The sequence below is a fragment of the Engystomops pustulosus genome, chromosome 1, assembly GCF_040894005.1.
Source record: "Engystomops pustulosus chromosome 1, aEngPut4.maternal, whole genome shotgun sequence".
In the NCBI taxonomy this organism is placed as follows: Eukaryota; Metazoa; Chordata; class Amphibia; order Anura; family Leptodactylidae; genus Engystomops; species Engystomops pustulosus.
The window spans coordinates 185,327,120-185,399,208 of record NC_092411.1 but is presented as its reverse complement, the minus strand read 5'-3'; the positions used below and the strand labels follow the sequence as shown (position 1 = coordinate 185,399,208).

The following is a 72,089-nucleotide window of genomic DNA, read 5'->3' as shown; positions in this document are numbered from 1 at the left end:
GATACGGCAGGATGGATCCATGCTTTCATGTTGTTGACGCCAAATTCTGACCCTACCAATGTCGCAGCAGAAATCGAGACTCATCAGACCAGGCAACGTTTTTCCAATCTTCTACTGTCCAATTTCGGTGAGCTTGTGCAAATTTTAGCCTCAGTTTCCTGTTCTTAGCTGAAAGGAGTGGCACCCGGTGTAGTCTTCTGCTGCTATAGCCCATCTGCCTCAAAGTTCGACGTACTGTGCGTTCAGAGATGCTCTTCTGCCTACCTTGGTTGAAACGGGTGGCGATTTGAGTCACTGTTGCCTTTCTATCAGATCGAACCAGTCTGCCCATTTTCCTCTGGCCTCTGGCATCAACAAGGCATTTCCGCCCACAGAACTGCCGCTCACTGGATGTTTTTTCTTTTTCGGACCATTCTCTGTAAACCCTAGAGATGGTTGTGCATGAAAATCCCACTAGATCAGCAGTTTCTGAAATACTCAGACCAGCCCTTCTAGCACCAACAACCATGCCACGTTCAAAGGCACTCAAATCACCTTTCTTCCCCATACTGATGCTCGGTTTGAACTGCAGGAGATTGTCTTGACCATGTCTACATGCCTAAATGCACTGAGTTGCCGCCATGTGATTGGCTGATTAGAAATTAAGTGTTAACGAGCTGTTGAACAGGTGTACCTAATAAAGTGGCCGGTGAGTGTATATATTTAGCAGAATCCATAATCATCCCAATCTACGGAGAAAATATATTGTTTCCTAGGTTATAATAATATTTAAGCAAAATGTACTATGTTAAAAAGCAGTGTTTTAATGTCTACAGTAAATATTGTTCAGTCCACTCGATATTGTTTGTATGGCTCAACATGACTAAGCATTGTCAGTGTGTTTCATTTGTGCATAGGAGTCAAACTAAATCACCATCAGCTCTGAATCACTTCTCCGTTTGGGATTAAGGGACCTTATGGTCACATTTAGGGGAAATCCAAACAATATTCAGAAAGCTTTCCCATGGATTTTCATGCATTTTTTTCTGACATCAGAGGCAAAACCTGCAATTTACTGCTGCAAACTACGCTTGTGTGTGTGAAAAAAGATATTTCAATAAACGCTTTGAGTTGGTATTTTACTCAGTTGATGATATTAAAGCATTTTCTGCTTATTTTTGTGTTGAACACCTTTTAACGGTTATTTGAAGTGATCTGTCAGTTTAACACTTACCTTAAGGCTAAAAATAAATTCAATATGTTTACTGTATAAACACAAAAAACATAGAAATCCAGAGATTTCCATTCCATTACCGTTCCTCAAAATAAAAATAGAAAAGGTGCTAGATTATTGCCTTTTCATAAAGAAAAATATTTGTGTTACTAAAAAAATTACAAAGATAAAAAAGTGTTCATCAAATCCATTTATCCAAAATACAAGCATGTATGTATGAATAACAGTATCCATAGATAAAGGTTATTTTAAATTAAATTATACATTTTATTTATTTAATTCAACTGATTGGATTGGACACATCTGTCTATATAAGACCTCACAGCTCACAGTGCATGTCAGAGCACATGAGAATCATGAGGTCTAAGGAACTTTTCAAGGAACTAAGAGACATAATTGTGGCAAGTCACAGATCTGACCAAAATTACAAAAGAATTTCTGCAGCATCCGAGGTTCCTAAGAGAGTAATCCTTAAATGGAAGCAGCCTAGGACGACTGCAACTCTTCCTCGACCTGGCCATTCAACCAAACTAAGCTATAATGGGAGAGGCGCCATGGTGAGTAAGCTATCACTGCAGCCCTCCACCAGTCGGGACCTTATGGCAGAATGTGCCGACGGAAGCCTTTCCTCATATAAAAGTCTACTTACAGTTTTCAAAAAAACAAAAAAAGATTCTCTGGTCTGAAGACATTTCGATTTACTTTTTTGGTGTTAATTCCCAGCAGTATCCTAGTATCCTAGTATATATGGATGGAAAAAGATGCAAGTCCATCAACTTACTCGTGATATTTTTTATTTTCACCATATGTGGATAAAATCAGGCACTGCTCATCCCATACCAAATACAACCCCAACAGTGAAACATGGTGGTGGTCTTGCAGGGACAAGACAACTGGTTGCAATTGAATGAATATCGTCTATGACAATTACCTAAGCACACAACTAAAATAACAAAACAGTGGTTTCAGAACAACTCTGTGATCATGCTTGACAGTTCCATCCAGAGCCCTGACATAAACCTATCTGTGGATAAACTTGAAATTGGCTTCCACCAACATTCACCATCTAACCTGAGGGAACTGGAGATAATATGCAAGGAAGGTCCCCAAATCCAGGTGTGAAAAACTTGTTGCATCATTCACAAGAAGCCTCATGGCCCTGAAATAATCCCAAATGCTAGTTTATAGCTAGCACTTGTGATTATTTCTCCCCCGCCACCTTCACACCATTGAGGCGTGAAGAGGCATGAAGGGGATGTAGGGCATTACTGTCTGCGCAGGGCCTACCATACAAATATCCACTGTGCAGGACCCCGTGTATAGGGCTGCGAAAGAGCAGATGTGGGGCATGTTATTATTGCTGAATAATGTTTGTAATATATTATGGGTTATGATGCACCCTTTTTCTCATCTTTGCCTTATAAGGTAACATAATTAGCACCTGGCCCGCAGAGAAACAGCCCCCCCCCTCTGTGTTTCCCATGCCCCTTAAATAAAAATGTTAATTGATCCAGACAATGGGGCATATTTATCAGGGCCTCTGTGCCTCTTGCCACTATTTAGCCCTCTCCGCCACCTTCACTCCAGTGGAGCGTGAAGGGGCAGGAGGGGGGAGTGCAGCCGGCCAAGCGGAGGGCACGGCCGGCCGGGAGTGGGTGTTAAAGTCCCTACCCCGGGGCAATCTTACAAGCACCAGCGTATGATAAATGTCCCCCAATGACTCCAGCTAGCATGGGTGTTTGCCATATGGCTTAAAATGGCTGTTTAAGAATATGGCAAAATGATACTCCAAACAAAACCTGGTCATAAATCAAGTATTAAAATTTCTGGTTGAGTCTGGTCCTCTGATATTCCTGGGGAGTTTTTAGCACCCAGGATTTCGGTTAGGGAGCCAAGAAAATTGCTGTTAAACAATTGGGCCAACATTTCATAATGGTCTTGGGTATTGTTGGATTTGTTAATTCATGCTGGGAAGTGTGGTGGGCATATCTTCTCCTTAGGAGACCCATGGAAGAAGATATAATTAGGAAATTCATGGTCTGTTTTAAGGAGATGCAACCAGTTTTGTAGAGCTGTCCATGGTTTCATCGAATCTCCTCTGAGGATCTCTATCTGTTATCCAATTTGTAAGAGGTATGTTTTTCTTTTTTTTTATTCCCTTTACGTTACTGTTTTGTTTTTATGTATGTCTGTTTATTTCAACATTTTTTAAACCTACAATCATTTGGTCAATCATTTGATATTGGCTAGTGGTAAAAGTTGATATAGATGACACAAAATGGCTGACACTGGAATTGACAAACACATGAACCTATAATAAAAAAAAAATGTAACACCGGATTCAGGATTGTGGTCAAGATTTGTTTTTAGTGTTTTTGGCTAGAGAACAGCTTTGTTAAAATATGATATTGTAATTGTAAAAAACAATATAAGTGCTTGACATATAACACGTTTTTCTACTCTCCAAATAATCAGATAGAGCTTCCCCTGTTTTCTTGAAAGCTATGTTTGTGATTGTGAAGAAAGAATAGGTCCTTCATTATGGCAAAGATGTAAGGAATGGAATCAATAAAGCTTACCGATTTGATGAGTTACACTATTACAGTATTGATTGTTAAGAAGCTTTGCTTTATGTTATTATATGTGATTATTTGAACAATAATGACGTATGGCATTTGGAATCATACCTAGGTGAGATGTCACAAAACAATGTAATTTCAAAGATTTCCAGCTTGTCGCTAACTATGATTAAATTCTGTGTCTGAATTGACAATTTCTATAGCTAGGACATATAGGCTTAGCAAATTGTAAGATCCCATAGCATATACAGTACATTGTTGTATTGTTATCTGTCTATATTCTAGAATAGCTAGGGACCTCCTGACATTCATCAACCAAAAAGTTTCCCTTCCTATATTAAACAATGAAAATCTGCAGACTGTAATATTACTTGTAATGGTTTAACATTTGTTACTGCCTAGAAACCAATTCCCAAACTGTACAGTCTCAGAAAAACTCCATAAAATGTACCACAGTGTGTAAATGCTCTCTACGTGTATCCTACGTGTATCCTTAATTTAGTTATAATCACCAGTGATACCTTACACCGAGGACTGAAAGCAGTTGGCCTTAGATGTAATGCTAGCCCCCATCCACAGAATAGAGAAGACCATGCTAATTGGTGGGAGTCTGAGCACTAGGACACTTGCTGATCATGAGAACAGGGGTTCCCATTCTCCCCAGAGATTGCGGCAACTTGTCGAGCACATATCCTGTTGCTCTATTCATTTTTCGTTGGTCTTGATAAAGATAGCTGGGTGCTGAACTAATCTACCTGTAGTTAATGAAATGTGGGGTGCATTGAATGTGAGACTTTCCACTCATTTGGAGGAACAAGGGTTTTTTGGGGGTCCTAATGATTCTACCTCTACTGATCAGCATGTTATCCCCTAAGTTATGGAAATCTTGGGCCAACCCCTTTAAGAATTTAGTTTCTTTTGGCAAGATAGATCGAAACTTGTATGGCAAGATCTGGCCCAAATGCACTGTTTAAAGAAACCAAAGTAAATTATATATAACAAAAGACTAAAATAAGAAACACTATCCCAGTATCATCCTATCATCGAATGAAACTAAATAATTGATTGAATATGACAAATAGTCTTGTTTTATACAACTTTGTTTATGAAATGGATCTTGTTCAGAAAAAAAGATGTTATTATAAGAATTCTAGCCAAGTACAAGTCAGATATGCTATTTTATTATAAAAGATTTTACTTTCAATGTAGGAGAATTTATAACTCACTAGAGGGCTGGCTGCTTGATTTCTAATCCATATGAAGCTAATATTGGCTAAAATCAATCATACAACTAGTTTGGTTGAAAGAAGACATGATGTCCACTGAGTTCTAATCTCAACAAAAATCAATATTTAATTAAACCATTTCTTCTCTGTTGTTTACCATTCTGTGATATAGTTTGCTCAATGTCATCATTTTCTTGGCATATTTTCATCAAACAAACATACCTTTAATGTGCATTATCAAAGTAATTCCTTACATAGGTGATATTAAAAATGAAAAAAAGGGAAACCTAAATGGCAAAGAGACACTCCTCAAATCTCAAGAAAAAGGGGTGCTGCCCTTTTATTTTGGGGAGAAATAACACTGCGTGTACTATCCATCAAATAACTGCTCAAAGCTATATCTCTGCCAGTGACCAGCTGCTCCTTCTGCTAAAATATTGTTAAAGACAACCAATTCATATTTTATTAAGTTTCATCACTGTTGACCACTTCTGCTGCGGAAAGGGGTAACCTTGCCCTTTTTTCTGGGCTGGGACCCACAGTGTTTAGAACTGTAACTTCTGGGCTGGTTCCAATTTTGAGTGACGGGTCTACCACCTTCATTGCCCATGGCAGTTTCTGGTCGCTTCCACTCCATATGTCTGATGATATACCAATGTAACAGAAAAGGGCACCAGTGGTATCAATTTGGCCCCCAATTAGGACATCAGAGGAAGGCGGTGAACCATTGCCAGAACTTTAAATAGAAATTGCTGCCCAATCATTGCAGATTATAGTCTCTATAATCATATCACCAAATTCCCTTAGTTGGGATGACTAAAACATCAACCCTTTCACACTGATGACCAAACACGACGGAAAGATTCAGAAGCAGATGCACAAACAAGTCTATTATTTTATTACTTTACTGAAAAGTGAAGTATGAAGCTATAGATACCAGTTTGCTTCCACACTGAACATGGCTTCTTACTTAGCACCCAATGTATAAATGTTTTCAATAATTACACATATATATCTATTGTTTATCCTAACAGAAAGTAGGACATTTTCACACCATCCTTCAATAAATTGTAAGACCTACATGAACATGGCAAAGAATTTAATGAGTTCAAGATCTCCCTTACTAAGAGCTAGTTATGTTGGCAGGCTCTTACCTAACCAATACGTTGCTGTTTTTGTTAAATGCCAATTAAATGTGGTAATTGCTTATTTCTCTCCAGTGCCTGCCGAAAAAGATTAACGTTTACCTCCAAACGTAATTGGAAAATAGAGATAACACCCACAAAGTATAGTCTGTAATTGGAATGAAAACTGACAATTGAAAATTGATTGAGGGCTTGTATCCGGGGAGTTGTCAGGAACGTTTCCTACATAAGGTGGTTCCCAGTTAGAAGTGTACACCCCAAAGTTTGGTGCTGTGTCTGATATTAGCAGCAACAAAATTTAGTTTTTAAAGTGGTTGTTTTGACTTTACACAAATGTATACTAGTGTATAGGGTGGAGCTATAAAACAATAAAAATCTAATACTTACCATCTCCTGCATTCCTGTTGTCCATGGCGCAACCCTTCAAGGCTGTGCCCGTTTGTTTACAGCATCACTTTCAATTAGTATCAGCAGTGCTGAAGTAGTTCTGAAGGAAGAGCTAGCCTCTGTAAACAAACATGGGAAAAAGGGAGCGCCGAGTGGGGTAAGAGTAAGATTTTATTATTTGTATAGCCCTCCATATGCTGCTATACAGTTTTGTAAAGCCTGGGCAACGCAGTTTCGGCTCATTCTGACCCAGCTAAATGCATTGGTATTATTAACTCCTTAACCCCTTAATGACCTGGCCTTTTATTGTTTTATCATTTCCAATTTTCACTCCCCACCTTCAAAAATCTATAACTTTTTTACTTTTACACATAAAGAGCTCTGTGACAGCTTGTTTTCTGCATAAAAAATTGTACTTCATAGTGGTGGTATTGAATATTCCATGCCATATACTGGGAAGCAGGAAAAAAATTCCAAATGCAGGAAATGACGTTTTTTGTAGGCTTGGATTTTACAGCTTTCGCCGTGCGCCCCAAATGACATGTCTACTCTATTCTTTAGGTTGGTACGATTATGGGGATACCAAATTTGTATAGGTTCTATAATGTTTTCAAACATTTACAAAAATTAAAACCACCTGTAGAATTTTTTTTTTATTATTTCGTCATCTTCTGGCGGCAATAACTTTTTCATACTTCAGTTTACGGAGCTGTGGGTGGTGTTATTTTTTCCGACTTTTGATGATGTTTACACCTTTATCACTTTCAGGACTGTACAACCTTTTGACCACTTTTTATTGATTTTTTTATATTTTTCCAAATGGCAAAAAAGTGCCATTTTCGACTTTGGGCGCTATTTTCCATTACGAGGTTTTAACGCAGTGAAAAACCGTTATTATATTTCTATATGTGCGGCACCATACCGTTCCATAGCCTGTAGAAAGATGTGACATGTCCTATCTTTCTACGTAATACAGCTGTGTATTCCTATGGAGAGGGGAGGGGGTGAGCAGTGCTCTCCACCTCCTCCTCTCCCCGTTGCTAATATGGTAATGCCCGCCGTAATATGGTATGGTGGGCATACATTGTATGCCCTAGGGAAAGGGGGGGTGATTCGAATTTTTAGTTTTTTTTTTATTTTTACTTTTACTATTTTTCAGACTCCTTAGGGTACTTTAACCTTAGGTTGTCTGATCGATCCTATCATATACTGCCATACTACAGTATGTTTTACCGGTAAGTCTTTGCTGCAATATGCTTACCGGCTATGGAGAGGGCTCAGCCCATAAGGGGCTAATGAGGCAGACAGTTTCAACTTTTTTTTAAACATTCTTCTTTTTTTTAATAAAAGAACAGCAATTTTTACTTTTTAAAGAAAATTTATGAAACAATTTTATTATGGATCAATTCAGTTCTGAGGGTTCTTTTTGAAAGACCTATATTTAAGAAAACCACTGTAAATCACCACTTTGAAAAATTAAAACGCTTTATCTATTTAAAACAGCATTTAGAACATTTCTTAACCCTTTAGGGATTTCACAGGAATAAGAACAAATTAAGACATTTAATTTAGAAATATATATATATTTTTTTACTGTAGAATGTATACTTAGTCCTAAAATCTACACTTTCTTGGGTTTATATGAAGAAAATGTTCCAACAATTTGTTATAGGTATTCCCCTGAACATGACGGCACCTCATATGTGGCAATAAACCACTGTATGGACACAATGCAGGGGGGAGAAGAAGAACAGTGCTATTTGGTTGTTGCCGTTCACATTCTGGTAGAATAATTTCCAGACCCCCATGTCACAGTTCCAGTGCCCCTGAGATACTCACGACAGTAGAATATCATCAAAAGTTACCCCATTTTGGAAACTGCACCACTCAAGGAATTTATCGAGGGGTGTATTGACCAATTTAACCTCACAGGTGTTTCACAGCATTTATTTACATTAGACCATAAAAATGAAAAATGACATTTTTTTCCAAAAAATATCTGTTTAACCCCAAAAAATACACTCCTCAGTCTATTGCACAATTTCTCCTGGATAAGTCAACATCTTATATGTTGACATGAACTCTGCACGCAGTGATAGCATAAGGCCCCTTCCACACTTGCGTTGCAGATCACGTCAGAGTTTGATCAGGGTGCGATCAGTGTTTGGTCAGTGAAAAACGCACATTTTGCATCAGAGTGCAATCAGTTTTCAGTCAGAGTTCAGTGTCTCAGTTCTTCACGCGCGTTTTTGATGCAATTTCAATGCAATTCCAAAGCGTTTTTCACGCGGAGAAAATGCGCGTGAAATGGACTCGGGACTGAGCTCTATCTTTTCAATGGCAATTGATGCGTGAAAAACGCATTGCACTTGCAAGTGTTACAGAGTGCAATGCGTTTTTGATGCATCTCCATAGACTTGTATGGTGCGTTTTTCACGCGCGGGACTTGCAAAAGTAGAGCATGTCGAGATTTAAACGCGCGTTAAAAAAAATGCGCGTGTGTGTGTGAAAAAAAATGCAAGTCTGAAAAGACCCATTGGTTACAATGGGTCAGAGTGCAATGCAAGTTCTGCGCGTCAAAAGCACGCGCAGAAAAGGCGCATGAAAAACACAAGTGTGGCCTTATGCCCCTTTCACACTTGTGTTTTTCATGCATCAATTGCCATAGAAAAGATAGAGCTCAGTCCTGAGTCCATCTCACGTGCATTTTCTGCGCGTGAAAAACGCATTGAAATTGCATTGAAATTGCATTGAAAACGTGCGTGAAAAACTGAGACACTGAACAAACTCTGACTGAAAACTGATTGCACTCTGATGCAAAATGCGCGTTTTTCACTGACCAAACCCTGATCAAACTCTGACGAGATCTGCAACGCAAGTGTGGAAGGGGCCTAATAGTGTGCTTCTGGAGGGAAGATTTTGCTGGAATCGTGATCAGACGCTATGTTGCATTTGCAGAGTCCCTGGGGTTTTGGAACACTGAAAACAACCCACAAGTGGGTATAGCTTTTGGAAGCTTCCTCTGGCATTTCTCTGGCTTCTTCCAGGAATGTATTGAGCAGTACATCCCTTAAGCAACCAGAAACACATAGATACTGTGTAGTTGCAAGAGATTGAATGAAAGATTGAAAGACGTTGTCTGGAGACGGCATTGAGAATCAAATTGTGTTCATTCAAGAAGTGCTTCAGGGGAGTGTGTAATAGCCTATGAAGCTGGAGCCTGGAGAGGCTCCGTGATGCCCCCCCCCCAAAGCATTTTGATTAGCATTTTTTATAAGTTCATTTTCTGCTGACTGATCAGCAGTTCAAAATGCCAAATTCTAACCTACATTTTGGGCTCTCCTAAAATATGCAAACTTCCTAGCACACTCACAAAAAGATAAATAAAAATGTATTCTACTTCTCCAACCTAATTGTTAATGGAAAAAAAATAATAATGTGGGACTGTGTGATAACTTTCAAAACACAGCTGTATGCAGAGTCCAGGTTTGGAAGGACAAGAGAAGCAGTAATTTCGGGACTCGCTTTCTCCCTTGTTTGCTGCAGACCCGACACCGACAAGCCACCACATATCCTCTGACTCATGAACTAGCCTCTGCTCTGCATTTTGAAGGATGAGAACTTCGATCACCTTTTCCTGAAATTATAGAAATGTTGCATGTCCTCCAGATTTTTTTAAATAGGACGAATGCATTGTGCATCGCTAGCTGGATGAGGTATATTGCCACCTTCTTGGACCATGATCTGTTTTTTCTTTTAACCATATAAGGCTGTAACATTTGGTCACATAAATCTACACCACCCATAAACTTGTTGTAATCAAGCGCACAGACAGGCTTTTTTTTTTCTACAGAGGCCCCACGTTCTTTTGCTACTTGTGTTTTACTTTCATGTATGGTGCTCAGAGTGTACACATCCCTGCGGTCATGAAATTTTACAGTGGAACTTCTTCATTATGAAATGCACATGACTCCCCTTTTGGTATCCTTTTGTCTACATGGGGGGAGGTCTGCGTTTCTTACCAGCCTGAGTTTTAGTGAGGGCAGATGCCCTAAGTACAGATTGATGAGTCTGTTCTCAGATGGACCTAAGGTCTTCTACCAACTCTTCTACGGCAGGAACATCAGCACGGAGACACGGGCATGGATGTCGTCCATAAACAGCAAATAAAGGAATGGCACCAGCAGACTCAGACTCCAGAGAGTTGTAGGAGAATTCAGCCCATGGCAGCAGAGTAAACCAGTCAACCTTGTCGGGTGTAAACAAAATGGAGGAGATAGCAGCCGAGGGTCTGATTAACGCTCTAAACTTGTCTATTGGACTACAGATGGTACACAGATGAGAAGTCCAGCTTCACTTGAAGTTGACCACACAGGGATCGCCAAAAATGGGAAACGAACTGGACCCCATGGTCCAAGACAATGCACGGGGAAGTCTGTGAAGTATTGTTATATGTTTAATGAAAATGTTTTTATTTTTCATATGCTTGCTGAATGTTGAAACTAAGAGGACATTTGACTATGGATGAAGCTGATCAAAGTTTAATCCTCTGTCCCAAAGGAATGCAAAACCCCCTCTGTGATGTTTACCCATGTCACAAGAGGGATTTACGAATATTACCCACTCCAGGGAAAACAGAGCCTTTGTTTCTGCAATGCCCATGTAATAATTTACCAACCAATGGACTATGGACATTACTTCTTTGTCCCTAAGTAACCAAGCCCAGGTCCTGCACCACTGAAGATTTCTGTATAATCCTTTGTGTCACAAATAAAGCATAACACATCTGCCTAGCCTTCATGGTATCACTTCTCCACAAATATTGAGATATTATAGCAAACAAAAGTAAAAAAGAAAAGTAATACGGCTCACCCCGATCTTTAGCAAGTCCTCACACATGGGTGACATCCATAAGGAAATTCTCAATCCTGCAGAGTGCTGTGCGCCTGGCCTGCTAGGACTGCAGGTGAAAGTAATCCAAAGTAACAAAGGGTCGCGGCACTTCTTAAAAAGCAATGTATTCTTTATTTCTTCATTTTAAAATTGCAGAGGACATGGCAGAGGTTTTTCCTTGTATAACACAGTAACAATTTAAAACAAGCAGCAGCCAATCCCTGTATCGAGGGTGTGTGCTGTTGTAACGGTGATTCGCCAGTAGGGAAAATGCCCAACATAGCTAATTTCCGTATACAACAGACTGATTCTAATATCAAACAACAGCACACATATATGGTAACGAAATAAAGATATAAATCTCTTCATATACGAAAGCAACAAAGTCAAAGTTTGGACAGAGAACTCTATAAAAATTTGGCTTTGAACATTTTGAATGATGCATCTACTTACAGAAAATTAAACTCAGATCCCACCATGGTTTTCAAGTCACAATCGGAAGACATTATACAAGAAGGGGTGGATTTGGGGATTATTCAGGAGAAGGATCAAGATTTTTTATGTCCTGGTTTTCCGGTTACCCCCATATTCCACGGATTGCCAAAGGTGCATAAAGACATCTTCCCACCCCCTCTAAGGCCGATAATATCAGGCATTGGTTCTCTTAATGAACATTTATGTGAGTGGTTAGATGGATTATTGCAACCTTTGGTAACCAAATTACCAGGATATTTGAAAGATAGCAAAGAAGTCCTGGAAATGTTTGATAATTTTATCTGGCGGAAGAACTATAGCTGGGTCACATGCGATGTCAGTGCCCTCTATTGTTCTATACCACACGATTTGGCCATCATAGCGCTGGTACATCATCTATACAGAACAAGTGTTTACTCAGTAGAACTATGTGAATACATAATTCTTCTATATCATATTTTTTTTTCATTTGATGGCTCCTTTTTCCTCCAGTTCAGGGGGGCGCCAATGGGGGCCCATTTTTCGCCCTCATTGGCGAATCTCTTCATGGACTGGTGGGAGGAAGAGTTCATCTATTCAGAACAGAATATGTTTGGGGGAAGCATTGCCTGGTATGGGCGATATAAATACGACATGCTGATTGTGTGGTCAGGGGATGTGTCTTCCGTGCCAGGCTTTGTGTCCTACCTTAACAGTATGAATATGCATTTCACATACAATGTGGAAAGAAATGAGATTTCTTTTCTCGATATCTGGTTGAGAGGCTGCACTGCCAAGAAAAAAGTGATAACCACCTTATTCAGGAAAAGTACCTCAGGAAACACCATACTCAATGCCACTAGTAACCATCCCAACCACACTTTGAAAGCTATACCTGTTGGTGAGTTTACTAGGCTAAGGAGGGCATGCTCTGAGGATGAAGATTTTTTTAATCAATCCAAAGATTTAAAAAACAGACTAGCACCCCACAACTATCCGATGTGGTCAATAAACTGAGGTCTGAACATAGCCCTAGCCAAAAGCCGCACCTCATTACTAAAGGTTAACAAATCTAAACAAAATAAAAATTATTTCAATAGAATCAAAGTTACCTTTTCCACACAATTCAGTACATATTACCAACAAACTGTACATATAATTTAAAAAAATTGCCTATCTTGTATCAAGATGAAAAATTTGATATAATTTTAAAACAGGGGTGCAACTTTGTTTCTAAAAAAGGCGTATCATTAGGTGCTGCCAGCTAAACATCTGGGATTAACGCATGGTTGACTACCAAAGGCCTCCATAAGTGTGGAACTTCTAGATGCAATATATGCATTTTTGCTATAGACAAAAGTTTTTTCTTGGTCCCTAATAACAAAAAACCTTATCATATCAGAACATTCATTAATTGCGACTCCACCTTTGTAGTCTATGTAATAGAATGTAAGGCCTATGATACCAGATATGTTGGTTGCACGACACGAAAATTGAAAATCAGGATTGTTGAACACCTGAGGGATGTTTCCAAAAACCCAATGACTAACATGTCAGGTGCTTCAAGACATTTCTGTACTGTCCATTCCGGGGATACAGCATCATTTTCGTTTTATGGTATGGAAAACATTTTTCAAGCTAGCAGAGGAGGTGACAGACGTAGATTACTATTGAAAAGAGAGGCATATTGGATTTTCAGATTGGAGACCAGATACCCATCTAGTCTAGATCTGAAATCGGATGTTTCCTATTTTTATTAAATTACTCATGAGTTGTACTTTCAAAGAAATTTTACAAACCATTTAGTTGTAGGTCCCTATTCAGACTTAATAGACTATGGACAAATGACAGCGGAATTGCAATTTTTTTTTTCCGTTGGATGTGAGTTGTAGGACCCTATTCACACTTAATATATCATGGACAAATGACAGCAGAATCTCAAATTTTCCTATTTTGTTGGATGTGAGATGTAGGACCCTATTCATACTTTATATAGCATGGACAAATGACAGCAGAATTGTGGATTTTCTCATTTCGTTGGATGTGAGTTGTAGGTCCCCATTCAGACTGAATTTACTATGGACAAATGATGGCGAGCTTGGCTTTTTCTTCTGATATTTACATATGAATTTAGATGAACAGTTCAGGATTTGACTTTGTTGCTTGCGTATATGAAGAAATTTATATCTTTATTTCGTTACCATATATGTGTGATGTTGTTTGATATTAGAATCAGTCTGTTGTATACGGAGATGAGCTATGTTGGGCGTTTTCCCTTCTGGCGAATCACCGTTTCAACAGCACACCCTCAATACAGGGATTGGCTGCTGCTTGTTTTAAATTGTTACTGTATTATACAAAATTATGCCATGACTAAGAGCACCTAACATTCCAAATGCGTAGGCAAAACCTCTGCCATGTCCTCTGCAATTTAGACTGGCAAGTTATGGAGCTGATGGCAGACCTGGCAGAGAAACAAAATGGGACACATCGGAAAACCGATCTGTTACCACCCAGATGGCTGTATTACCAGAAGAAGATGGGAGATCAGTAGTAAAGTCCATGGCTATGTGAGTCCACGGGCAAGTGGGTATCGGCAATGGCAGAAGCAGACCTGCAGGCTTGAGACGTGATGACTTGTTACGGGCACAGGAAGCACAGAAACTCACATAGGGGCACATTGCTTACCCGGTCCCTCGGAGTTCCCGAAAGTGCATTGTCCGTCCGGAATGCACTGTGCCGCAATTCACTTGTGCGCCCAATTTCCTGCATCTGTCGCTTCCCTGCTCAGGTCCGCCGGAGTTCACCATCTTCATCCTGGTGCATGTAAGTGCTTGGCTTGTGACACAATTTTGAAGTTAAACTCCGCGGTTTGTTCCGACGGTGATTGCACCAAAATCCAATCGCGTGCACCAAAGACCCCTTCTAAATCCCTGTCCCAGCGGCACAAAATGGAAATCGTCGGGATGTCAGACGAAAGTGCGGTCCGCGAGGCCCTATCGAACGTCTGTCCCTGCCCCTGTCAGGGATTGAGATGCTGAGCAGTCTGGAGATATAAGACATTCGGTGTAGATATAGACCGGATGACGAGCTCCTTCCAGAAGAAAGCGCCACTCCTCCAAAGCAAGATTTCTGGCCAACAGCTCTCGGTGCCCTATGGAGTAATTCCTCTCTGCGGAGGAGAAGGTCTTAGAGAAGAACCCTCAAGTGAGAGTTCGACCCTTGGGCCCTTTCTAGGTGAGCACTGCTCCAGCTCCTACTGAGGAGGCTGCAATTTCCAGCTGGAAAAGCTTCTCCGTATCAGGTTGTGTGAGAACTGGGGCCGAGGCAAAGGCTGACTTAAGACTAGAGAAGGCTTCTTCAGCCTGGGGCCAGAGTCTGGGATTGGCGTTCATCTTGGTCAGCGCCACAATAGGAGACATAAGAGAGGAGAAGTGCGGAACAATCTGCCAGTAGTAATTGGCGAAGCCCAGGAATCTTTGTATTGCACGCAGTCCTACAGGGCGAGGCCATTAAAGAACCGCAGACAAATGTCGTTGAAGAACTCCTGAAAAACAGCTGACCAAATGGCATGACCATGTAGTCGAAGTACCCACCATGAGCAATCCACTCATCACCTTTGCGGATCCGAATGAGGTTATACGCTCCACGGATGTCTAGTTTGGTGAAGACCTTGGCTCCCTGTAAGCGGTCAAAGAGTTCTGTGATCAATGGCACAGGATAACAGTTCTTTATGATAATCTTGTTTAGGCTATGATAATTTATGCATGGACAGAGTGACCCATCCTTTTAGGCCATAAAGAAGAACCCCCTCTGTAGATTCTCTTTGAAGTAGGCTGACACTGCAGCGGTTTTGGGCAAAGACATTGGGTGCACCTTACCCCGTGGAGATGTGCCGCCAGCAGGTCAATCAGGCAATCTCAGGGTCAGTGCAGAGGCAAAGTATCTGCTTGCTTCTCTGAAAAAACATCAGCAAAGTCCACATGTGGAGCGGAGAGATCTACCAGAGGTTTGGAGGACTTCAGCTCATAAATGATCATAGTGAGGACAAAACCATTCTGGGTATGTGTCATGATTGAGTCTCAACATACATGTCTTTCATCTGAGAACTCCAGCCCCACATTGAAGATTTTGATAATAGGGGCCACAGGCATAAAAACGGAAAACAAGATGTCAAAGTTACCTTCAACCCAAAGACTGTGCCCTATGTCTGAAAACAAGTGGACCGCTGAAGGATGACATTTGTGGTGTGACAGACTTCAATCTCAAAGAGGAGATCATGACGCATGACAGACTGATCAGATAGGTTGTCTTTATGGGCTCTAAACTTCAACTGTTCCAGGACCTGTCATAGTACATCTCGCAGCAACGCCAATCCCAGTGCAACTCCCTCCAACCTAGATCCTTGTTGTCTCCCATGAAATCAGATTGGAATAAATTCTGAAAGAAAACTATTTTTTTTTTACATTTGCTCACTAATCAATTTTTAACAATACAGGTGTAGGTATTAACAAAAAGAAGCACTTAGCTAAGAAACAGCGGAACTAGAGGTGTCTTGGTTGTCTTGTTGAAGGTTTAGAAACTATCTGCTAGTAAAATGCTGTACAGCTCGATTTGATTCATTTGCCAAAGAATTATAAATATGAGACACGTCAAAATTAGAGATGAGCGAGCATTAAAATGCTCGGGTACTCGTTACTCGAGCCGAACATTTCCTGATGCTCGAGTGCTCGTTTCGAGTAACGAGCCCCATTGAAATCAATGGGAGACCCGAGCATTTTTTAGTAAAATTAAAAACTGAACGAGCACTGTTCAGTGCAGATGTTTTCACTAAAAGAACAGAGTGAAAGAACACTGCAGAACAGATTGCAGATGTTCGCGAACATCTGCGATCTGTTCCGGAGACACGCGTGCAGAACGATGTTCTCTGCAATAGTATTTGAAGAACAATATGTGTGAAGAACAACTTGCAGATGTTTGGAAACATCTGCAAGTTGTTCTTCACACATATTGTTCTTCAAATACTATTGCGGAGAACACCGTTCTGCAAGCGTGTCTCCGGAACATCTGCGATCTGCTCCGGAGACACGGTGGTCTCCGCAATAGTATTCGAAGAACAATATGTGTAGAGAACAACTTGCAGATGTTGTCAAACATCTGCAAGTTGTTCTTCACACATATTGTTCTTCAAATACTATTGCACCGTGCAAGCGTGTCTCCGGAACATCTGCGATCTGCTCCGGAGACACGCGTGCAGAACGGTGATCTCCGCAATAGTATTTGAAGAACAATATGTGTAGAGAACAACTTGCAGATGTTGGCAAACATCTGCAATGTGTTCTTCACACATATTGTTCTTCAAATACTATTGCGGAGAACACCGTTCTGCACGCGTGTCTCCGGAGCAGATCGCAGATGTTCGCGAACATCTGCAATCTATTCTGCACAGTGTTCTTTCACTGTTTTCTTCAATTAAATGATTAAATTAAATGTTTTAATTGTATTTTTTTACTGTTCTTTACTTTTTTTTTTTAAATTAAATGCTCGTTATCGAGCAGGGCAAATACTCGTCCGAGCAACGAGCCGGTCCGAGTATGCTAATACTCGACCGAGCATTAAGCTCGGACGAGTATACTCGATCATCACTAGTCAAAATGAATGCTTAGTAAATATAATTGTAGACTTTTGAATTTTCCTTTCTGCATTTACATATTTACTACTTTAAAGTAAAGTTAACTGACTGCTATTAATCAGCACAGAAAGAAGGTGTAAAGCTGTCTACCAGAAACATACTATGTCTAGTACATCCAATTATAACCACAGACCAAATGTCAAGAACAGAACAAATGACTTGCTATCCACATAGATATGATTGGAATTAGTGCATGCAGCAGGGCTCCAACCTGGTTGCATGTACGCAATGATAGCTAACATGAGTAATTTATGTCCTATTATATAAAGAAATACAGAAGCAGTCTAGGATTCCCCTTTTCTCTTAATTGAGGTCATATGTTTATACACTTACAGAATATGTAGCACTTGAATGATATTAGTCATTTTTACTTACACAGATTTGTGAATCTTCTAGTAATTATAATGATAAAGGTCAGGACTCAGGACATATGTTCTAATGCAGTTTTTTTCAAGTCACACTCTACCCCTTCTCACAACCATACTATATACACTTAATGCTGCAACTTTGCCTTAACTTAATCCTGACTGCTCATTGGGGCAAATTTATCATGCTGTCTGAAAGTCAGAATATTTCTAGTTGCCCATAGCAACCAATCACAGCTCAGCTTTCATTTTACCAGTGCTCATGAATATTTTAAAGGGGAACTGTCACTAGTCCTGTCACTAGTACCTGTTGGAGCAGCTCACAAGGATCCCATCCCAGCCTTTATCTAGTTATTTCATACATTAATCATTGTAAAATCATCTATTCTTTATTATGTAAATGAGGCTGGTCACATGGTCAGAGGCAGTGATGTCACCCCTGTTACCCCTCCCCTCTCCTCCCCCTACTCATGTCTGTGTGTAATGTAAAGTAAAGCATGGCTAGTGTGTGTGCTGCATCTGCTGACATGCTGCATCCTCCTAATATACAGGTGAGAGACACAGACATCAGCTACACATGAATCTGACATGTTCTGCTATATCATGGCTGCCTGGAGCGGCTGTATCTCTCCTAAACACACACACATGCACACACAGGATGCAGGGGGTGTGGCCTCCAGCACATCATTATACAGCCTCACACCATTATACAGGCTGTCAGTCATGCACTGGGGGTGTGGCTGTACCTCCCACTCATGAATAAGGTGGACAGCCTGAATATGCTAATGCTTCATTGGACATTTCATAGATCATTTGTATACAGCTTTAGGACCTCATTGCTTAGGTTTACAGGCATGTAGAGGGACAATGAAGGGATAGTGGCAATGCTCTCTAATGGCAGTTTATGAAAATATATTTAGTTTAGGGGGGTTATTTTGCCTGACGGGTTCTCTTTAAGCACTGTGTCTGAAAACATGTGCATGCAAAGGGGTGTGATGGTGCTTAGTTTGAATTTGTAACACATTTAATATGCTTGCTGTCCACCAAAAAAATATATGTCCACACTTTCCTAGCAGTGCAGTATGCGCCAGATGATTGAAGACTGTGCACCAGTAGTAGTTTGCCTAAATTTTGACAAATATGGGCCGCTTTGTATATAAACAACCATCACACATCAGTGAGTTAATTTGTACTGATCATTATACATTTTTTAAAAATTAAAAAACAAGCATAGCCTTTTCCCACTTTTTTATACCTTCACCCCAATTAAAATTGAAATTAATTTTTAACTGACCCTATGGGGCAGATTTACTTACCCGGTCCTGTGGCAATCCCGCAGTGTGTTGTCCATCAAGGATTCGGGTCTGCCGCGATTCAGCATCCAATTTCCTGCATTTGTCGCTTCTGGTGACCTTCTTATTCCCTGTGTATGTGAGTGCTGATCTTGCGATTCTAAATTCTAAATGTTCACAATTCTAAATGTTAAATCCCGCGCATTGTCCTAATTCGTCAGGTTGTCCGACGGCCCACCCCCTCATTTCTGTCGCGCGCAAGCCGGCGCCGATGCCCCAAAATCCGTTCGCGTGCAAAAAGAAAATCGTTGGGTAACCCGAGGAAAATGCGCTCCACGGCCCCTTAGTAACTGAGCCCCTATATATCAAAGAAAAAAATGATGCAAATTCTTAAAATTCTTAAAAAGAAGTTATGTTCCTTAAGCCATTCATGACATGCGTCATACTATTACGGCATGCATCATGACCAGGTGGTTGTTTGCTGAGGTAATTGGGGTTGTTTACCCCGTGAGGTAATTTGGGAGGGGGGGCGATTCATAATTATGACAGCCGGGAGTGTATAGTAGTTTCCAGGCCTGTCATTTAGCCTGATCTCTAAGCCTCTGCTAGAGGCAGACGCTTAATGATCACTAGCAAAGCTGCCATATACTGCAATATATGCAACCGGTATAATAATGGTTATTCCCAGTGTTTAACCCTGTAAAGGAAAATAGTGCCCAAATGTTCAAACTGCTAATTTTTGGAATTTTTGCAACATACAAAAAATATAATAAAAAGTGACCAAGAGGTTGTACAGTCCTCAAAATGGTACAATGACACCTTGTGCAGCTCCGTACACTGAAGTATGGAAAAGTTAGAAGTGCCAGAATATGACAAAATTAAGAAACTATTTTTTGTACATAGTTTTCATTTTTCAAATTTATTAAAATACAATATATAAATTTAGTTTCCCAGTACTGACCCAAAGAATAAAGAAAATGGGGCACATTTACTTACCCGGCCCATTCGCGATCCAGCGGCGCGTTCTCTGCACAGGATTCGGGTCCGGCTGGGATTTAAGATGGTAGTTCCTCCGCCGTCCACCAGGTGGCGCTGCAGCGCCGAAAATAATCTTAACGCCCCGGAATGCACCATCCCATAGAAGGTGAAGGTGAGCGCTCCCCAAGCGACACATTTCCGGTTTTTAAATGCGGCGGTTTTTCCGAATACGTCGGGTTTTCGTTCGGCCACGCCCCCCCGATTTCTGTCGCGCGCCACAATCCGATCGCGTGCGCCAAAAACCCGGGGCAATTCATGTACAAGCGGCGCAAATCGGAAATATTCGGGTAACACGTCGGGAAAACGCGAATCGGGCCCTTAGTAAATGACCCCCAATATGTCATTTGGGGTGCACAGTGGAAGCCGTAAAAACCAAGCCCATAAGAATGTTGCAAATGCGTTTTTCCACCGATATCACTGCATTTGGAATTTTTTTCCAGCTTCCTAGTACTTGCTAAAAATGGGGTTAAAAGCCAGGATTTCAGACCTGCATAGCAATAGAGCTAAACACTGAACCTCCATTGTCTGCTGTTCGTGGCCTGTGTATAATCAGCAAGTGAGTCAACTTAAGCATTGATACCAAGAGAAAAAGACTGCTGGAGCCGCCAACATTCACAATGAAATAACAAAGGCTACCATATGGCCAAAAAAAATGTTCTTGTGTATGTAGTCTTATGCAGTAACTGGTCACTTGTTACAATTTATGCAAGTTTGTCAAAGTAACTCCAGCCTGATAAATGCTAGTAAAGTAAATACTATGTTGTTAACCAATATATACTAATACTGTTAATACAGTACTTATACAGTCATGGCCAAAAGTTTTGAGAATGATACAAATGTTAACTTTTACAAAGTCTACTGCATCTGGTTTTATAATGGCAATTTCCATATACTCCAGAATGTTATAAAGAGTGCCTAGAAAATGAACTTTTTCCCCCAAAACACATTTCAACTTCATTGCAGGCCTGCCTTAAAAAGAGCAGCTAACATGGTTTCAGTGATTGCTCCAGTAACATAGGTGTGGGTGCAGGGTCGGACTGGGGGGCCAAGGGCACACCAGTGAAATTGATTCTGGGGGCCCACATTCTGCTAAATGGATGTGAATTATAGGATATCTTACAAATACAACTGTCTTGGCCTCCACAGTATAGCTTTCCTATTATTTAGCACCAAACATGGCATTTGGTGGATGAAGGGGTTGTCCGTGGGCTGAAAAACATGTCTACTTTCTTCTGAAATCAGTGCCAAACCTGACCATAGGCTGTACTTGGTATTGCAACCAAGCTCCATTCATTTCTATGTCTGAGCTGCAATACTTGTAAAAACCATGATCAAATATGGTGCAATTTTTGACTGTAAGCTCTTGTGTCACCTACTCATCCTAATAGACTGTAAGCTCTCGTGTAACCCCCTCATCCTCATAGACTGTAAACTCTTCTGTCACCCCTCATCCTCATAGACTGTAAGCTCTTGTGTCACCCCCTCATCCTCATAGACTGTAAGCTCTTGTGTCAACTCTCGGTGCTGAAATGCCAGGCCCCTTCTGATTGGTGTCTGCAGCTGCCTGTCAGGACCAGGGGGTGGGCCCAGCCTCTGCTCAGCAGCTCCGGGGCTGGGAATACTTTAGCCCGGCTGCTATGGGTGCTGTGGAGGCAGGGCATTAACCCTTTCATCGCTTGATGGCTGGAGCAGAGCCCGGAGTTTCATCTTCCCCTGCAGTGAGGTGTAACATGCTCACAGCTTCTCTCACTGCCCCAGCGTTATGAGAAGATGAGACTCTGCAACTGAATGTGCTGATCCCCTGCACTCCCGAGGCAGAGGCTGTAATCACTGACAGTCCTGCTGGGGTCATTGTCCCTGCCTGCTCTCAGCCTCTCTCAGTCCCAGGAGCCATCCAGACCGCGGAGAGCAGGCTGGCTGACGCTGATACATGCCTATAGCACTGCATCAGTGCTCGGCATATGATAATGAGGGGGCGGGGCCATAAGAAGTCAGGGCCCACCAGGGGTTTTCCCGGCTTCCCGGTGACCCAGTCCGAGCCTGTGTGGGTGTTGATGAGGACAGGGCTGGAGATCAATCTGTCATGATTAAGAATCACACCACTGGACACTTTAAAAGGAGGCTGGTGCTTAGCATCATTGTTTCTCTTTTTTTTAACCATGGTTATCTCTAAAGAAACATGTGCAGTCAATACTGGCCTAACAGGGTAGAGTATCACAGCTAGAAACATTGCACCTCAGTCAACAATCTATCGCATCATCAAGGAGAGAGGTTCAATTGTTGCCAAAAAGGCTCCAGGGCGCCCAAGAAGGACCAGCAAGTGCCAGGATCGTCTCTTAAAAGTGTTTCAGCTTCGGGATCGGGCTACCAGCAGTGCAGGGCTTGCTCAGGAATGGCAGCAGGCAGGTGTGAGTGCATCTGCACGCACTGTGAGGCGCAGACTCTTGGAGCAAGGCCTGGTGTCAAGGAGGGCAGCAAAGAAGCCACTTCTCTCCAGAAAAAACACCATGGACAGACTGATATTCTGCAAAAGGTACAGGGAGTGGACTGCTGAGGGCTGGGGTAAAGTCATTTTCTCTGATGAATCCCCTTTCCGATTGTTTGAGAACTTGTGGTCAATCATCAAGAGACAGGTGGACTAACAAAAACCAACAAATTGTGACAAAATGCAAGCATTGATTATGCAAGAATGGATTGCTATCAGTCAGGATATGGTCCAGAGGTTGATTGAGAGCTGCCAGGGAGAACTGCAGAGGTCCTGAAGAAGAAGGGTCAACACTGCAAATATTGACTTGCTGCATTAACTCATTCTAACTGTCAATAAAAGCTTTTGTTACTCATAATATGATTGCACTTGTATTTCTGTATGTGATAAAAACATCTGACAAACACACATAAAATCCAGAGGGCAACAGATCATGTGAAAATATAATATTTGTGTCATTCTCAAAACTTATGGCCATGACTGTACAGTTGAGGAAACGCGAAACGCTTTTTGCTATTTTATTTGTTTTATATATTTTATAAGCCTATATACTTGTAATTTTAAGTACTAATAAATTACATTGAAGAATGAACTACACCACACCTAATTCTTGAGGGGAAAATGGGAGATTATACTAGATGCCCTCACCCGACGATCACCCACTACCTGCTGTCTGACTACATGGATTCAGCGTTTATCATCACAGGTTGGCTGTAAGACTTCCGTCCAGCAGCGGTGGTCAAATCCAGGAGAGGTATCCTTGGATTTAGGCTAATTTCTATGGCATTTTTATCATCACATTAAAACTTCTAATTTTGATATAATATGTGTTAAATATGTATTTAAAACCAAATAAAATGTGTTACAAAAAAAAAACTTCTAATTTTTGTTATGGAAAAAAGTTTTTTTCATGATCTTTTGTGAATCAATAAAATTGCAGAGCATTTGCAACAATCTCACAATATTTTTTTGAGGAGGTTGATGCGGTGAAGTCCTGGCTTTAATGAGGTCCTTATCCCCTGGTAAGCTTTATAGTTTGTGCATTTCTTTTGGCACAGTTCTCTTTAATAAAACCAGACACTCTTTTATGAAAGAGAGATTTAGACGTTCTAGTCACATACTTTTCAGACTGCATTTGAATATCCTGCCTGTAAGTTCATCATCAAATCCCCATTTCTAATTCATTTGCAAAGCTGCTTTTTGAAACTGTCTGCTAAGCACTGGCAGCTTTTTTTTTAGAAGGGTTCATGTCCCCGTTTGGCCTAATTGGCTCTGATTTAGTTACATCATTAGGGATTTCTTCAAAGAAATCAAGTACTAGGCCGTGAGCATATTTCCATAATGCAACACCGTTTCACCAGCCAAAAAAGGAGTCTAAAAATGTCAGAACGACTAACTGTGCTTAAACTATTTTCCAAATCTGTGCTATAAATTGAATGTAAAGATGCCAATTCCATAGATTTTTCAGCTGTGATCTGGCACATAGGAATGTTATTATCATAACTTCAAAACTACTGGTGCATACAGCGAACTTGAAAAAAAAAAATTTCCAAATGCTTTGGCTAGTAACAAATAACTGAGAAACAATAATATATAAAAAAAATATTAAAGGCACAGTCCTGTAGAAAGCAAAGAACACCAGATGTCAGTAGGTAAAGTTTATTTTTGCAAATACCCGCAGTGAAGAAATAATTTGGGGCTTCCATACATTTTACTCTGGATTGTGATCAAGCATTAGTCTTTTTTTCAAAAAGTTGGAATAAATTGACAAACAAAACTAAATGGGGCTCATTTACTAATTGTCCGTGGACTACGATTCCGTTTTCTATTTTGCGCCCAATTGCCCTGGGTTTTTGGTGCATGTGATTGGATTGTGGCGCATCACGCTGGCTTGCATGTGACAGAAATCGGGGGCGTGGCTGTCGGACAACCGGACGAATTCGGACAAGCCGTGGAATTTAAAAACGGAATTGTGTCGCAAGATCAGCACTCACATACACCGGGAAGAAGAAGGTGAACTCCAGCGGATCTCTGCGCGGAAGTGACACATGCAGGAAATTGGACTCGCAACCTTAGTGAACCGTGGCATACCCAAATCCTCGTCGGACAATGCACCGCGGGATCGCAACAGGACCGGGTAAGTAAATCTGCCCCAGTGGGGCTTATTTACTAAGGGTCCCTGCACCGCATTATCGTCAGATATTCCGACGATTTTTGTTTCTTTAAGCAGGGGTTTTTGGCGCATCGGCGCCAGCTTTCATGCAACACGAATTGGGGGTTCGGGCCATCGGACATTCCGACGGACTCAGCTTGAGCGCAGGATTTACCATTCAAATTGTGTCGCAAGACAATGCACTTACATGCACCCTGAAGAAGAAGGTGAACTCCAGCGCACCTGAGCGGGGAAGCGACACATGCAGGAAAATGGGCGCACGATCTTCGTGAATCGAGCCAGAGTCCATGATCGTCAGACAAGGATTGGGTAAGTAAATGTGCCCTAATATGTTAAAATGACACAGAGGACATAGCAGACTGAACACTAAGGTGGGGCAGCCCTTATATAGCTTATGCCCTCTCATTCTCTAGAACTTCTAGACTTTTTCATATGTTCCTCATTGTTCAATACCAATCACTATTAAGCTGTACACATTATTGTAGAAACATTCTGGATTCATGGCACAAAACATCATATTGTCGGATTAGTACACTATTGGTTTTATAAGCACGTCCTACAACATACAATTAACATAATAGATATTTTTACATTTATCATCTTTCAGGGGCTATCATTTTATTATCATATTTTATTTATCTAGGGAAAATAATGTCCTAAATAATTACATACATTATATTGCTCAATTATTGATTTCCCTTGAGTGGATCAAATATGTAGCACCATCTGTATAGTTTTCAATGTCATGATTATTGTATATGCATTGCAAAATATATGTAGTTGTGTATATATTCATAAAGAACATTTTAAATGATTGGTCATAGTAAATGTGTGTTATAGATGCCTACTCTGCTGCACAATGTAGCTTATCCTTATGTCTTATACTTGTATTACCAGTGCCCACCCCCCTTCACAGGCTTTTATACAAGCTTCAGGGGCCTAACTAGGAGATGCTGGGTAACATAGCAGACTTTTGCATGGGGCCCCTTCCCTCTTAGAAAATATACATATTTGTGCCATCACAAATGTTTATACAATCACACGCATTTATATATACTCATATTTATATATTGTTACACACATACATACATTTGTACATTCATGCATACACATTTCCCACAGACACTTCTGATAAATCTCCCCCGATATACAGTATATTCACATCTTGTACCCACATACTCACAGTATTTACACGTCAAATGCACAACATACAGTATATATACATCATATAATTACACATACAGTTTATACACACATCATATATACACATCTATACAGTATAACCCCTTAAGGACGTAGCCAGTTTAAAGCTTAAGGCTCAGCCCGATTTTTTGAGATTGCTTTTTTTTCTCACATGTTGTACTTTATTGTAGTGGTAAATGTTGGCTGATAAGTTTTGCATTTATTTACAAAAAAAAGAAAAAAATTGAAAACATTTGCTATTGTCGAAATTCTAAATCATTGCGTTTTCAGGCAGATAGATTTACCAACTAAATAAGTTGCTGAATAACATTTCCCATATGTCTATTTTACATTTTCATAATTTTTGAAATGTCTGGATAATTTATTTGGATATCACGCAGCTTACAAATCAAATAGTGATTTTCTTTATTTTCAGAATTGACTATTTTGGGGATAAATACCGCTTTGAATAAAATTTTACATATTTAGCATCAAAAACCCCCTATGTATCAACCCATTTTCAAATGTGCACCCCTCAAACTATCAGAAACAGCTTTTAGGAAGATTGTTAACCCCTTGAGATCTTCATAGTAATGAAATCAAAATGGAGGTGAAATTTAGAATGGTCAAATTGTGCCGGTTATACGTTGATTTAGCCCTAAAATTTACACATTTCCAAAAGATAAAAAGAGAAAACCCACCATACAATTTGTTCTACAATTTCTCCCGAGCACAGAGACCCCCCCATATGTGGCCGTGCACAGCGAGGCGCAGAAGGGAAGGAGGGACCTCCAGCTGCCAGGATTTTAGTTTCCTCATTGGCCCTTTTATAGGCTCTAAAAGTTTTGCTTTTTCGTTATTGGGGCCATGTGATGCCATTTTTTTGTGGGATGAGATGCTTTTTCCAGTTTTACCATTTTGGGGTTGGTATCCCCTATTGTTGAAAATTTTGGACCTTTTTTTTGAGGGCAGGAGTAGAAAAGAATCAATTCTGTACTGGATTTTTTTTTGTGTTCACCATAAAGCCTAATAATCATGTTATCTTTATTCTATGGTTCAATACAATTACGGGGATACCATACATGAATATTTTTTCTTATGTTTTACTAAATTTGCCAAATAAAACCCTAATGTGGGAAAAATCTATCATTTTTGCATTGCCGTCTTCCAAGTTTCATAACATTTTAACTTTTTAGGTTGTTGGCTTATTTTTTGCGGGTGATGTTGTAGTTTGCAACAGTATCATTCTGGAGTACATATGTTTTTTTGATCACTTTTTATTGCATTTTTTGTGGAATTGATAAATAATAATTTTTGCCAGGTTTTTCACAGTTTTTTTTAACTGCATTCATTATGCGGGTTCAATAATAATTGAGTTTTATTCTATGGGTTGTTACGGACGTGGTGATACTATGTATGAGGGGGTTTGTGTTGAGATTTAGACTTTTTTTTTATGTCTCTTTATGTGTTATGGGGCTTATGGGCATTTTTAGTGATTTATTATTTTATTTTTTTATTGAAAAACATTTTTTTTTTACTGTTTTACTACTTCCACCATGGGACATGAAGAAGCGATCATCTGATTGCTTGTTCATGATAATACTCTGCAATACTGGTGTATTGCAGGGTATTAGCAGTGTCAGCCTATCCACATGCATAGTCTGACACTCTGCCCGTAAGATGACGTCATAGACGCCATCTTACTGGCAGTGCCTGCAGGCATCTCTGGGGTGCCGATCGGACCCCAGAGATGCCATAGCAACGATCGACGTCCCCTGAAAACAGTGCAGGGGGGCGATCGTGGGGGTAAGACCCCCAGAGGAATGTTAGATGCCGCGCTCACGCTGACCACGGCATTTAACGGGTTAAACACTGGGGTGTTACACTGGGGTGTCGGCTATTAGTCACAGCCGACACTCCGTGTTTCCCGATGCCGGTTCGGCTCAGATCTTGAGCCGAACCGGCATCAGCTCAGCATCCGATATATATATATATACACTCACCGGCCACTTTATTAGGTACACCTGTCCAAATGCTCGTTAACACTTAATTTCTAATCAGCCAATCACATGGCGGCAACTCAGTGCATTTAGGCATTTAGACATGGTCAAGACAATCTCCTGCAGTTTAAACCGAGCATCAGTATGGGGAAGAAAGGTGATTTGAGTGCCTTTGAACGTGGCATGGTTGTTGGTGCCAGAAGGGCTGGTCTGAGTATTTCAGAAACTGCTGATCTACTGGGATTTTCACGCACAACCATCTCTAGGGTTTACAGAGAATGGTCCGAAAAAGAAAAAACATCCAGTGAGCGGCAGTTCTGTGGGCGGAAATGCCTTGTTGATGCCAGAGGTCAGAAGAGAATGGGCAGACTGGTTCGAGCTGATAGAAAGGCAACAGTGACTCAAATCGCCACCCGTTACAACCAAGGTAGGCAGAAGAGCATCTCTGAACGCACAGTACGTCGAACTTTGAGGCAGATGGGCTACAGCAGCAGAAGACCACATCGGGTGCCACTCCTTTCAGCTAAGAACAGGAAACTGAGGCTACAATTTGCACAAGCTCATCGAAATTGGACAGTAGAAGATTGGAAAAACGTTGCCTGGTCTGATGAGTCTCGATTTCTGCTGCGACATTCGGATGGTAGGGTGAGAATTTGGCGTCAACAACATGAAAGCATGGACCCATCCTGCCTTGTATCAACGGTTCAGGCTGGTGGTGGTGGTGTCATGGTGTGGGAAATATTTACTTGGCACTCTTTGGGCCCCTTGGTACCAATTGAGCATCGTTGCAACGCCACAGCCTACCTGAGTATTGTTGCTGACCATGTCCATCCCTTTATGACCACAATGTACCCAACATCTGATGGCTACTTTCAGCAGGATAATGCACCATGTCATAAAGCTGGAATCATCTCAGAATGGTTTCTTGAACATGACAATGAGTTCAAGTCCACAGTCTCCAGATCTCAATCCAATAGAGCATCTTTGGGATGTGGTGGAACGGGAGATTCGCATCATGGATGTGCAGCCGACAAATCTGCGGCAACTGTGTGATGCCATCATGTCAATATGGACCAAAATCTCTGAGGAATGCTTCCAGCACCTTGTTGAATCTATACCACAAAGAATTAAGGCAGTTCTGAAGGCAAAAGGGCGTCCAACCCGTTACTAGCATGGTGTACCTAATAAAGTGGCCGGTGAGTGTATATATATATATATATATATATATATATATATATATATATATATATATATATCCGACGCTGAGCGTCAGAGGTTAAACACAATAGAGCATACATGCACCAAATATACATATACAGTCAAAAAAGTGAAAAAAGATTGCGGCACTCACCAGTAAGATTATCTTCTTTATTTCATTTCAGGATAAAAGAAGTCCAACATGTAAGCCAAAGTGGGGTAGAGGTAGGAGCAGGGGATCAAACAAAGGCGTTTCGTGCTGTTTCTAGCCTCTGTCGCCTTTGTTTCATCCCCTACCTCTACCCCACTTTGGCTTAAGTGTTTTATCCTGAAATGAAATAAAGAAGATACCGTATATACTCGAGTATAAGCCGACCCGAGTATAAGCCGAGGCCCCTAATTTTACCACAAAATACTGGGAAAACCTATTGACTCGAGTATAAGCCGATGGTGGGAAATGCATTGGTCACAGCCTCCCCAGTATATAGCCAGCCCCTGCCCCAGTGTATATAGCCAGCCAGCCCCTGCCCAAGTGTATACAGCCAGCCAGCCCCTGCCCCAGTGTATATAGCCTGCCAGCCCCTGCCCCAGTGTATATAGCCTGCCAGCCCCTGCCCCAGTGTATATAGCCTGCCAGCCCCTGCCCCAGTGTGTATAGCCTGCCAGCCCCTGCCCCAGTGTATATAGCCTGCCAGCCCCTGCCCCAGTGTATATAGCCTGCCAGACCCTGCCCCAGTGTATATAGCCTGCCAGACCCTGCCCCAGTGTATATAGCCTGCCGCACCCTGCCCCAGTGTATATAGCCTGCCGCCGCTGCCAGACAGATCGCACAGAAGATATACAGGGGTCGCCGGAAAGGTGAGTTTAGATATATTTATTTTTTTGACTCGAGTATAAGCCGAGTTTGGGTTTTTCTGCACAACTAGGCTTATACTCAAGTATATAAGGTAATCTTACTTGTGAGTGCGGCAATTTTTTTTCACTTTTTTGCCTGTCTATGATCCCTTCTTTGAAAGCTGAGCACCACCAATACGGTTTTATTCAAAAATCTTGTACCATCTCTGAATATATCTGAATTCAAGACATACAAGGAGACTAGATAGTGCCCATTTTCACTACTCTACATTTTATATATACATACAGTACCAGACATACAGCATATATCATATACACACCACATACAACCATACAGCATATACAGTGAATACACATCACATAAACATACATTTATTCAGTATATGCACTATATACACCATATCGCATCACACTCGCAAGCGTGGAAAAGGCCTTAGCCAACTAATAGGAGGTGCAAAGTACCATTAGACCACATTTATACATTATATTTATCATCCTGCATCAGTCACAGTGATAAATCTGTGCAGCACAAGACAGTCTAGTCCAACTGTCTTACCTTACAACATTTTAGTTAATTCTACCTTAGTGTCTTTTCCTGCTCAAATACCACATGTATTATTACAAAATGACATGTTAATAGGTTCTCTGCCTTGATTGAATAGTCGTGGTAACGAAGTTATAAAATGTGATTGATTTTAAACACCTTAACCTCTATTAACACTATTCATAGGCTAGAAAGACTTTGTGCAGTGTGTGCAACGTGCAGCACAGAAGCTTTTATATAGAATAACAGCAAGCAGAGATCTAGAAAACCATGAGGAATTGATAGCGAAAGTGTAGGTAGAGTTTGGAATGCATCATACAAACAATAACATTAATTTGCCAAAATGGGAATACCCCTTTAAGTGCTGGGCACCTCCATAATACTACTTCAGGCCTAAACACCTTTGCAATAAGATGTGAAGTCGTTTTGGAGTTTGACAGCATTTAAGGGGCTTATTCAGCATTCTTAAAATCAGTAAATCTAACTTACAACTGATTATTACTGTGAACAATCCACTCCAGGCAACAAACTCTGAAATGGAAACTTACTTCACAAAGTCCAACTTTTGTGATAAGCCTCAACAAATCTAACCCTATAACAAAAGAACATTAACCCCATAGCGCAATAAGACGTACCCTTACGTCTTGCTGCACATGGGGGAGTATGAAGAGGGCTCACGGGCTGAGCCCTTTTCATACTCACCGGGCATTTGCTTCATAATGTTAACCCTTTGATCGCCGCCGGCAAAGCTGCCTGCGGCATTAGAGAGCCGACGGCGCGTGGGCGCCGTCATCTTGGCTCTGATCGTCACTCCCCGTGACGTCACTGGGGAGCGGCGATCCGTTGTCATGACAGCCTTGGATCACACAAAGATCCGAGGCTGTCATGATCGAGGCTATCTATTAATATGTGCGATCTGCACATTGTAATAGATGGTATGCAAAATCCCCATATACTGTCATACTGTAGTATGGCAGTGTATGGTAGGATCAATCAGATAACCTAGGGTTAAAGTACCCTAGGGAGTCTGAAAAATAGTAAAAAAAAATAAAGTAAAAAAGTTAAAAAAAAAAATTATATTAAAAAAACATAAAAATTCAAATCACCCCCCTTTCTCTAGAACTGATATAAATAGAAATAAACAGTAAAAATCCTAAACAAATTAAGTATCGCCGCGTCCGAAAATGCCCGATCTATCAAAATATAATAACCGTTTTTCACTGCGTTTTACCCTGTAGCCGAAAATAGCGCCCGAAGTCGCAAATTGCATTTTTTAGCCATTTTGAAAAATAGAAAAAATTCTATAAAAAGTGATCAAAAGGTCGCACAGTCCTAAAAATATCAGATGATGTTAAAAATATGAAAATGATTTTGAATTACATTTTTTTTTTAAACCCTGTGTCAAAAACAGAATGAATTAAAATAACAATCATCAACCACGCTGGTTTCACAGCAGCCAGCCCATGGAAAGAGCCAGAAAATGTGTTGCTAAGGCAGAAAAAGCTCTGAACTCTTGGGTTTTAAAAAAATGCAATGTTTTCATAGTGCTGAAGTGGAAGTTTGTGTGTATCAAAGCCCTGACAAATGTTCCCGCAGTTAAGCAAAACTTTGTTTATATTGCGTGCCTCTCAACAGAAATTAAGAACTGTGGAAACAATCCACGCGAGTGCCTGGCAATCTTCTCTCGTTCTCTCTTAGTGGATATGACAATCTCACCTGCTGCGGGAGACTGGAAATAAAAGGACAATCTCACGTCATTAATAAAACATCAGCCAGAGTCGAATCAGAGGCACAGTTAACCACTGGAGACCCAGTATAATACTTAATTTTATCGATGATGGAAGTGCTTTAGCCTGAGGTAACTTTCGTGGAGGCCATGTTTGCGTGCAAACCTTCACTTAAAGCCATACCGGATGGCAGAGCTGATGTTCACACGAGTGTAAACTTACATTGAAATGCATGAAGCGCATGAGATGTTACATCACTCAAGCCAGTCAGCTTTGGCAGTGGCCTAATGTTTTATTTAAGCCTACTCCTCTAAGGAGATCTAAAAATTCACTCAACGCCCTCGGAAATGTGTCTGTTTTGGCTGCAGAGAATGGTTTCCAATCACGAAAGGATAAAAACATCAAAATAAGCTAATAGAGATCTGCCTTGAAATTCAGTCCCTGGGGGAAGGGGGGTTCTTTTGTAAGGGGGGCGTTGAGTACATTATTAACAGATCAAGGGGTTTTAACGCGCAAGCGCTTTACAGTTTGGAGTGATGCACTGAAGCGTGGGTAAGAAAAAAAGGGGGAGAAAGTATGAATGTATGACATGATTGATATGATAAGCTGCTACTTATTGAACCAATTATTAATCAGTTTAACAGGGAAACCAGGTCATAACACAATTGTCTAACTGCACTTGCCATTTCTGTAAGTGGATGAATAATAGGCTATAACATGAATTGGATTTGTACAGAGCATTTATAAAAATTGGTCAGCAGCAATTTTGACAAATGGATTGGTTGACTGATTTACATGGGAATTTTGCAATTATACTCTGCAAATGCAAACGTGTTTTCTTTCTCATTTACAAAATCTAGGTCATCACAGTTTTTACGGTCAATGGGCATGTATTTGAGAAGGAAGCTTTTCCTTTTGAAAGAAGCTTTTATTTTTGCCAACAACAGCAAAATAGCTTAACTCTATGTAAGCTTTGTGGGAGATTGAATTTGAACGAATTCTCTCAATCTTTTCATTTTCTATTCAGTCTTTTTTGCAATACTCAAGGTCAATTTCAATACAGGATTTACATCAGTACTTTTATATTAATGTGGTAATTTATAAAGTAAAAGAATTTATATTTAAAAATACTTTAAGTTGCTGAATTATATAACAGGGAACCTGTAATCAGTGTTCCCCTGATGAAATCACCATTATACCCACATAGTAGCTATGCTGTATCAGGGATAACACAAATGGATATGTCCAGAAAAGTCTTTTTAGCCTATGAATAGTGTTAATAGAGGTTAAGGTTTAAAATCAATCACATATTTTATAACTCCCTTACCACGACTATTCAATCAAGGCAGATAACCTATTAACAGGCCATTCTATAATAATACATGTGGTATTTGAGCAGGAAAAGACACTAAGGTAGAATTAACTAAAATGTTGTAAGGTGAGACTTCTGGACTAGACTGTCTTATGCTGCACAGATTAATCACAGTGTCTGATGCAGGATAATAAATATAATGTATAAATGTGGTCTAATGGTACTTTGCACGTCCTATTAGTTGGCTGAGGCCGTTTCCACACTTGAGAGTGTGATGCGATGAACTCACATCACTCTCGCAGCTCGACACTCGAAGCGCATGATGCCTGGATCTCACGGCCCAGACGCTGCAAACCAGAACTGAACTGACATGCTGAGTTCAGTTCCGGTTTTCAGTGTTCGGGCCGGGAGACCCGGGCAGCATGCATTGCCAGTGTGATGCGAGGTTATTGCATCACACTTGCAAGTGTGGAACGGGCCTTAGTTTATGCAAGTCTCATTAACATAATATTTGATCCATAGACTTTTTCCCACAAAGCCACACACCTTTTTTTTAAAAAAAAACAACCCTTTGTCATACTCATTGTAAAAATATGTCTAAACCCCTGAGAAATGTGGAGAACCCAGCTTTTTGATACAAATCACCACAGCATTGTGATTGATATTTCTGCCCCATTGTGCTCATGAGGCCGGTTGTGGCTGAAACATTCATGAGCAGAGTTAACACAACCCTTTAGATGCTGCACTTAATATTTACCACTGCATGTACGTGGCTACAGGGTGCTACCCAAGATTCAGAGTTTTCCCTGTCCACAGAAGAATGGTTTACCAAAAAGTGAATGCTGAATTAAATGAAACAAATAAATAAAAAAGTGCCTTCAGTTTTTCAAAATTATTAAGAAATAAACGGAAATTCAAAGCCATTTGTATCTTGCTGAATAAATGAAAATGCCAAATCATCCAGCAAGAAACCAAGTTAGTTAAGTATCAGCTGACCACATAGACATTTTTTTTTTTTAATGAAATCGAGGTTGTTGTAGGGAATGCTGGGTTAAGACCAAGTAACAACACAGAGCAATTGCAGCAACTTAATCAAAGATAGGATAAAATTCTGCACCTTTATATTACACATAGAAAAATGTGTGTGGAAAACACGAAAAAGGGAGGGGGCCCAACTGGTGTGATTTGGACTTAAATGAAACCTACCATTACGGATCTACCTACTGAGGCAGGTTCCTGTATTCTAACCTAGCGCTATCCTTTTTCTGTTATGTTAGCAGAACCTTGTAAAAATGTTATCTTTTATATATGTAAATTTTCTTATGAGGCTAATGAGGCATGTAGCCACAGAGTGGAGCGGGAGCTATAGCTACTCCAACCCCAGTAGCCTCTTTCCTCCCAGCTCTATCCAAGAAAAGTTTGGGCTGGGGCAGAGTACAGGAAGTTGCCATCGTATCTATCTTATTAGATAGATTGGTGATGGTGGGCTTCCTTTAACCTCTTCATGCTCTGCGCTGTACATGTACATCACAGAGGTGCTGAGGCTGTATGAAGAGGGCTCATGGGGTGGTACTAACATTCCAACATTGGCGGCGGAGCCACATGTCTTTTATAAGACGGCAATGCCATCTTTGTTCTGATCGTCGCTGCTCAGGATGTCATTGGGGCTGCATGGCATCTGCAGTTTGGTTAAAATGAGCCAGTGGGTCATTGTAATGAATACTATGTAAAAATGCCATATTTACAGTACAGTAGTATTGTAGTACATGGTAGGAACGATCAGACCATCTAAGGTTAACGTACCCTAGGGCAGTGTTCCCCAACCTTACCATTGTCCCTGGAAAATAACATTTCATGCCCCGAAAATAGTCCATATCTAACCCCAACCCATATAATGTGCAAATTACTGCATCCCCACGTTTAAAATACCCCCATTCCCGCAGCTGCACTTTTTATGTTTTAATAAGAAGACGGCTACAGAAAAGGGGACAATATAATACCCATTTTTCCAAAGGAACACCCACACACCTAAAATGTCCCCTTGTGTTGGGATTTTCACTGTGAGGAAAAAAAGTGTAAACCGAAGTACCTAATTTTACCACAAAAAACTGGGAAAACTTGGCCTGGAGTATAGGCCTAAGTTGAGAAATGCAACTGTTACTCTTTAATAAAATGTCTAGCAGCGAAATCCCTCACTAATAACATGCCCAGCAGATTCCTCCCCTCACTAATAACATGTTCAGCAGTGGCCTCCCCTCACTAATAACATGTCCAGCAGTGGCCTCCCTTCACTAATAACATGTCAAGCAGTGGCCTCCCCTCACTAATAACATGTCCATCAACAGCCTCCTCTCACTAATAATATGTCCATTAGAGGCCTCTCCTCACAAATAACATTTCTAGGAGCATCCTCCCCTTACCAATAATATGTGCCATCAACGGTCTCCCCTCAGTAATAACATGCCCAGCAGCTGCCTCCCTTCCCTAATAACATGTCCAGAAGCAGCCTGCCTTCACTAATAACATGTCCAGTAGCGGCTTTCCTTCACTAATAACATGCCCAAGCAGCGGCCTCCCCTCACTAATAATGTGTTCTGCAGCGGCATACCCTCACTAATAACATGTCCCAACAGCGGCCTCCCCTCAGTAATAATATGTCTGGCAGTGACCTCCCCTCACAAATAACATGCCCAGCAGTGGCCTCCCCTCACTAATAACATGCCCAGCAGTGGCCTCTTCTCATTAATAACATGTCTCAGCAGTGGCCTCCCCTCACTTATAACATTTCCAGCAGCTGCCTCCACTCACTAATAACATGTCCCAGCAACGGCCTCCCCTCACTAATATAATATCTGAGCAGTGACCTCCCCTCACTATTAACATGTCCAGCAGCCACCTCACTTCACTAAAAACATGTCCCAGCAGTGGGCCTCCCCTCACTAATATCATATCTGAGCAGTGACCTCCCCTCACTATTAACAGGTCCAGCAGCAACCTCACTTCACTAAAAACATGTCCAGCAGTGGCCTCCCCTCACTAATAACCTGTCCAGCAGCGACCTCCCCTTACTAATGACAAGTCTCAGCAGTGACCTTCCTTCACTAATAACATGTCCAGCAGCGGCCTCCACACCATTAACAAAATATCCCCAGCAGTGCTTTTCCCCATAAAATGCCCCCAGCAGTGTCCCCCCCCCTATAAAATGCCCCCAGCAGTGCTTCCCCCCCTATAAAATGCCCCCAGCAGTGCTTCCCTCCCCTATAAAATGCCCCCAGCAATGCTTTCCAACCCATTAAATGTACCCTGGAGTGCTCTCCCCACTAATTAAATGTCCACAGCCAGGGCCTCATAAAAAACAAAGAATACACTAACCTCTGGTGCTCCTCTGGTGCTCCTCTTCACGGACTTAATCTCTCTTCAGATTCCTGGCAGATTCCCCGCACCCGCTATGACACGGCCGTACCGCCTCTTGATGGCATCATCATTTCTGGTGTTTGTGCCAGACAGTATACACTCACCGGCCACTTTATTAGGTACACCATGCTAGTAACGGATTGGACCCCCTTTTGCCTTCAGAACTGCCTCAATTCTTCGTGGCATAGATTCAACAAGGTGCTGGAATCATTCCTCAGAGATTTTGGTCCATATTGACATGATGGCATGACACAGTTGCCGCAGATTTGTCGGCTGCACATCCATGATGCGAATCTCCCGTTCCACTGTTGCCTTTCTATCAGCTCGAACCAGTCTGCCTATTCTCCTCTGACCTCTGGCATCAACAAGACATGTCCGCCCACAGAACTGCCGCTCACTGGATGTTTTTTCTTTTTCGGACCATTCTCTGTAAACCTTAGAGATGGTTGTGCGTGAAAATCCCAGTAGATCAGCAGTTTCTGAAATACTCAGACCAGCCCTTCTGGCACCAACAACCATGCCACGTTCAAAGGCACTCAAATCACCTTTCTTCCCCATACTGATGCTCGGTTTGAACTGCAGGAGATTGTCTTGACCATGTCTACATGCCTAAATGCACTGAGTTGCCGCCATGTGATTGGCTGATTAGAAATTAAGTGTTAACGAGCAGTTGGACAGGTGTACCTAATAAAGTGGCCGGTGAGTGTATATATATATATACTATATATATAAACACATCATATGTATGTGACCTCTAAGACAATTTAGTTCAGTTGAACTTTTCAAGTAGTTTAAAAGTAATTTTCTGCTGAAAACCTAACAGTTTGATCTTATTGTTAGATTTTTTTTTATTGCTTTGAAGACCCAGAATCTATGATTTGCATTCCCTGATCTGTATGCACATAGGTATTGTCGTGCTGTACAGCTTAAAAATTCTAATTTTGCTGCAGCTTATCACAATACTTTACTGAAGTGCTACTGTACCAATGCCAGGCATTCTAGGAAAGTAAACTGAGTTGATCTTTTCTATCTTGTAGTTATAGAAAAAAGTACAATTAATGGTTAAAAATTACAGTCATAGTATTGTTTAAGATGCGAGTATTGTAGATCAAAATTACTTCAGGCAAAAGAGAGATGATACCTTGGATGCCTGCAGCATTATAATCCAACAATTCATGATATCCTGTAACTATGGCAACTGCTCAATTGTATTGGAGAGATAGTTTCCCTAGCCACTCCTGCATCTTTCCATGTTATCTTGGCTTGACTTAAAGCTATCTCACCTTTCAGCAAACATTGCAGAAGTCAGTAGGACAGGGAAGGTGTGCAAGGAATGGTTGTGGGCCATTAAATATGATGTTATTCATTTTCAATCACATTTACTATCTGCAGTCTGGGTCTTTAAACTCTTGGCTGCTGATACTTTCTGCTTCCCCTTCCCTCTGCACAGGGCTGCTGTTTTATCTGACACCTCAGTGAGCTTCTGTTTGGATTTCAACAGATTTAGGCTGCCTACACACAGTTAGCACACATCCTCATTTGCTTCCATGGGCTTATGCACACGGCTGTTGACTTCACAGCCCTGTGCATGCAAGGACTGCTCGAGATACAAAATACAGAGCAGGTCCTGTGCAGGAAGCCTTAGGTTGCTTTCGCATGAACGTATGCCACACTCGACAAAGGACCTGGTCTTAGCATATGTTCAGCTGGAGAGGTGAGCTCCTCACCCCTCCCTTCTCCATAGTGAGATGTGCTTATGGGCCATAAATATGGCAAAATATAGACTGTGCTCTATCCTTTTTCCGACAACGGCATGATAAGGTGACACACATGTATGCTCACTGTACTGTTTTGTGAACAATGGATTTCTACAATGACAGTATGCTAGCTGTCATTCATTCAACTAGCATACGGTGGCCATGTATGTCTTGTAAGGGTGACATAAAAGCTTAAGCCCAACTGAAATCTCTGTTAGGTCTTCAGATACAGAACAGGTGCAAGCCTTTCCATTACACCTTATCTCTAGACACTCTCTGGAAAGACCTGCATCTGTTCCGTGTATTTAACCTCACCTGGTATTGGCTCAAAATTACGTAAGGAAGTAATAGAATAACTTTAATAACTAATGGATCTATCAACTGGGTTACACATCAATTTATTTCTTAGTATGCTATACATGATTTCAGGATAGCATACAGACCCTTTTTAGCCTATTTCCATTTCCACTTATGCAAAACGAACTGACTACAGAGGGTTAGGAAATCACGGATAGAATACTGTGAAAACAAAACTGATGAATCAGCTTGATGAATAAACCTAAGGCTACAGCATACGTCTGGCATTCTGGAGACCCCTCCCCTCTCCATAGAGATGCACAACCATGCATACGGGGAAAGATAGGACATGTGCCGTCTATGGTCGTGTGAATGCAGCCTTAGAAAGAAGATTTGGAGGAAATGAGGGATGAAAATAACAACAATAAAAACTAATCTGTGTGGGTGTGGATGGTTGATCCCCATGGATAACCAAAATCAGTAAACTGAAAATACCTCTACAGAGATAAAGATCTGGGATTAAACAAACATTGCGTCAGTACCTGTCCAGCGAACGCGCAACCACAACCAGGCTTGGCACTACCTGTCAGACTAGGTAAGTGGTGGCGAACTCACCCTGCGACGTCCCTGCGGGGCTAAGGCCCTGCCTACAGTAGATAGTCCGCCCTGACAAGTGTGAACCCACTATCAAGAACCTAACTGACGGCCCTTGAGTGACCCTACAAGATGACAGGGAAAACTTACTTCGTCTGGCAACTGCTGGATGTTGGAGCGGACAGATAACGGGAATACAGGTATAGACCAGTGTTCACACTGGTCACAGAAACCGACACTAGACAGACAGGAAGGTGGGGTCACACTAGGAGATAAACGATACTGAGGGACAAACAACAGATACAGGCAGACAAGAGAAGTCAAACAAACCAGGTCAAAACCACGACGGTGGCAAAGGTACAGAATCATATAGCAAAAAGAATGGTCAGTAGGCAAAGCAGAAGTCAATACACCAAATAGCAAGAACCGCAAGAGCACTAGATACACAGAATAAACTGAATAGCCAACAGCCAATGAAGGGCTGGGCAGAATATAAAGCAGTAATGGACACTACCTCGAGCACTGACTGGCTCAGCCGTCACTCAAAACGCAGCTGCAGACAAACCGAGTACAAAGACAAACACAGCTTTCCCAGGATCAGAAATGGAGCTGTCAATCACAAGCAGCGCTGGGTGCGGTTTTCTGGCAAGAAACTTGTAACCTTATCCCATCAGAACAATTTGCGAGTTCTGACACATGGCATCTTCCTTCCAAAATCTATACTACACTTGGCTGCCCATTTGTTGGATGTGGTATTTCAGTCAGGCCTGTGAGGGCGCATTCACATGTTGCAGTCACAACTACATCATATTCAGCCTTGAGGTGGTTTTAGATGCGGTTTCTTCTTTTAACAGGTGAAAGAAATGATCGGAACAGGTTAATCCCATTTTTTAAACAGCTTTCCCTTTCAAAATAAAATTCATTGGTTTGTGTCTTTCCCCTATTAAAGTAACAAAACTGCACCTGAAAGCACCTCATAACTGATTATGATGCAGTTTTAATTGCAATGTGTGAAAGCAGTCATATACAGCTGAACTGCGATACTACATACGATTCATGAAAAATGTAGCATTATTTTTTGGAAATGTGCAAACAGGTTCATTAAACCTGAAACCCAACTCAATCAGATAACAGAAAAAAATCATAAAATAGGAAATATCTGCAGATTCTGTTATATATTCCAGATAGCAAAGCTATTAGTGCAATAGAGATAATTATGTCAGGTGACATAAAAAATTGCAAAGGGTTAAAAAATGCCAAGTACAACAACTAAAACAAATGAGATCAGCAAAGCTTTACCACTAGTGTTTTCTTATATTCAAAAAAGGCGAATATCTCAATAAATGGTGGGCAACAGTTTGCAAAAGATTGGAACAGAGCTACTAAACCCAACAGGAAGGGCATAAAGAAATGTTTTACATTTAATGAACCACAAATCTTCAGAAAAATAGAATAAATAATAAATGTAATAGTTTCTGTACTTTACTATAGGAAACAGTATACACACAAGCAAAAATTAAAAGGAAAACCTAGTCTTGTGGCCGTGATGCGGGCCAGGATCCCTTTCATACACAGAATTTTTCCATCATCATCTTTTGTAACTTGTTAATGGACTTTTTACTCTCTAGACACAATTTTAGGTAAAAAAAATTATATATTCTGCCTACAATCAAGGAGAGGACAAAGGTACAATTCTGTAAACTGATTATTGGAGGGCCCAGACTTGAAATGACCAGTCTCCAAAAATATGAGGAAGCTGACAGACTGCAAGGTTATAAAGGACCCTTCAAGGGAAAAATACACGGATTAGGATTTTTTTGCCCTTTACATCTATGAATGAAATTTATGTGAAGCTGTTTTAGCAGCCATAGAAGACTTTACAGTCCATACAATCATATTATTCCTATACTATTTAGAAATGATAATGAGAAAGCTTTAGTAGATACAATCAGAAGTGGTCTCCCATACATTGCATTTATCTGATGCTGAGTGCCACTGGAAAATGACCTACTGTTGCTGTGGCTGTGACTAATCTAACAGTTTCTACCTCTGAATTCACTCACCTGGCAGATGACTTAAAGGGTTATTCTCATTTCAGCAAATTAATGTTATTGTTTGCATGATGAAAAAATATACATTTTTGCAATATACTTACTGTATCAATTCCTCACAGTTTTCTGGATCTCTGTTTGCTTTCAATCTATGGAAAGCTTAATTGTTTACTTACAGTGGACAGAAATCTGACCATGGTCACACAGGTGCAGGGCTCGTTACTATCAGGGAGTAAGCAGAGCTGTGGGTTATAACAAGCCGTGCACCTGTGTGATCATGGTCAGATTTCTGTCCACTAGAAGTAAACATAGAAGTTTTCTATAGAATGATAGCAAGCAGAGATCTAGAAAATCGTGAGGTATTAACCCCTTAAGGACGCAGGGTTTCTGCTCATTTCTCGCTCTCCAACTTCAAAAATTCATAACTTTTTCATTTTTACGTGCACAGACCTGTGTGAGGGCTTTTTTTGTGCGTAACAAATTTTATTTCCTGTAATGTTATTTATTTTAACATGCCGTGTACTACGAAGCTGAAACAAAATTCCAAATGTGGAAAAACTGAAAAAAAACCCACATGCGTCACGTTCTTGTGGGCTCAGTTTTTTCGACTTTGACTGTGCACTCAAAATAACACCTCAGCTTTATTCTTTGGTTCGGTGCGATCGCGGTGATACAACATTTATATAGGTTTTTATTGTATTTTAATACATTTTGAAAAATTAAACGAATGTGTACAAAAAAGAAAAAAGATTTTTTGCCATCTTCTGAAGCTAATAACTTTTTCATACTTTGGTGCACAGAGATGTGTGAGGTGTCATTTTTTGCGAAATAAGGCAACGTTTTCATTGCTACCATTTTGAGGTCTGTGCGACATTTTTTATTAAATTTTTTATGTGATGTAAAAAAGGTGTACAAGTCGCATTCCGGACATTTGGGCTCCATTTCCCGCCTTGGAGGTCACCGCCGGCCGCAACCACTTTTATATTTTGATAGATCGGGCATTTTGGGACGCGGTGATACCTAATATGTTTGTGATTTTTACTGTTTATTATGTTTTATATCCGTTCTAGGGAACGGGGGGTGATTTGAATTTTTTATATTTTATAAAAATTTTTTATTTTTTAAACTTTTTTTTTTCTTTTTTTTTCACTATTTTTTAGACCATCTAGGGTACATTAACCCTAGATGGTCAGATCGCTCCTACCATATACTGCAATACTTCTGTATTGCAATATATGGCATTTTTGCAGCACATTCATTACAATGAGCCACTGGCTCATTGTAACGAATCTGCAGAAGCCATTAAGCCTCGGGTCAAACGAAGACCCGAGGCTACCATGGCAACCGATCGCCGCCCCCGGGGCGCGGCGATCGCAATAAAGATGGCGGCAATGGCGCCACCGGCGACTTTGCCGGCGGCAATGACATGGTTAATAGCTGCGATTGGTGCAAGCACCGACCATGGTTATTAGCGGTGGGGGTTTTCTGCAAAATGCAAAAACCCCCACCTTTGTATGAAGAGGACTCAACCCATGAGCCCTCTTCATACACTCCATATACCTCTGCGCCGTAGAGCTACGGCGCAGAGTGTTAAGGGGTTAATACAGTAAGTATATTTGAAAATAGTATAAATTTTCATTATACAAACAATAACATTTATTTGTTTAAATACCCTTTAAGTATGTACAATATTTGTGCTCCCAACCATGACCAGTGTCCATTCTTCACCTTACTTGGTGAATGACGCATTGTTACAAAAACTTTTAATTGATTACTTTGACCAATTTATGCTAACTTTTAAGGACAGATCACAATTCCCAGATACAAAAGATCTTACAGACTTGCTTTATAGCTCAAAATACAAAATTAGAGCCTACTACACCCATACACTTTTTCTAAATACATAGTGCTTCTTACAGATACAATATCAGGTGGGAAGGTATTGCACAAGCAATTTAATTTAAAAAAAAAAAAAAGTTTTTATTGAATTTTTCACAGTTTACAGTAAAGTACAGCAAGTCATATTGATGGTACATTAAATGATACAAAGCTATACAAAGTAGTATCACAATGTTGATAGCGTAAAAGCTAGACATTTAAGTTATTTTAAGTTATTAATATCTAATAGGGCTCAGTAAGACTGCATAATAATAATAATAATCTTTATTTATATAGCGCCATCATATTACGTAGCGCTTTACAAATCATAGGAAACAAATACAAATATAATATAACATGACAGAGCACAACATTTGTATGGAACAACAGGAGTGAGGTCCCTGCTTGCCAGAGCTTACGGTTTATGAAGATGATGGGGTAACACGAGGTAAAAGAATATTTAATGGTCAAGCCATTCTTCTTAGGGAATAGAACAAAATATAATAAATGGAATTGCTGTCGCTTGAACCACTCGGCCGTCATTTTATATACCAGGTCCAGGGTGAATGGGACTGCAGAGAAGTCTGGTGCCTGTTGGTTGCTGGATAACAGATGAGAGGACGACACAGGACGGGGTAGTAGAAGAGTTAAAACTTCATGCAGTTAGTCAGGATTATCTCTTATGTAGCTGTACTCTATACTATGGAAGAAAGTGAAGTTAGTCAAACAGAGAACACAGTAAAACAAACAGAACTAGAACTAGTGACCAAGTCGGATCAGTATTGTCCGGGTTTCTCTACTCTCAAAGACTAGCTGCGCCTCTAGCTGTTGGTTAATATAAGCGTTTGATAATGTTTAAAGCCCCTCTCCTACTGTGCATAATGGGTTATTTAACCATAGTTCCCATTTTGCTAAGAAAAGTCTGTGATTATTATTGTGTATTGACTGAATTTTTTCGTATGTACAGGTTTCATTCATGATGGCTACTATTTCCTGTACTTGGGGAGAAGTGACTTCTTTCCAATGCCTGGTAACTACTAATTTAGTAGCCATAAGTAAGTGAGCTACTACTGTTCTAGCTTGGGGGTTGATCTCATTAATTGACAGCAGTAATAGTGCAAAATGGGGTGCCTTCTGGGCAGGTTTCTTGGAAATAGAGTTAATGAGATCAAATGTGGCTTTCCACAAAGGTAGAATGATAGGGCAGCCCCAAAGTATGTGTGAGGTTGTACCTCTGGCTCCGCAGCCTCTCCAGCATAGGGGGGAGCATAGGAGGGGTAAATTGAAGCAAGTCTAGTGGGCAAGAAATACCATCTCATGATAGTTTTAATAATTGCCTCTCGGTGGCTAGTGCATCTAAACATAGATTGTGTGAGTTTGAATGATTTGTACCACTGGGTTAGCTCAAAGGATTTCCCTAGCTCCTCTTCCCATTTAACTATATACAGGCGGTCCCCTACTTAAGGACATCCGACTTACAGACAACCCATAGTTACAGACAATCCCCTGTGACCTCTGGTGAAGCTCTCTGGATGCTTTACTATAGTCCCAGGCGGCAATAATCAGCTGTAAGGTGTCTGTAATGAAGCTTTATTGATAATCTTTGGTCCCATTACAGCAAAAAATGTTTAAACTCCAATTGTCGCTGGGGGCAACATTTTTTTGGTCTGGATCAACATTTATAAAATATACAGTTTCGACTTACATACAAATTCAACTTAAGAACAAACCTCCGGACCCTTTTGCTTATGCTTAGAGTTTAATATTTTATAGATTGTAGATATACCTTTTTTAGTTTTGTTACTATCAGCAAATAAGTTAAATAAGGAATGGATGATCACGGGTTGTGGTTCTGTGTTTTGTAAAAAAAAAATTCTGTATTCTTAGATATGAAAATATTTCCTGCGGTGCTAAGGCGAATTTCTCTTTCAAATCAGAGAATGGAAGTAATTTACCCTCTGTAAGAATATCTTGAAGGTTCCCTTTGCTCTCTTTATTACGCCTGGCAGTAAGTTTAATGCCTGGAATTTGTTGTTCCAGAAAGTTCAAGGGAATTAGTATTAGGGGGATATGGTCTGTTTTTACTGTGGACACAATTTGATTTAGCGCCCAGTCTGAGGTGGATATTACTGTGTATAGTGTAGGGGAAGGAGATAGATGCCACAATGTTGCAATCATCCTATTCCTAAGTGGAAAGTTTTTGTTTAATTGAGTTTCAAGTACTACCCAGGCTTTGTCTGAAGAGTTGCGCCACATTTCCATAATAGCAGAAATATAATAGTCATTTAAGTCCGGGATACCTATACCCCTGGGGTTTCTAAGTCTAGTGAGTGTGTGTAGCACAATCCTGGGATACTTGTTCTGCCAGATGAATTTCCTTAGTTGGGCATTAGCGGTTGAGAAAAAGGTGCTCTGCCAAACCAGGATAATATGGCTTTGGAGAATTTGGAGAGTTCTTTATCTATGTTAGCTATAAGTGTTAAGATTGGGTAACACAAAAGACAGGGGATAGTGTGCCCTGAGCTTGCCCCAACCTCTGTCCCTTCCTATAGCCCCCCCACGCTAAACCGTGGGGCGACTACTTGAAGAATCGAAATACACTGATAAGTGTGGGAAGGGAAACACAAACAGACTGACAAACATAAAACACAAAAGAATGGTAAACTAGCCGGAGTCACAACGAGAGGGTACGTCAATAGCAAAATCAGTAGGCAAAGAGTCAATGTCAAAAACGAGCAGAGGTCAACAACGATACAGATATAGAGCAAGTCAAACCTAATGCTGAGAGCGAGTGGAGAAGGGATTTCAAACACTGGCACAGGTGACTAGTGAAGATGCAATTTATGCAGCCGGAACCCCACCTCCAGAACCTGATAGGAGCTGGACAGCTTCTGGGAATTAACCCCTCATGGTGCAGAACAACCAGGCACCAAGCAGAAGTAGAACAAGTCCCAGCAGTTCCGAACACAACTCCTAGACAGCGTGAGATCTTAGCAGCTGCTGCCCGGGACGAGAGGTGGAGTTTGCGCGAATACGCGCCGGGGTTCAGAGAGCGCTGCTGGCACCACCAGAAGAACCAGAAGTCCCAGCATTTTCCTTCGGACCCCTAGATCTTAAAGATGGCTTCTGAGGGTAGGCCTAATGGAATAACCTGAGTAACCGCGGAGCATGAACATCTCTAGCCGGAACCCACAAACGTATCGGAGTTAGTGCGCCTTCTTTCAGTCTGTTGGACCATAGAATTTTGTGCCCTCTGAATATTTCCTCTCACAAGAAGAAAACTTTCTAGAGAAATATGCACAGGGCCTAGGTCTGGTGAGAGTGGAGGACCCCTGAGACAACACTGCACCTACTCCTACCTCGGCATCAACCTCCACAACAAACGGTAGAGAGAGGTCAGGTTGAACCAAAACTGGGGCTGACGAGAATGCTGCTTTTAAAGTTTCAAACGCAGAGCAAGCGGCAGGGGACCAATTGTTTGGATCAGCACCCTTACGGGTTAGCTCCGTGAGGGGTTTGGCGATCACGGAAAAGTTCTTTATAAAGTTCCGATAATAGTTAGCGAAACCTAAAAAACGTTGTAGGGCCTTAAGATTGGTAGGCCGAACCCAGTCCGTGAGCGCATGAACCTTACTTGGATCCATCTGTACATCAGAGGGAGTCACAACATAACCTAATAAGGAAACCTTCTGGACACAAAAAACACACTTTTCCAGCTTAGCGAAGAGGTGGTTTTTGCGCAACCTGGTAAGTACTTGGCAGAGATGTTGCTGGTGAGAAACCATATCAGGAGAGAAAATCAAGATATCGTCTAGATACACCACCATAAACACACCGATGTAATCATGAAAGATGGAGTTCATAAAACCTTGAAAAACTGCTGGGGCATTACTCAAACCAAAGGGCATAACCAGGTATTCAAAGTGTCCCAAAGGTGTATTAAATGCGGTTTTCCACTCATCCCCTTCTCGGATGCGAATCAGGTTATAAGCCCCTCTGAGATCTAATTTAGCGAAAACTTGGGCCCCAGAAACCTGATTTAAGAGATCCGGGATCAAGGGGAGAGGACCTGAGTTTTTTTACCGTTATCTTATTTAATTATCGATAATCAATACACGGCCGTAAACCACCATCTTTTTTCTCAACAAAAAAGAACCCGGCCCCAGTGGGCGACTCAGAGGGACGGATATGTCCGATTGTCAAACTCTCATCAATATAACTCTTCAGTGCCTCCCGTTCTGGTACTGACAGGTTATATATACAACCCTTAGGTAATCTAGCATCAGGAAGAAGGTCAATTTTACAATCAAACTCCCTGTGAGGAGGAAGGACTTGGGACAAGGGTTTTGAAAACACATCTGAGTAATCAGAGAGAAAACCTGGAAGACTCTGATCTTCCGCCACCACTGTACATAATGAAACTTTGGTCAGGTGATCCTTACAGTGAGGACCCCGGTGAACCAGCTCCAGAGTTTCCCAATTAATTACCGGATTATGGATCCGGAGCCAGGGTAGACCAAGAATGACATTTTCAGACAAGTTTTCCATAACTAGGAAAGAACACCATTCTTCATGCATAGCTCCTACCATAAGCTTTATCTGCGGGGTTCGGAATTTAATCAACCCTGCCTGTAGAGGGGTCAAATCCGCACCCGACATCTGGATAGGAGTGGACAATGGAATCAATGACATGCAAAACTGAGAGACAAAATTATAATCAATTAAATTAGATGCAGCACCTGAATCCAAAAAGGCGCGACCAGTGCAGGAAACAGACTGAAACTTAACCATACAAGGCAAATACATTCTAGACACAATTGGGAGTACCTGAGCTCCTAAGCAGTCCCCCCGACTACTGCTTAGGAGCGGAAGTTTTCCTGCTGCTGCCTCTTGGAACAGGTGTTGATCTGTTGATCAGGACTTCCACAGTAGAAACAAAGATGACGTCCCAGTCGATGTTGCTTCCGCTGTGCAGGAGAGATGCTATCCAGCTCCATGGATTCCAATTCTGGACTACCTGGAGACAGACTGGCCGCTGGCTGACAGTCAGAGGACACCCGAGATGATCGCCTGGCTCTTAGGCGACGATCAACTCAGATGACCAGAGTCATAGCATCATCTAATGTCTGAGGCTCGACATTAGCTAAGTCCTGCACTCGGTCTGACAGTCCGGACATAAATTGGTCTTTTAGGGCGCAGTCATTCCATTGCGAGTCAGTCACATACTGTCTGAACTGGGCACAATAATCTTCTGCTGTCCGTTTTCCCTGACACAGAGATATAAGGTGGGAAACTGCCAGTGCTCGGCGGTCAGGTTTGTCATAAATCTGGCCTAAAGCAGAAAAAAAAGCGTCAAGAGAAGAACGGGATGGAGAGTCAGGTGGGAGAGAAAAGGCCCAATTTTGCCAATCCCCACGCAACAGGGAAATTACCACGTCCACCCTTTGAGTCTCTGTGCCTGATGAACGAGGACGTAAAGAAAAATAAAGTTTACAGCCCTCCCGAAATGAAAAACATTTCTTACGGTCACCAAAAAACAAGTCAGGGAGAGGAACCTTAGGTTCAGGCATAGGTGGCAGGTGATCCAGCGGTGGTGTCTGCCGTGGAACCTGCATAGATTCCTGAATTTGGAGACGGGAAGCTAGATCCTGAACAAGGTGAGTTAGGGTCTGGACCTGAGCGACCACAGCTGACAAAGGCTCCATGGGAGGAGAGAATGTAGCAGGTCGGATACAGGATGCAGACCTATGTGTAGCCAGTGTATCTGTTAAGATTGGGTAACACAAAAGACAGGGGATAGTGTGCCCTGAGCTTGCCAAAACCTCTGTCCCTTCCTATAGCCCCTCAACGCTAAACCGTGGGGCGACTACTTGAAGACTCGAAATACACTGATAAGTGTGGGAAGGGAAACACAAACAGACTGACAAACATAAAACACAAAAGAATGGTAAACTAGCCGGAGTCACAACGAGAGGGCACGTCAATAGCAAAATCAGTAGGCAAAGAGTCAATGTCAAAAACGAGCCGAGGTCAACAATGATACAGATACAGATATAGAGCAAGTCAAACCTAATGCTGAGAGCGAGTGGAGAAGGGATTTCAAACACTGGCACAGGTGACTAGTGAAGATGCAATTTATGCAGCCGGAACCCCACCTCCAGAACCTGATAGGAGATGGACAGCTTCTGGGAATTAACCCCTCATGGTGCAGAACAACCAGGCACCAAGCAGAGGTAGAACAAGTCCCAGCAGTTCCGAACACAACTTCTAGACAGCGTGAGATCTTAGCAGCCGCTGCCCGGGACGAGAGGTGGAGTTTGCGCAAATACGCGCCGGGGTTCAGAGAACTCTGCTGACACCACCAGAAGAACCAGAAGTCCCAGCATTTTCCCTAGCGAACCTGACAATAAATGGAAGGAAGTTGGTTTCATAGAGTTTGGAGGTAGGAGAGGTTAATTTAATCCCTAAGTATGAGATTGAGGCTCACAAGCAATTTAATTTGTCCCTCAAGATGTCTAAACACCTTTTGGGATAATACTAAATTTCTGGCGGGAAGAACAAGCAACTGTAAAAAAAATTCAAAAAATTACAAATGAGTTTGCAAATTTCCCTACTCCCAAATTTCAACATTTTGTTGATCTAAGTTCCCCAACTAACAAATAGGTATCACCTAATACTTTCAATAAATTTTAAGGTATCCTAGGATGTAGAGGGTTTTTATCTATACTTTATATACTGATACCTAAAGAGAATGCTTTCCTTGCTTTCCTTGGACTCTACCTATAAACTGTTTCCCTGCTCACATCTCTTGCAGTCTGTCCCTACACTCAGGTAATTTTGGAGATTGTGTGTGATCAGGCTTTTAAAGGGGGCTGTCACATGGGCTGAATAAATGCTGATTGGCTGCACATCATGTACTACTTCCTGGGTTTTTTATATTTTCTTCTGACCACACTTTGATTTATCACAAATCACCAGAAAATTTGGATTCGTACCAAATCAAAGTTGCAAAATTTTCGGATCAAGTCCCTGTTCAGCAAGTTTGATTTGCTTATCTGAAGTGATGTGTACTAATGTTTTCATAAAAAAAAAAAATATGTTAGGGTCTGGGAAATAAATGCCACTATATCTAATATTCTGTTTTAGCTTTTACTGACTTTTACTGACTGATATGGCATCTGTACAGGAAGCGACAGAAGAAATAGAGAAGTTGCAGATGACAGTAGTCATGTACAAGACATGTTACCACTAGACAAGCATTCAAATGACTGGTGGTGGTCACTCTTTGGTACAGATCAGGGGCGTCGCTAGGTCAAAAGATCCGGGACCTGTGCCCCGGATCTTTTGCCTTGTGCCCCGAATGTCCCGGGTCAGCAGGACACTTCTCCTGCTGCCCGGGCAGATTTCCCCTCTCTGTACCCTGTAATGGTGAACAGAGCCATCGGCTCCATTCTCCACTAGAGGGAGCAGGAGACACAGTCACATAGCGTCTCCTGCTTCAAGCAGCTCAGTACAGCTGCCAGGAGCAGGAGACGACGGGTGATGACGTCACCGCGACTCGGTCCTGCAGAGAACAGCAACAAGCCTGAGGAGACTGAGGTGAGTGGCAGCGTTTTTTTGTTTTTTTTATTATGCAGTGGGGGAGGGGAGAGAGGCACAGTCAGATGACTTAGTCATGTGGGGGACATTGCTGATGGCTACAGGGAGCGCTGGGGACATCCCTGGGGCTGTAGGGATGTTACAGGGAGCTTTGGGGGACTTCTTAGTCGGGGCTCTGGAGAACATCATAGAGGGCTGTGGGGGACATTACAGGGGGCTCTGGGGACGTTCCTGGGGCCTGTGAGGAAATTAGGGGGTATTGGGGGGGGCATTACTGGGAAATGTGGGGGCTATTCTTAGTGAGGGACATTAGAGGGGGCTCTGTGGACATCACAGGGAGTTCTAGGGACATCACTGGGGCCTGTGAGGAAATTAGGGGGGTTGTAGGGGAACATTACTGGGAACTGTGGTGGGTCTTCTTAGTGGGGGCTGTGAGGGACATCACAGGGAAACTGTGGGGGGCCTCTGGAAACACTACAGGGGGGCTATGGGGAACATTAGACGGGGCTCTTTTAACATTACAGGGGGGCTGTGGGGGACATTACAGGGGGGCTGTGAGGGGCATTAGAGTGGTATCTGTGGACATAACAGGGGGCTCTTTGGAAATCACAGGGGGGGGGGTGTGGAAGACATAACAGGGGGCTCTTTAGACATTGCAGGGGGCTCAGGTGGACATTAGAGGGGACTTTGAGGGACATTACTGGGGACTATGAGGACATTGGGGCACTGTGGGGGACTTCTTAGTGGGGATTGTGCAGACTGCCCCTTTATGTGGACATGATTAGGCAGGGCATCATTTAGTTTAGGGTCATATTGAGGGCAAATTAGTGGGGGGCCACAGTTAAAGAGATAAATATATATAGGTTTTATGGCTTTTACAATATGTTATATTAGGAAGCATTTATTTCTGTAATAACAGTATTTTCAGGAGGACTTTCTGTGTATCTGTAGGCCCCTTTCACATGATTGTATATGTTGGCCGTATGCTAGCTATATGAACAGTAGCTAACATACGGCCACCATAGGAGAGCATTGTTCACAGTACAGTGAGCACACTTGTGTGTCACCAGAAAAAAGATCTTTCGTGAGAATGTGAGGAGCGGTCAACCCTGCACCTCCCCTTCAAGCAGTCCTGGACTGAGCGAGCATACATGTATGTGAAAGGGGCCTTACAATAAAGGCGGTAGAGTGTTAGGGGTAGCAGCAGGATAACACTGTTAGGGGGCCAAGATGCAGGGACAATGAAGAACATAAGATGTCTGTGTGGTGAACTCAACAAGGAGGACACGCGGCTGAGGAGACGTGGTGATGCCGGGCCTAATGGAGAAGATAGAGAACATATCATCTGCAGTCACTGGATGGAACAGGTAGGGATTTCTCCTGTGGTTTCTAGAGCTGTATATGTTAGGTACAGTAGTTATAGGTCCAACCACACATGTACAGGAGTGGGCATTACTGAAAGTTCGATACATGTGCATTGGGGCCCGTGCCCCGGATTTTTTACCACCCTAGCAACGCCCCTGGTACAGATCCTTTAAGGAACTCAATAAATTAAGCTATACATGCTTTATAGTTGTTACATAGTTAGTTAAACAGAGCTTCATGGCACCTTGAATTTGATCAGCAAATGATCAACCCCATATCGAAATATATGAAAGTATTAACTGTGAACTTTCTTTTCAACACATTATTTACATATTAAATAAACAAAACTTACAGAGCTAATAAAAAAATAAACAGCAAATGACTGAGGCTTAAAGGATTAGTATAGTGTTGGTACATTTTCCTTCAGATTTCTTCTAATGAAATCTGCTCAGATGTGTAATTGGTATTCATTCACTTACTCATGGTAGAAAACAGGATCACCCTTTAAACTATGGTTCCTTTTGAGCTAATTATCCTATGTTACAGCAATAATACGATTATATTTTATTTAATCAGATGTGTGAGAATTTATACACTTGAAATAACACTGCAGAAATGTTTGCTATAAATGTGCTCAGAAGAATGGAATAAAGAACATGCACAGTAATTTAATTACCAATTATAATTAGATCTTAACGAACATTGCAAATATGAAAAAGAATATTGGCATGCTAGAGAAATCATCCATCTAAGATTCCATTAATACTATAGCAAATAATGAAAAGTTTTCAGTTCTCACATTCCATGAAGTATTAATGCAAATATTGAACATTAGGGGGACTTGTCCAGCAGTCAGTTTGGGACAGATGTGGAAATGTGCACACTGACACATCCTTTCATTGATAAATAGGTTTTTTACAAAAATTAAAGTGTTGGGATATTTCTGGGCATGATATACTTGAATACTTGGAGAGTAATTAATGGGATGATGGGACATATCAGATTACGAGAGTAAAGGTTCTGGTTTAGCAAGTGCTTGAGCCTAACGCATGATATGAGTACCTTAATGGGTAAGTTCACATTGTTAATGATGATTGACTGATGGGATCATTAAGAATCAATGGTGAAACTACTACCATAGCAGATGTAGCAACTGGTAGGGAGCCAATAGTTTCAGGAAGGTCTGTTAACCTCAGCCCATACTGTTTGTTCACAATACTAAATTAGTAAAGAAAAAATCTTCTCCACTCAAATGTGGAGGTCAGGATAAATCCCTGGATTGAAGTCCCATCCCAAGAATCTATTTCCTATGATAAATTATTATTTAAAAGAAAAAATCAACTTTTCCATTGTATTAACCCCACTACATAAGGGGATAGCTCATTGAATTCCTGAGTAGTAACCTAGTCCAGGGATCTAAGGAGAAGGAAAAGAACATGCTGCTCTTATACTTTGGTATCAACATGATAGCATGTTTTGACAGCACTGCTAATATACAATTTGAGAGGTACTGTATGCCAACATCAAGAATATACCTTAAAGGAAACCTACCATCAGGAATCTACATATTAAGGTAGATTCGATGGTAGGATCCTCCTTCCGTCCTTAGCCCAAAACTATTTATATTTCTCTAATCCTTCAATACTTCCAAACCTAATCTAAACTTTATTTTACAAATACAAAATTATCGGCAGAGGCTACTGGAGTGTGATGTAGTGTCTCCGGGCTGTGGGATCAAAGGCTACTCCATGCCCCAGCTGTCTCACCTCCAAGTGTGTCCTTGTGTTTGCACAAGCTGTATTCATGCCACCGGCTTTTTTGGAGCTCTGCACGTGCACAGTTACTCCTTCTCTAGTGGCGGTGGCTGCGGTCTGCCACTGGCACTGGAGCAGGGGCTAATGGGCATGTGCAGAGCTCCAAAGAAGTGTGAATACAACATGTCTGCAAGCTCAACTATGACACACTTAGAGGTGCGACAGCAGAGGCAACTGGGGCGTGGAGTAGACTTTGTTCCCACAGCCCAGAGAAACTATCCTATGCCCCATCACCTTCTGGCAATAATTTGGAATTTGCCATATATGTAAAATAAAGATCAAGGGGGACACAAATGATATGTATATACCTGTGTATGTTTTCCTTGCCCTCTGTTATTCCTTTGGGCAGTATGCAATACTTGTTTGTCAGCAAATACTTTGACTTGCTCTGAGGACTAGACCTTCCATACCTCTATACAGGTTACCATGATCTATTTATTAGGTATATTTAGTCATTTGATCATTGGTGGACTTTTTCTGTGTATGTTGTCTTTTTAAATGGATTTGTTTTAATTGATCTAGTGTTATTTTACACTTTATACATTTTGTTTTTTGTTTCCTCTTTTTGTGGTGTTATATACGTTTCATGTTATTGCCTGCACTGTTTAGCCTAAATGTTTCTTTGGTATGACAAACAATATCTAGAAATGAAAAGAATAGCAATACTCAATGAAGTTTTTCTTAACCAAAGATGCATCTGTATAAAATACTCACATGTAAAACATGGCAGTAGAGAAGGGAGGGATGTGCAGAAGGCCTTGAGGCAAGGCTATCTCACCCTAAATGTGCTTCACCCAACCTCTTATTTGGAATGACCCTTGTATTTTGATAGCATTATATACAGACAGTCCCCAACTTAAGGACACTTGACTTACAGATGACCTCTAGTTACAGATGGACCTCTTTGCCCAATGTGATCTCTGGTGAAGCTCTCTGGATGCTTTACTTTAGTCCCAGGCTGCAATGATCAGCTATAATATGTCGGTAGTGAAGCTTTAATGATAACATTTGTTCCCATGACAGCAAAAACATTTTGAAAATCCAATTGTTACAAGGACAAAAGAAACTTTGTCACAATTATAAAATATCAATTCAATATTCAAAAGATCAATATTCAACCTAAATACAAACCTAAATAACCTATCTTGTACATATCCAGGGGACTGCCTCTCTTTCTCTCTCTCTCTCTACATATATATATATATTTATATATATATACCTAATGCCACTATATATTTTACAGATATTTCTAAATGCATTATGATTTAAAATATGATTTGAAATTACAAGTTGTACTGCTTTGTTTAAAAATGCCAATTCGATACCATTCTGATTTATGTCCCTATTTCAGGAGTGCACTATTATGCAGAATTTATAAAATATGATACTGTTCAATAGACTTACAGAACAGTGACCCATATATCTCTATATTCTCACTTGTCCTCAGTGTACAATTTGTTCCACCACAGTTTATCTCCATGGAGTATAAATAGGGCAAAAGTCAAGGCTTACAAACCATTCCTTCACATAATTGCTCAATTTTCATAGCTTACAACATACCACAGGCGAACAGTTAGGTTATGTCCCCTTGAGCAATTCATCACAGATATTTGCCAACTCATCTATTTCAAGATGACCCAAGAGAGACCCTATGAAATTGGGAACTATTGAGACCTGTCTAACACATAACACATAAAATGGTCAAAAAGGAAATTCCTCGGCATATATGACCGAGTCAAGCAGAACGTTATATAACTTAGTGAGATATTGTCTCCGTCATGTGAAAGCAGGAGTAAAATTGTGTTCTAAGAATAATAAGATATACTGTAGCTAGGTCAGAAAAACAATCCAAGCATGAAAAATACTTCATAGGGTGAATTTTATGCTGAAAATATAAACAGTGCAGAGCTTGCTGTTGAAGACTTGGGCAGCTTTAAAAAAATAAGATGCTTTTTGACACTCCTGTTTGAGCCAATCATTGGCCTCGGTGGACCTCGTGTACATGCAACAAGTGATACATCCAACAAGGACTTCCAATGTCTCTTTCTGATATGACGAACCCTGTGTCTGAAATACATGTGATAAGGGACTGTGCTACAGTTAAGGTGTATTAGTATTTAATCATATAATTGCTCTAAAATTAAGCATGATCGGTCTTTGTTACCCTTTTTATACAGTTTGACTATGCTAACGCTAACCTTTATTTTTGTAATAAATAATCTTTATTTATATAGTGCCATTATATTCTCCAGTGGTTTGCAGATCATGTGGTACATACACCACATATACAAAATAAGGCATTACATTGCAGTCCCATGCTTACATTAAATATAGGTTCTTTAGGATTGTAATCAAGTTTTATTTATATGTAAGTTGGAAAAGGTATATTTTATAATTGTAGCTCCAGACCAAATTGTTTGGGTTTTTTTTATTTTGAAATTTTTTTGCTTTCATGGGAACAAGTATTAAACTTCATTACAGCCGCGTTACAGCTGATCATTACAGCCTGGGTCTAAAGTATATTTGCAATTAGGATTAGAGATCCACAGTTCCAGGACCCTGCTTCCTTAGGTTAAACCCATGTGTGTCAGAGGTGTCCCAAGGATAGGTCTAAAATAAAGGGGCTGCTGATCCGGCAATCTAGATCGCAAGTAAGCAAGGTAAAGTAAGGACTGTAACTGGCAATGCGGAATGGCTCCCAGGAGGGTTAAGATGTCAAAGTCCTGATACACTGCTGATAGGAAAAGGACTCTGTCCATAACAACAGGTTAACTGTTGCTGAACTGGGGCAAAGCTGCAGAGTACTTGGGTAATTCAATTAACACAGCCACCAATAATCCATAAGTCAAATTAGGAAAGACAGCGTAAAACATAAAGAGAAAATTAACGCACTCTCAGCCATGTTCTCTGGGCAAAGGATGATGTCAGCATGGATGTTACATATTCTTCATAGAAACTAATCATACCACATGAGACAGTGAACGATGTGGCTGAAAATATACAAAAACAGGAATTGATAGTACAGAGATCTTTCTAATTATCTTACATGTAGGGCTGTAACAATGACAAAGAGGACATCATTTTCATGTAGATGAATGATGCTTTCACCAGCATATACAGGGATTCTTTACTGTAAGATTGGGAAGGACCTAGCTACATTTCTTGAATGCAAAAATATCACATGGTCAGAAAGGGATTTTCCCACTATGGGTCAATCTTCCCTATAAGTGTTTGCCTTCCAGATAGATAGGGTTGGATTTTAGTTTGGACTCCATGGATCTGCATTATCTTTCAACTTATTAAACACTATGAATCTATGAAAAAAACATGTTTTCCTTACAATAGTTTACAATATGTGATGGATTAAAAAAGATAGCCACGGATATATAATCTTTTATACCTATGATTTGTACTCTCTCAAATCTTCAATAATATAAACATCTTTATCGTTCCAGATGCTGTTGAAATATAAAAGCCAACTTGTACAGACCACATAGAAAAAAAGGTCTTCTATCATAATGCCTGACTCAGAATCAGGGGAAAGGATGTGATGCAGCAGTTTAAATAACATTTAAAGGAGACCCATTTTTAGCACGCCCCCAGTCCCCACAGAGCATAGTATGTGTAAGTGTTTTTGTATTAAAAATTGGTTTTACAGAAAAAAAGATATGTTATATTGTACCTTTCATTAGCATCTGCTTTGTGACTAGGCAGTTGCCTATTGGGAGGGGCTGGAAAGGAGCAATTCCCCCCACCCTTGGGAAACAGCTTCTCCATGTGACCTTTTCAAATATATGACCCATCACTGGGCTTAGCGACGCCCCCTGCTCCTCTACAGCCAATCCCGAGTGTGGGGAGTTATTCATATATTTGAAAAGGTCACATGTTTCCCAAGGGTGGGGGGGACTGCTCCTTTCCAGACCCTCCCAATTGGCAACTGCCTAGTCACACAGCAGATGCTAATGAAAGGTACAATATAACATATCTTTTTTCTGTAAAACCTATTTTTTATACAAAAACACTTTGGCAGTGTATGTACTTTGCTCTGTGGGGACTGGGGGAGTGCTAAAAATAGGTCTCCTTGTGACAGGTTCCCTTTAAACTTGTAAACTGTGTTATATGGAATGTAATATAATGGGGCAGATTTATTTATCAAGTGTATGAAAGTCAGAATATTTCTAGTTGCCCATGGCAACCAATCACAGCTCCCCTTTGAAATATTCATGAGCACTGGTAAAATGAAAGCTGAGCTGTGATTGGTTGCCATGGGCAACTAGAAATATTCTGACTTTCAGACACTTGATAAATCTGCCCCAATGTGTGTAAGTGCAATTTAGTGCAATTCTGGCGTGTGATGGCTGTGCCTTTACCACATTGAGAAGTTAATAGTTAAAACACACTTAGCAAGCAATATCTTAAATATTCAACATATAGTTTAACTATATAGGAAAACAATACACAAGGGATGCAGTATAGAAAGCAAGGATGGCACTCACCAAGCTGTAGATGTAGATATCTTCTTCTTTTATTAAATAAAGTACATATACTCACATATCAAGTGCAAGGGAGGGAGTGGTTGCTGAACGCCCATAAGCTGGTTCGTGCTGTGCTGCTCTTCTTCTGGCCCTAAGGGGTCTATTTATATGAGATATAAAGAGTTAAAGAGAGACATATCCAACTCAGAAGAATAGGGAGTGTACCACTTTTCTAACTCAACCCAGAGTAATTAAATACTATCATGGACCACAAGGGTCATTACTTTCCCGGTCAATAGGTTCCCAATTTTAGTTATAGGATGGCAAGCCTGTAAGTTTATTTTGTTTGTTATGTTTCCCAGCTCATTCTCAGTTACCTGAGAGAGGTATTAGTGGATAAGGATATGGAGCTGCACGGTCTCCGTATGCATAGAATGCAGATAACCAAGTGACAGATGGAAACACACAATGGGGCACATGTATTATCGCAGAAATGTTGCGGATCATTTATAATGAGTTTGCGTCACAAAGAACAGATGTTTCCAACTATCCCGACACCTACGTCTTTTTTTGCCGCAAGTGGGCGTGGCCTAATGTTTCAACATTATCCTCCACATTTATGTGTATTTTGTCAGCATTTTTAGGCGCAATTTTTTGGCGCACAATAGACCAGGTAAAAATTGGTCTCAGAGAAAAATTAAGGAGCAGTGCATGTCAGATTAGGGCACACACTTCATTACTGTCTGCATTTTTCTGGCACACGACTGATTCCATCTACCCAGTAATCACTAACACATCGGGCTGTGCTTTGCGGAGACTGATCTCTGATGCCGACAGTAAATCCCCCCCAATGTATAAGCCATGACAAATGTGGTATGGTATATTATGTGTCTGTTGTACAAAAATATCCACGTATAGTTCTGTATATTATGTTTCTGTTTTGCAATGTTAAAGAAAAAATGAAATAATAAAGATTTAAAAAAAATATATATATATATTATTACTGTGTCTAAAGTAGGCAAACATTTGAATCAACAATGTTCTACTGAATGATCATTTCACAGCAATAAAGAAAGTATTGAACATATTCTATGTAAATATATTTCTAAAGATGTTGACTAGTAATTCGTACCAGATGTTGGTAGCAACATATCCAATCCATACTTGCAAAGAAATAAAGTCATAGATGTTCTTAAGTTATTTGCAAAAATAAGAAATTGCAAAAGAAAAAGCAATATCCACTGTCTCAGCTTATGGTTGAAAAAAAACTTTATTGTTGCAAAACATACTCATCACTTTGTATACAGAAAAGACTAGATTTAGATTAGAATGTAATCCTTTCAACCTTCATGACCTACAGTATATGCACACTCAATGTGCAAGAAACCGTTGTTAATAAAAATTATGTTTATTCCCTTCCTGCTGTGCGTCATACATGTACATTGCATGGCAATGATAATTAGTATTCAGCGCTGCCTTTACCTCATCGCCGGAGATGAACCGACATTGGAAAACATAGGATGTCAGCTGATATCCTCATGTCACACCCACAATCGGAGTGTTAACCTGTTAAATGCTCAGCACAACCACAGCATTTAATTCCCCCCACGATTATCCCCTCCCAGCAGCATTCTCAGGGGCTGCAATTCATTGCTATGGCAACCCTGGGGTACAGTCAGGACCCCAGGGGTGTTCAAAGTCAGAGCCTGTAAGATCCTGTCACACAGGAAGGATCTTATAGGCACTTTGTCAACCTTTGTATCTGGATAGGCTGACATTGTTAATACGCTTCAATACATCAGTATTGTGGGGTATTATAATAAACAAGCAATCAAATGATTGCTTATTCAAGGCCCTTAGTGGGACTAGTAAGAAGAAAGTTAAATAAAAAAATGTTTAAATAAAAAAAATAAGCTTATATGCTTCAAAGTATGTTTTAACATATAAAAGCTACATATAAAAGAAAATAAAGTGAAAATCACCACATAAATCACAAATATTTGATATAACTGTGTCTGTAACGACCTGTATAATAAATGAAACTCAATCATTACCCGCATGATGAACAATGTAAAATTATGGTTTAAAGTTTTACCTATCTTGTCCCATAAAAAATGCAATATAAAGTGATCAAATAATGTATGTGCTCCAAAATGGCACTCGTCTAACGTAGAACTTAGCCCTCAACCAGCTCCATAGGCAAAGAAGTAAAAGTGTAACATCTCTTGTAAGGCAGTGAAGCAAAAACTATAGTTATTTTACCCATGTACAGTTTTCTTCTGTAAGTTTAGTGAGAAAAAACCCACCAAAATATGATCTATTTTGCAGCCAGATCTTGTTGCAGTGAACAAGAGCAGTGTGTGAGCTGTTTGGCGAGTTTGCATTGATCCTAAGTGTGTGAAGTGTCCAAAGTGGGACTTAGGATTAAGGGAAGAAGTACTTTTTAGATCAGGTAACAAATAGATAAGTGCATTTAAATTTTTTTAGTGTTGGGTATAGTGTTGGTTAAGTCTCTGAGGCATTCACTGAGCGTATGTAGACAGGATAGCTGAGGTGGCTAAGTGTGTAGCACTTCTGCCTTGCACCACTGGGGTCCTGGGTTTCAAGTCCACATCTGCAAAGAGTTTGTATGTTCTCTCCGTGTTTGTGTGGGTTTCCTCCGGGTACTCCAGTTTCGTCCCACACTCCAAAAAACATACTGGTAGGTTGTTTAGATATTGATCCCAATGGGGACAGGGATCAGTTTGACATGCTTTGTGCAGCGCTGCATAATCTGTGTGCACAATAGAAATAAAGATTTATTATTAGCAGACTTTATATACTTCTGTGGTTAGTTTTTTTGGTGGTTTGCAGCCAGATCTTTTTGCAGTGAACACAACGGCTTAGTGTGACAAATAAGAGCGATCAAAAAAGTGAGCACCATTAGGCCCCTAATTTGCTGCATGTTGCCTAGTGCAGCTGCACCACAAAAGGGTTGCATGTGGCACTATTGTGGTGCAGGCACGTCTTAAATACCTGTGCAAGCAGTTTGTACCTACAACTGGCGCATGGCCCTTAGTAAATGTGCCCCTATGAGCGTTTGTATCAGAAGTTCATATTCCTACAACTTGCCATAGTACTCACATAGTAGGAAATTCAGGGAGCAATGTGTATAATTCAACTTTACAATGTTGTCATGGGTCATTAGTGTGAGTATTTTAAATGAGGGGATATTTAATAGGATCAATATTTAATTCATTGTTTAGTTTATATTATTTATTTTATTTAAATTATTGAAATTTAGATTAAAATGTATATTTTTAAGTTTATATATAGAGTTGAGCGAGCACTAAAATGCTCGGGTACTCGTTATTCGAGACAAACTTTTCCCGATGCTCGAGTGCTCGTCTCGAATAACGAGCCCCATTGAAGTCAATGGGAGACTCGAGCATTTTTCAAGGGGACCAAGGCTCTGCACAGGGAAGCTTGGCCAAACACCTGGGAACCTCAGAAAAGGATGGAAACACCACGGAAATGGACAGGAAACAGCAGGGGCAGCATGCATGGATGCCTCTGAGGCTGCTTAATCACACCATTATGCCAAAATTATGGGCAACAGCATGGCCATGACAGAGTGACAGAATGAAGCAAGATAGCATCTAAAACATCCAATAATTGACCCTGACACTATAGGGGACGGCATGCAGAGGCAGCAGCAGCAGCTGCAGGCTAGAGAGTGGCATGGCGACATACCCTAAATGGACTCAGGCTTCAAACCAATGGGAGGAACCAAAGGAGGTGAGCAAGAAGCGCTCAAATAATATCGGTACATGATAAAAGTTTGCCAGTATATTTTGTGGATTACACAGCAGGGTGGCGACAAAGTTAACATGGAAGCCATGAAAACAACCCAAAATTCTGCCTGACACAGCTCGTTTGATAAGGGGACCATGTATGGAGGCAGTGAACTAGTAGTAGATTAAAGGTGCTGCAGTTAAAACTATGTTAGTTGGATCTTGGCATGGAGCTGGCGCTCTGCTGCCAGGCGAGCTTTCGCCAATCCAAGCCCCTGTCTCTAGGCTACTCCCCAAACAACACTTCTAAGAACCTTTTGTATAAGATCAAGTGTAGTAGCGTTCTTATAAGTTTGGGATATGGCGGGTGAGGGGAATGTAAACAGATGCGCAAGAAGCGCTGAAATAATATTGGTAAATGATAAAAGTTTGCCAGTATATTTTGTGGATTACACAGCAGGGTGGCGACAAAGTTATCAAGTTTGATGTGGAATGCCCTGTAATAGCTCTTGGGCGGTGTGCCTTTTATCGCCTAGGCTCAGCAGTTTGAGCACCGCCTGCTGTCGCTTAGCGACGGCACTGCTGCTGTGCCTAGAGCTACCGACTGATGGCGCCATGGCCACGGATGGTAATTCGGAGGAGGAGGAGGTGGAGGAGGGGTGGGAGGAGGAGGAGGCATAGTAGGCCTGAAAGACCTGGACCGAGGTAGGCCCTGCAATCCTCGGCGTCGGCAGTATATGACCAGCCCCAGGGTCAGACTCGGTCCCAGCCTCCACCAAGTTAACCCAATGTGCCGTCAGCGATATATAGTGGCCCTGCCCGGCAGCACTCGTCCACGTGTCCGTGGTCAGGTGGACCTTGTCAGAAACGGCGTTGGTCAGGGCACGGATTATGTTGTCTGACACGTGCTGGTGCAGGGCTGGGACGGCACATCGGGAAAAGTAGTGGCGGCTGGGGACCGAATACCGAGGGGCGGCCGCCGCCATGAGGCTGCGAAAGGCCTCGGTCTCTACTAGCCTATAGGGCAGCATCTCCAGGCTAAGCAATCTGGAGATGTGGACATTAAGGGCTTGGGCGTGCGGGTGGGTTGCACTATATTTGCGTTTCTGCTCCAGCGTCTGGGGTATGGAGAGCTGAACGCTGGTGGATGCTGTGGAGGATCGTGGAGGCGACGATGGGGTTTTTGTGCCAGGGTCCTGGGCAGGGGGCTGACTATCAGCTGAAACAGGGGAAGGAGCAGTGGTGTGCACGGCCGGAGGTTAACGGGCTTGGTGCCACTGAGTGGGGTGTTTAGCATTCATATGCCTGCGCATACTGGTGGTAGTTAAGCTAGTAGTGGTGGAACCCCTGCTGATCCTGGTTTGGCAAAGGTTGCACACCACAGTCCGTCGGTCATCCGGTGTTTCCTTAAAGAACCTCCAGACTTCTGAAAATCTAGCCCTCGCCGCGGGAGCCCTCGCCACGGGAGCTTCACTACGTGACACATTTGGCGCTGATGCACCTGCTCTGGCCCTGCCTCTCCGTCTGGCCCCACCACTGCCTCTTCCAACCTGTTCTGGTCGAGGACTCTACTCCGTCTTAGAAGCACTGTGTTCACCCGGCCTCTCAACCCAGCTTGGGTCTGTCACCTCATCATCCTCCGATCCCTCAGTCTGCTCCCCCCTCGGACTTCCTGCCCTGACAACAACTTCACCACTGTCTGACAACCGTGTCTCCTCATCGTCGGACACCTCTTTACACACTTCTTCCACTACGTCAAGAAGGTCATCATCACCCACAGACTGCCGACTAGTGGAAAACCTGGGCATCGGAAAATTGCTCAGCAGCAACCGGACAAGTGGTTTGTGACTGTGGGAAGGGTCCAGAAAACAGTTCCTCAGAGTATGCCGGTTCAAATGCCAAATTTTCCTGGGAGGGGGCAGACTGGGGGGGAGGAGGCTGAGGTGCAGGAGCTGGAGGAGTGCCGATTTCGGTGACATGGGTGGACTGCGTGGAAGACTGACTGGTGGACAAATTGCTCGAAGCATTGTCGGCAATCCACGACATCACCTGTTCGCACTGTTCTGGCCTCAACAGGGCTCTACCACGAGTCCCAGTAACTTCAGACATGAACCTAGGGAGTGTAGCTCTGCGGCGTTCCCCTGCTCCCTCATCAGCAGGTGGTGTCTCACCCAGCCCAGGACCACGGCCTCTGACCCCTGCAGTAGTTGGACGCCCACGTCCCCGCCCTCGTCCTCTACCCCTAGCCCTCGGGTTAAACATTTTGAAAATGAAAGTTATAACTTTAATTTTTTTTTAACTTTTTTTTGTGTTTTTTAGTTTTTTTTGGTTTTTTTTGTGTTTTTTAGTTTTTAAAGCCAAACAATGCTATCCTATTGCTATGGCTATTTTCTAGCCAAGTATGAAAGCACACTGTTATGCCAGATGAGATGACGCTGAGTTATGAAAAAATAAACGTAAAATATAAAGGAAATGGCAGACTGTGCCTAATTGAAATCCAACCCCTAATAAATTTTCCCACTTCGGTCTTTGCGATGGATATGTGCGTCACTAAGCGCTAAACACAGCGGTCGCAAGTCTCACTACAAATTCCTGACAATTGGCTAGTATATGCACTGCAGCAAGGACAGCCACCAGCAGATCAACCAGAAATAAAATATAAATAACGCTATTGTAGGCGTAAGTAAGCCGTTTGGATTCTCCTTTGGCTATTTTCTAGCCAAGTATGAAAGCACACTGATGAGATGACGCTGAGTTATGAAAAAATAAACGTAAAATAAAAAGAAACTGCCAGACTGTGCCTAATTGAAATCCAACCCCTAATAAATTTTCCCACTTCGGTCTTTGCGATGGATATGTGCGTCAATAAGCGTTAAACACAGCGGTCGCAAGTCTCACTCCAAATTCCTGACAATTGGCTAGTATATGCACTGCAGCAAGGACAGCCACCAGCAGATCAACCAGAAATAAAATATATATAACGCTATTGTAGGCGTAAGTAAGCCGTTTGGATTCTCCTTTGGCTATTTTCTAGCCAAGTATGAAAGCACACTGCTATGCCAGATGAGATGACGCTGAGTTATGAAAAAATAAACGTAAAATAAAAAGAAACTGCCAGACTGTGCCTAATTGAAATCAAACCCCTAATAAATTTTCCCACTTTGGTGTTTGAGGTGGATATGTGTGTCACTAAGAGCTAAACACAACGGTAGCAAGTCCCCCTGCAAATTCCTCACAATATGGTACTAGCTGCAAATAAAAAAAAAAAAAGTATAACGTTATTGTAGCCCTAAGAAGGGCTGTTGGGTTCTTGTTGAATCACTCCTGCCTAACACTATTCTAATAGAACACCCTAACGCTTTCCCTGACCAGCAGCAGCTCTCTCCCTAGCGGCATCCAGACACAGAATGATCCGAGCAGCGCGGGCAGCGGCTAGTCTATCCCAGGGTCACCAAGGGTACCACGTCATGCTGGGTGGAGTGCAGAGTCTCCTGGCTTGTGATTGGCTCTGTTTCTGGCCGCCAAAAAGCAAAACGGCGGGAGCTGCCATTTTCTCGAGCGGGCGAAGTATTCGTCCGAGCAACGAGCAGTTTCGAGTACGCTAATGCTCGAACGAGCATCAAGCTCGGACGAGTATGTTCGCTCATCTTTATTTATATAGTATAGAGACTGTAAGAATATACTGTTCTACTTTCTTTTATGTCTCCTCTGATCTAGGTGTTTGAATAAGCAATAGAATGTTCATACCACAGACTGCATTACCACCACCTACACATGGCTCCCAACTGCGACAGTAATACAATGATCTTCTTTTGGGAGGATCATTCCCTTTTCAAAGATGAAAATGAAAGAAAAAGTGGCCACAGCAGAAGAGTAATGGGGTGTGATTGTAGACGCAGCATTCAGCATCCAGGTCTCTGCTGAATAAAACCTGCCTTTACATTGGATGCAAGTATTTGTCTTTATTTTCTTATTTAATATAGTTTATATAGCAAATACATTAGAGAAAAAGACATTTGTCCATCAGATTCCATATAAAAGAAAAGAGCCCAAGCATTAATGTTATGTTATTCTCTGATATTGTCTGGGCTATGGTAAGTATTTTGCTGTTTCTGATGTGATCAATTCATGAAGGTTATGCCTCATAACCCTCAGATGTCCCCTACTTAAGGACACCTGACTTACAGACGACCCCTAGTTACAGACGGACCTCCCTGCCCAATATGACCTCTGGTGAAGCTCTCTGGATGCTTTTCTTTAGTCCCAAGATACAAAGATCCGCTGTAAGGTGTCTGGAACGAAGCTTTTTTCATAATCTTTGGTCCCATTAGAGACAAAAATTTTAAAAATCCAAGTGTCATTTTTATCATTTAAGTGTTATCCCATTTTTTTTTAATATTATAAGTGTTTTGTTCCTGAAAGTTTAATTTTGTTGTTTGAGCTAATTTTACAGAAAATAGATTTTTGCTATGTCTCTGTTAATGCCCTGTATAACCTATTTATATATTACCTTATATGTTTCTCTTAACACTGAATAAATATTTTAGTATAATAATACATTGTTATTATTTTTATTATTAAAAATATTTATTATTTTTTAAATGTATCTTGACATAAATTTTAAGAGCAATATTAAGCACCAAACAAGTGGGGGTTCCAAAACTGGCAGAGAAATAAAGCTCTATCCTACAGTACCTCTTACTATGTATTTTACAGTGACCCCTTCTTTTACCATCTCAAGTTAAAAGAAATTAAACTTTGTTATATCAGTGTATTATCCAGAATAGTATTACCAATCACCTTTAGCTTTTGAAATAAGACATTGTAAATAAAATTCTCATACATATGCAAAACTCATTATAACGTTGATTCGTTGAGCTTGTTAAATCAGTCAAGCGGTCACATTGGCAGATGGCATAGTACTAAAATTCCTTTTGTGTCATGGTATTCTGTGCTTACTGATTCCTGCATTCCTTATTGTCTCATATATCTGGATAATACTTGCCACTCAGTTACAGTCTGTAGCCCCATGTCACTTTTGTCCTACTGGATGGGTGTCATGGGAGATGCCCAGTGGCGCGCCAATAATGAGGCAGTTTAAGGACCAGCGAGGGAAGTGAATTTACTGGATTAAGGTCAGGGCCAGCAGAGTAGACTGATAAAAGGCACAGTTTCTAAATCACTGCCAGCAAGTGGTCCTTCTATAATCCCACTAAGGCAGGACATTCGTTATCATTCATTATACTTGAACTGCAGCTCAATCACATTACAGTATTTCCTCTGCTTTTGATATTCATTAGGTTTAAGCAAAAACCTTTGCTGGACCAGATCTTGCTGTTTTTTGTCCTCTTTGTGTACTTTATCTTTATAACAATTTATGCCAGGAGACTCGGATAGTAAAGTGTAAATGTTACACTCACATACTCCCAATTTATTGTTCCAAATCCCTATTCAATTGACGGGATAAAGAATGCAAAAAAGAAAACATGACACCAAAAAAAGTAAAGTCTCTTTAAGCCGTGAATTTTTTTTTTTTACCATTGTACAACTTTAGTCTTACTTTTTCTTTATAAAACATGATTGTATACAAGCTTTTCATAGGGCAGCCATAGGATGATAGTGTACAGCCATGGATTTCCTATGCTTTCTCCAATAACAGTCAGCTACTTACCGAACTGTCATTTTGTGGCCGTCATGCAAAAACCCAACTTCTGAATCCTCAGTTTCTTAGATGCATTCTTCCTAATACAGAAGATTACACATATGTTCTTGAAAGATGTTATGGTACAGACAAATAGTGGATTATGTTGCTCATAGGCTTCTAAAATAGAACATTTGAGCAGAATTATATACTTTGCAATGTTTTATTAAATGTCTCTATATGGAATAGTAAAGCAGCCTGTGTCACTGAAACATAAAGGTAATAATACCGGTAGGTTTTCTGCAGAGGTGTCCCGTCTCCATATGTTAGCCAATGCATAAGCATGTAACACCAACAGCAATAGTTGATATTATGGAGGGAAATTATCATGCACTGGTGTATGGTAAAGGTCATGCGCCCCCTGTTGCAGCAGATACTTCAATGATTTATCCTTCAGGAGGCCAGGCCGATGAGCAAAACTATGCCAAGTCTGACCTGGTATAGTTTTGCTTAAAGCCTGGCCGTGATGTGTGATGTATCAATGAGTCACATGTCAGTAAGGGGCTAAATTAGAAAAACTGAAATATTACATGGTCATAAGTATTCAGACCTTTTCCTGTGACACTTATATTTAACTCACATGCTGTCTATTTCGTTCTGATCCTCCTTCAGATGGTTATACTCCTTCATTGGGTAACTGTGTTTAATAAAACTGATTGGATTAGGAAAGACACACACTTGTCTTTATAAAACCTCACAGCTCACAGTTCATGTCAGAGCACATGAGAATCATGAGGCCTAAGGAACTGCCCTAGGAGCTCATAGACAGAATTGTGGCTTACAAAAGGTTACAAAAGAATTTCTGCAGCACTGAAGGTTTCTAAGAGCACAGTGACCTCCGTAACGTGACTGCCTAGCCAAACTAAGCAATCATTGGAGAAGAGAGTTCGTGAGAGTGGTAAAGAATAAAACTTAGATCACTGTGTCTGAGCTCCAGAGATGCAGTAGGGAGATAGGAGAAAGTTCCAAAGAGTCAACTATCACTGAAGTCCTCCACCAGTTGGGGCTTTATGGCAGAGTGTGCCAATGGAAGCCTCTCCTCAGTGCAAGACATATAAAAGGCTGCTTGCAGTTTGCAAAAAAACACATGAAGGACTCCCAGACTATGAGAAATAAGATTCTCTGGTCTGATGAGATGTAGATTTTACTTTTTGGTGTCAATTCTAAATGGTGTGTTTGGAGAAAACCAGGCAGTGAAACATGGTGGTGACAGCATCATGCTGTGGGATTTTTTTTCAGCTGCAGGGACAAGAAAACAGGGTTCAATTGAAGGAAAGATAAATATGGCCAAGAACAGAGATATCAAGGATGAAAACCTCTTCCAAAGTGCTCTGGACCTAAGACTGGGCCAAAGGTTCACTTTCCAATGCCTGATTGGCCCAGCCAGAGCCCTGACCTAAACCCTATTGAACATCACTGGAGAGACTTGAAAATGGCTGTCCACCAATGTTCACCATACAACCTGAGGGAACTGGAGAGGATCTGAGAGGAAGAATGGCAGAGGATCCCCATATCCAGATGTGAAAAACTTGCATCATTCCCAAGAAGACTCATGGCTTAAATAGTTCAAAAGGGGTTTCTATTCAATACTGGGCAAAGGGTCTTTAATAAATTACCAAAAATATCTTCATTTCTGTTTTTTCTGTCAAGATGGGATACATTTTGCACATGAACCTCTTTTGTCAAATTTTTCTTTTTTCTATTGGTTACTTCTGAAGGTGAGGTCACACGGAGCAGTTTAATTGCATTTATATTGCATTTTGAAACTAATTACAACAGGAGAGGTGATTTGTCTTATTTCATTACTGTTAACATTTGCATTTACAAAAGGCAATATAAACACCACGTTAATGCATGTGTTAACATTGCGTTTAATATGCGTTTGGGAAATCCAAATGTTAACATAATGTAATTAGGAAAATCCACTCTCCTCAGCTGTTGTAATAGGTTTCAAAATGCATTAAAAATGAAACATGTTAAATCCCAAATTAACAGTAGTGTCCACTCCTGTATATAACCCCCTCACGTGGCTTGTGTCCATGTGGATTTGAGACATTTGCAACAAAAAGTCTCAAAAAGAAGTCAAAATTTGTGCCTGCCAGGATAGGATAGGTCTTTTAGCAAGAAATGCTTGGAAAACAGTGTGAGTCTTATCATTGAGGTTGTCTTGTTAGGAAAATGAGTTAGGAGACATTTCTTTTAGCAAGAAATGCTTGGAAAACAGTGTGTGTCTTATCATTGAGGTTGTCTTGTTAGGAAAATGAGTTAGGAGACAAAATAACGGTGTTCCTACATGAAAATAGTGAGTCTCTCTTAGATTAGAGTTGAATAGCGTCCTAGCTCATTCAGCAACAGAGACAATCTCGATCTTAGCTCTTTTAGCAAGAAATGCATTGAAAACAGTGTGCGTCTTATCATTGAGGTTGTCTTGTTAGGAAAATGAGTTAGGAGACAAAATAACGGTGTTTCTACATTAAGTTAGTGATCGGAGTTTTAGATCGGAGTTGAATAGCCTCCTAGCTCATTCAGCAACAGAGATAATCACGATCTTAGGTCTTTTAGCAAGAAATGCTTGGAAAACAGTGTGCGTCTTATCATTGAGGTTGTCTTGTTAGGAAAATGAGTTAGGATAGGAAATACTGAACATGTATCACAAGTAAAAAGACAGGATCATACATAAGGCGCAAAAACTAGCCACCAAAAGTCTCTAAAATGCACCTCAGAGAATCCAAACTATGATACATGTGCCCCAGAGTGTACATTAATAAGCAAACAAAATAACTTTTTTGATCTTACCAATTGGCTGCAATGAAACAAAGAGTGAAAAATTGAAAGGGGTCTGAATACTTTATATATATATATATAGTTATATAGCCATCAAAAAAAAAATAACCTACACTTATTTCCAAGAAAGAGTTCTTACCCTATTTAGATTGCTTATTTAAAGCCATGACCGAATCACTAGTGAGCTGAGCATGAACCAAATATATAAATTTTTCTGAAACAGATCAATGTGGTGCTTTTTGCTTTAAAATGAACAACATTACCTAATGATCAGCACATCATCCATAATTTCCCTTTACACAACCATTAACAGCTGCAGCTGTAAACATCAGCATTAAATATGTAATTATGTTTTCTTTTCATCGACACTTGAATGGCATTTTTTACTTAAATTAACTTTCTATACCAAGAACATAATTTATTCCTAGTAGGTGAATGGCTATTATACTATATACACTTTTTAAATATCAATCATGCTACTATTGTAAACCTAGACATTTTCAGGAAAGCTTTTTCCTTTTTGCAATACAATGACAAAACACACAGAATTTCATTAACATGGGCAAACTTTGTAATAGAGGTGGCAAAAAATTATATTAGCAAAAACTTGACCTTCCTTTAAGTGGAAAGCCTCTGCAGCTGGAAATGGTTTGGTTGTTTCACCTAATAAGTGTCCAGAATCTCAAGAGAATCTAAAGAGTCTCAAACTGCCCTTAATGAATACATGAATTAATTTGTTTTTTCTACTTAAGCAATTCTTGATGTTGTTAATTCACTTAAACGGTAATTCTAAAGTTATAATTATTTTACCACATTGTCATGTGATTTC

General features: G+C 41.0%; 1 long non-coding RNA gene across 1 annotated transcript; it reads left to right on the top strand.

Annotated features, from left to right (window-relative positions):
- The first annotated feature begins 38,391 nt into the window (after positions 1-38,391).
- Positions 38,392-66,720, top strand: LOC140099653 (uncharacterized). Its single transcript, XR_011850086.1, has 2 exons — positions 38,392-38,494; positions 66,493-66,720. It is a non-coding gene; the product is annotated as an uncharacterized lncRNA (long non-coding RNA).
- The last annotated feature ends 5,369 nt before the right edge of the window (positions 66,721-72,089 follow it).